Source organism: Eutrema salsugineum, unplaced genomic scaffold (genome assembly GCF_000478725.1).
Source record: "Eutrema salsugineum unplaced genomic scaffold, Eutsalg1_0 scaffold_17, whole genome shotgun sequence".
NCBI classification, from domain to species: Eukaryota; Viridiplantae; Streptophyta; class Magnoliopsida; order Brassicales; family Brassicaceae; genus Eutrema; species Eutrema salsugineum.
Window position 1 is genome coordinate 4,889,968 of NW_006256852.1, and position 56,556 is coordinate 4,946,523.

Genomic DNA, 56,556 nt, shown 5'->3' on the forward strand with positions numbered 1-56,556 from the left:
CTAATAAAAACAGTTAAGGCTGTAAACGTACGAAAGAAAAAGAAAAGAAGAAGACTAGTTAGTGACTCGTTAAGGATTAAAATAGCAAAGAATGAAAATAAAAAGAAAAGAGATTACATTACAAACAAAAAGAATGAAGGGCAAAATAAAATACAAAAAAAAAATTAAAAGAACATTTTCTTAGTAAATAAGTTTTAAAAAAACATTTCTTGAAATTTCACGCACAACGATGTTTCATTTCTTGAAAACAAGATCTGATGGTGAGCTAAAGTAGTAGTACTTTGAAAAGTTGGCAGATTCGGAAAACGTCCAATTTGGGCAAAACTAATTGCCATAACTAAGTTTCACAAATCATGGGGGTTATACTTTAAGGTCAGAATCACAGAATAATTGGCCTGAAGTAGGGAGGATCTGCATAAGACTACTTCTAAACGTGTCTTCAAATGGAAGGACACAGACGAAGTCAGAATCAACATTGTGTACATTCACTACAAGTTCAGAAAAATTAAGGTAAAATTGCAAGGAAAAACAAAAGGTAATCCTAAGATTTAAGACAGTTTGAAATTCTTAAGTCAATACATAATTATTAACAAAACCTGAAAAGATAACAGAGACTGCAATTAAAGAATCTAGTTTTGTTACCCTCATTGACTACAAAACGTTAAATCATCTAAATAGTCTATTCCACCTAAGGCTAAGAGCTCTTTGGAGTTGTCTTCATTATTGTCAGTAATCGATGAATACATACACAAAAGCAACAGTAAACCAATGACTTTAATTCTAGAGAACTTCATTACTTCAAACTCATCCAAACCCTAACCCCTTCTTCATTCTCTTCACTCACTATCTAAATATGCAACTGACGCCTGTAAAATTCGAAACTCTTATGACTCACAAAAGAAAGCAGAGCTAATGAATGCTAAAGTCAAGCAACAACTTGTTGAAATTGAGAAGAAACGCTTTCAATCCTTGAAGTCAAGCAGAAAAGTACTCCATTTGAGTTAACATATCAGTAGGAGTTAGTCGCACTTTATCAATAGACATTCAGAGCATAGCTTCGTTACAATATTTTTTGAAGTTCATAGCCTCGTCGGTCAGGAAGTCACTGTAAAAGGAAAATTTTGAATGTTGAAAAGGAGAAATAGTTGGCGAGACATGTAAGAAAGAGTTCAAAAGTACTCACCAAAGTCGCTCAGCCATGCGCCCCACTTCCCATCTTGGACTCCAAGGGTACTCGGTAAGAAGACTTGATTTTACCGGCACACTAAATTGGTTTAGATGCTGCGTATCAAAAGTTAATCAATTCCTTACACCTAAACAAAGGAAACCAAAAGCCTTTTGTTTGGTTCATTTACGGATAGTTTTGATACCTGACAACTCTGGAGCATTAGAGTTGGTTGTTGCTTTGGAAATTGGTTTGAAAAGAAGAAGTGAACCTACATCAAAAGCCAAAAACCCATTAATCCGGTACATATTGACTGTCAACTGAGATATCTCGAGATGACAAGAATCAAAACCCACTCTGGCACAGCTTCGGTATACTAATTTGTAATGAAGGCCTCAAGAGTTATAGAATTACCACGAAAGTAAATGGTCCCGAGGCAGCAAGGAACGAAGCCTTAGTGCAAAATGTCTAGCAAGAAAAACAAAATATCCATACTTGAGAAACTCGGAGATCTTTCTAAACATATGCCAAGTCATGCCAACAAATGCTTACAGGATCAGCTTCAAGAGGTCTTCCAAGAAAAGGAGTCAATGCCTCAACAAAACTCCTCCTTAAGAAAATTTCAGAAACAGCTTCCAGGATCTAGAAAGTAAGCTTGATAAGGCCCACGTACCCACAAATTAAATACACTTTTGCGTGTGTAAGTAAATTTTAGTTGGACTAACTTGTCTCTCAAGGGTTTCTTCGAGATGGGGAAGATATTCAGCCAAGCACCTTTGAAATAGAAAATTACGTGATTTTCAATATAGCGATTAATACATGCATGGTATGTAGGTAGACTGAATTGTGCTTGCACATGTAACTTACATCCCGTCAATCCATGGAGGAAGTTTAACATCCTCAACAGAAAATAGCGATCTTAAATCAGAAGATGATACTAATCTCAGACGAGGTGCCGAAGGTGCTGATTCAATTTTTCGAAGAATCGGGTATACTACCTGCATTCGTAACCAGTTTAAGCAATCATAAAAGAGTGAAGAATCAGATAGAGATACTTATATGGAACTAAGAGAAAACCTGAAGATAAATCTTCTGCTCATGCTTCCAAGGGCACCCAACCACAAGTTTGTTAATGCTCATATCCATCACAAGAGGTACTGCAAACTTGACCTCCTCTGGCTACACTAAAAGTTAAAGGTACTAGAAGTCAAATGCATACAATGCGCTGACTTCACAGCGAAATGATCAAGAAACTTGACAGCAAGAAATACCTTGTCAACTCCTGACGTCATTTGCATTTCAATACCCTAAGAATGTGGAAACAAGAAGAACATAAACATTAAGATTGATAAGACGCTCTGACTAAAAAGATGGTTAGATTTGTTCCTAGGGAACCAAAAACAAAATTACTTTTCAACATTAGTGACTTCATCGGGCTAGGCATAACATTTCACATGCCACAAAAACAAAATCTTTATGCACGAAGAAACCTTAGGTACTCAAACATTATAACACCTAACAATTGCTAGTTTCCATCACTATGAAGGTGTAAAATGTAGCTCCAAAACAAGAAAAAAAAAAGATTATGATTCATAATGTATATCAAAATGACCTGCGTAATACCTTGCGAGTTAAAACGGTGCTAATCTCAAACTTCACGCGATCATCATCAACTTGACCCACACGGCTTCTTTGGTAGGCCACATATCGATCCCTAAACGGTAAATTGATCACAAAAAAAAAAAACATCAAATGAGCCGGGCACAAAACTGAAACCAACCTCAATCCTTGAATGATATTATTCCATGATTCGATGACCTTAGAGTAGAGTAGAACTCTCAAGTTTTGTGCGTCTCAGTGATAACAGTCTCGCCAATTGGATTCTCCTCAGTAAACTTCTGAACTTTCTTTCCGTATCAGCTGGCCTTTCTAAATTAATATGCTGCGAAAGATGCCCATCCGAAGCTAATATCATCTGCGGCTTCTGATCATTCACACTGATATTTCATTTCTTGAGAACATGACCTGTTGGTGACCTAAGTAAGTAGCTTGAAAGTTCAGTGATGCGGAGAGTGTTCAGAAGTTTGAAGAGAGTCCAATTGGCCAGGCTGCAATAACTGAGAGGCACAAATCACGAGAGTTCTACAGGTCATCGAATCATGGGTAAACATATAAAATAAACAAACAATGGCGATGAAGATTTATAGGAAACAACCTCAACCCTTGGATGAGAACAAGTAACCTCGTCGAGTCCTCGTTGTTCCACTCAGACAAAGCCTTCTCTAGTAATGATGTCTGACCATCATCAGGTGCAATAGTGCTGCTACATGGCATAAAACCTTCATCATCTGGCCCAAATATGAAATCCGGAGGAGTAGCTGCATATTCTGAATTGTATATAACATCCCCTGCCACGACACGAACAAGAAACTCAAGATCTGCCAAGGCAAAAACGTTTCGTAATTACCAGCAACATGTAATTGAGAAGGAAACACTTACATTTGATCGTTTCCAGACAGTAAGGTATCACCAAAGTAAACCTATCGAGGATCTTCGGATTAAATTTGTTACCGGAGCAGACACTTTCGATCTACAAATCGTTATTGGAAAAAAAATCAGTCTATCACGCTTTATAAACCCTAATTTTCTGAATTCAAAGAGATGAACAAGGCCGTAGATAAGCGTTAAGAGAGGATCGAAACTTGAATCTCGTGAAATTTCTGATGGTGTTTACCTTGATGGAATCAGGAGAGTGATTGAGTAAGTAGTGGAGCTGGTCGGCGATTTGAGGAGGAAATCCTTCGAACTCCATAGGAGTATTTTGTTCCCCAAAAGGTGAAAGAGTCGCCGGCGGTAATTCTAGGACGGCGAGCGGTGGAAACTATATCGTGCAGTTTCGGTAAGCGCGACGGATCACGGTTGCAGAATAGGTGAAAAAGGGCTCTCACGACATTGATGACTTCATCTACCGATTTTTTTTTAAAGGCTTACATATTCGGTTTATTCGGTTCGGTTGGATTTCGGGTTGGTCGGGTTGGATCGGAGTTATTGTCAAAATGACTCCATGGATAGTGCTTAGCATTATTTGGTGCATTTTTATTTTTAATCTCGGAATCTTCTTCACCACCGTGTGCTTTGGGCATTGGCTTGTCGGGCAACTGTTGCAAAAGACAAACAAAGTATGTGAAAAACACTCGAGTTTGTTTTTACCAACTTGTATTGTAACATCCCGATTTTTAATATATATAGAAAGACTTAAAAAAATTGATTTGGTTATCTATGTTATTAAAGTGTATTTATGTTTTCGGACATTGGTGTTGAAAGAATTCTAAACTTAATAGTGCTTAAGCTGAAGCAATTTCATGATAGGTGACCTATCGGAAAGTGGTCCACGGTATCGTGAAGACAAAGCACGAAAAAATATTATGTAGTAATTGTAGGGATAGTAAACAAAACTTACGAGTCTCCCGGACTAACACACCGATCGTCGGACAGTGGTGGGCCAACAGACCTAGAAAAGAGGATGTTGAGCCACGAGCCTAGAGAGAGGGCGTTGGACTCACTAAAAAGGACGGTTGGAGCGTTCAGAGTTGATAGCCGGTCTAGATGAAAAGCGGGATTGGGGTCTCACAGGTCGTAAAAGCCGTCCGTCTGATTACCGGAAGGAAAGCGGGATCGGGGTCTCACAATTTGGTATCAGAGCTAGGTTCTGACCCGGGAGACGTTTTGGGACTTGTTCAAATTTTGAATCAGTTTTACAAAAAAAAAAAAAAATTATATTTTCTTATTGGGGTTAGGGAAGCAAGAACCATGGCCCGAGTCAATCTTCTTTGATTCTCTAAGTTAAAGATCTAACTCGAGCGTTTTATTTTTCAGGATGTCGAGAACTCGTCGCAACAAAAATGGAAATCATAACTGAAATGCAGCTGAACCACGGGAAGAAGTACCCGTCATCGGGCAGGAGAATGTTGCTGCAAATGGTCAACCAGCAGTAAGGGTGGTTCAGGCACTGGATACTGCGGCCATAGGTGCAGCTGTAGGCGTGGTCGTGTTGTAGGGACTCCAACAAATGCTTAGACCATTGTTGGGGCAGATTCAAGCGGCCGGTGTAGCTCTGGGAGCGGTTTCAGGTGTGGTCGCAGATCAGCCACTAGTGCAGAGAAATGTTGCACCAGATTTGCCAGCTCCACCTCTGATGCAGGTGCCACTGCCATTGAATGGATACCACCCACATATGCCACCAGCAGTGAATGAGTACCAACCGCAGATGCCTACCTACCATAAGATGCTGAGGCTTATGAGGGAGTTCGACATGGAGACTTACAGTGGTGGGATTGAATTTGTGAGGGCTGACCATTAGAGGAAGCTGTTAGAGCGTCAATTCGGGGATGATCAGGTGTCCTGTCGGGTATAAGGTTGAGTTGGCAGTTGAGTACTTAAGAGATGAGGCTTACGAATGGTGGGAAGAAGTGATCTCAGGCCTGCCAAGGGGGTATGTGATGCAGTGGGATGATTTCACACACGAGTTCAAACGGAAATATTTTCTGCAGGAGACTAAAGACCGACTTGTGTTAGAATTCCTGAAGTTGGAGCAGTGAAATCGCACAGTTAGGAATTATGCTCAGGAGTTCAACCGCCTGAAAAGATTTGCTGGAAGGGACATGTTTGAGCGTCGTCTTGTTAAGAAATTCATGGAGGGATTACGGGTGGACATCCGTAACCATTATCAGGTGGTGGAATATGCATCAGTTATTGACCTTGTTGAGAAAGCAGCACTGATGGAGAAAAGGAAAGAGGACGTTGGGGCAACGGGTATAGAGAGAAGACGTTGGGCCTACTGGCCTAGAGAGAGAGCGTTGGACTCACTGGAAAGGACGGTTTGGGCATTCAGAGTTGATAGCCGGTCCAGATGAAAGGCGGGATCGGGGTCTCACAGGTCGTGATAGTCGGTCTATCTAGTTCCCGGAAGGGAAGGCGGGATCGGGGTCTGACCCGGATGACGTCTTGGGATGTAGTTAAGTTAGAGAGAATTTGAGGACGAATTCCTTGGAAGTCGGGGAGAATTGTAACATCCTGATTTCTAGTATATGTGGAAAGGTTTATAAGAATTGATTTTGTTACCTATGTCATCAAAGTGCACTTATTTTTTTGGGCACTGGTCTGAGAGAACTCCAAAGTTAAGAGTATTTAAGCTGGAGCAATTTCATGATGGGTGACCTACTGAGAAGTTATCTGTGGTACCGTGTGAGTGAGAACAAATCACGGGGAAAGATCATGTGGTGATTACAGGGATAGTAAACAGTTTTACGAGCCTCCCGGACTCACACACCAACCGTCGAACAATAGTGGGCCAACGGGCTTAGAAAAGAGAATATTGAGTCCACGGACCTAGAGAGAAAGCGTTGGATTCACTGGAAAGAGTGGTTAAGACGATCAGAGTTTATAGGCAATCCAGATAAAAGACGGGAACAGGGTCTCACAAATCGTGATAGCCGGTTCGTCACAGACCCAATTGTTATGCTAAATACTCGACTTTAGATTGATCTGACACAATTATTAATCTGAAATGTGATCTCTCTTTAATGAACTGAAGACATAAAACACAACACACACAAAGGTTTTTACCATGAATTCACAAAATTATGCGCTATTTTCCACTTTAAATATCATTTTAGCTTAAAATTCTCTTCAGCCCTTCTATTTTCTACTCTAAACTAAAATTATGAGTAGTATTGATTTATATTTGGCATGACACTATTCATTACTTTATCTTAAAATAAAACTTTTTATTTATAATTTGATAATCCAATCATTATACAAACTTTTTTACTCAATTATTATATATTATCATTAAATTATTAAATTAAAACTTTTTAAATTTTATACAAAAATTTTATTATAAATAATAAAACTAGTAATTTAGATTAGCTGTACAGAAGTTAGCTCCAGGCATAATTTTCTTCACTGAAACAAAAACAATAACACCTTTATAAAGAAAACTTTACATTTCCTAAAATATAAGTCGCAGTTCTGGGTGGAGGTGCACCTTATCTTTCTCGAAAAAAAGACATTGACCTCTAAGTCTCCTTATCTTGCACCAACTACATCGACTCAACTGTCAACTACGAAAGTAAAAGCTTCTTTGCGACTTTCATCTATGGGGCTCCCGAACAATCAAAAAGACGAAAGAGATGAGATTCCCTGTACATGATGGCTGCTAATCGTGATTTCCCAGGTTCCTCACCAAAGATTTTAATGACATCATAGACAACTCGGAGAAATCCGGAAGAGCAATGCGTGCAGAAGGATCCTTTGGAGACTTTAGAGCTTTTCTCTCCTAGAATGATCTCTGTGACCTTCAACACTCAGGGCAACTATTTCTCCTAGTGTGGAGTCCGTTACACCCATCTTGTGAACTGCAGATTATATCGTGCCATGTCTAACAGCTCTTGGGCCGAGCTCTTCTCTTCTAGAAGCTGCAGATATCACACACCTCGAAGCAACAACATAAAAGAAAAGGGGCCTCTTCAGGTACGATCGCAGACAGAGGAACAACACAGAGATTAGCAAACTGGTGGAATCCTGCTGGAGGGATGACCCTCCTGACTCAGTGGAAAACAAGATATCCAAATGTCGCTCTGCCATTTCAAGAGGAGATAGAAATTATTACTTCAATTCTCAGAAGATCATCAACGCATAAAAAGAAAGACTAGAGGTAGCAATGAGCTCACCAAACCACGATGAGGCCCTCCTTAAGGAAATAAAATGCAACCTGAGAAATGCCTACAAGGAAAAAAACGAGTTCTAGAAACAAAGAAGCAGAGTTCTTTAACTTAGTATTGGGAAAAAAACTCTGGATACTTTCACGCTGTTACACGCCGACACATCGTCATTAACAATTTTATGATATTGAGAATAAAGATGGCTTACCAATGTATGAAGAAGATGAAATAGCTCATGTTATAACCGAATACTTCCTGGATCTTTTCATCTACTAATTGTGATGAAATTAACGAACATGCACTCACACCATGCTTAACACCAGAGAAAAATGACCGGCTGATCTCACACCAAAGCTATGTTCTCTATTCACCCAGATAAGGCACCTGGTCCTGACGGCTTCTCTGTGGTTAGTGACAAAATTACAGAGGAGATCCAGGAGTTCTTCTCTTTGGAAACACTATCCAGATCACTTAACCTCACTCATGTCCGCCTTATCTCAAAACTCGAGAGTCCCAAACTGGTGTCGGAGTACAAACCAGTTGTATTATCCAATGTGTATTACAAAATTATTTCGAAGGTCCTCACAAGCAGACTACAGTCGATCCTTTCCTCCATCATCTCGAAGATGCAATCCGCTTTTGTCCCTAACAGAGCAATCTCTAATAATATGCTCATCATACACAAAATGCTCCACTTCCTCAAAGGATCAAAACCAAAAAACACTGTTCTATGGCCATCAAGCCTGACATGAGCACAGCCTAAGACAGGCTCGAATGGGACTTCATTGTCATTGTACTTGAGAGGTTTGGTTTCCATGCTAAGTGGATCAACTAGATTTTCCAATGTATATTCATGGTATCTTACACATTCCTGATCAACGGTGCGACTAAGAACACATCTTTTCTTAGAGGACAATCAGACAATGAGACACTCTCTCCTCGTTTATTTTCATTTTATGTGGAGAAGTACTATCCGGTCTATACCTCGCAAGCATTCCACCAAAATTCTGTAATGGCCGTTGTCAGCTGTTGACATTGATGTTTTGATTGCCGGAAACATGACATTGCGTAGACTGGAAGGGCCATCGCAATGGATTTAATCAGAACCTCTTTGCCTCCCAGAGATAAAACCTTCGCATACCACCCATTCAACCGAGTTTTTTTCATTTATAAACGCTAACCGTTTCCTTTTGGACCCATTAAAAGGTTGCTTGGCGTTAGATTGTAGAAACTTTTAAGTCTTTTATAGTTTTTAAAATCTTTTTTTAGTCAAACACACTTTTTCTATTTTATTAATTTTAAAGTCTTAAAAGTAAGACTTTTTGTTTTTGCCATGATTTTTAAAAACTACGTGGGATGAACTTTTACCCAACAAGCTTATAAAAATAAATATATTCTATTTTTTTATTTATTTCTTCCTCCCCAGAATTATTCAAAAGAATTTATAGATATATATATAAATAATTACTAACTAATTTTAATTAATTAAATCTTTTTTTTCTTTTTTCTTTTGAGATCCATTTCTTTATTTTTATTTTTAATTTTTTTGTTCTGTTTGTTTATCATGTTTTTAAAAGTAAAATTTAAATCATAACAGTAAAAAATTTTAAAGTAAAAGCTTACAATAAAAGCTAAAAGTAACAACTCTTACCAAGCAGATCCTAAAGCACTCTGGAAGACCCGTTTACTGAGTTTTTCATATAGAAACGTTAATATTTTCATTTTGAAACGCTAAATGTTTTAGAGTTTTAAAAGAACTTTTTAGGAAACTTGGACCTAAGGAGCATTTTGGAGCAAAAATATATTTTTGGATAAATTTAGACTATCAAAAGTTTGGCAACGAATAAAGACCTTCTCAATGTCTGATCATCCCAAATTTGAAAAAAAAAAAACATAGAGGAGACAACCAGCTTTCTAATGCAATTGGAATGAATGAGATCCAATGGTTAGATCTCCAAATATCCTCGTGCACTGAAGGAAAATGAACACAACCCCAGATGTGCTTGCACTGCGGCTCCGACCTCCTCACCCGCGGTGGGCCTAATTCCGACTCTCATAAGCCCTTTTCAAGCCCAACTAATTCCTTTCACTTATTCAGCAAAACCCTAGACGCCCCCAAGAGAAGAAAAACTATAAATACATTGTTTTTAGGTCTTTTATTACTTGTATATTTGCATGTTTTAGAATAAAGAACATTTTTTAAAGTTTAATTTAGCTTTTAATTTTAAGAATTTTTAGGGAGCTTTCTCGCCAATTTTATCTTCAATAAGAGAAGCTTTTATTCATTCTTTATCTTTTTACTTTACTGTTTTTTATTCAAAACCACTGATGATGCTAAACTCAGCTATGTCTGAGTACCGCAGCTGTGGCCAAGAAGGACACACCTCTGACCTACTCAGTTAGGCCCAATGATAACTAAGAGTTTTCACTCTTTAAAGAGGTTATCAATACCCCTGTCCTTGTAGTACAAGGGGTTATCAAACCAAACTTGTGACGGAGACACTACTCTATGTTACTTGTAATCTTAAGTCAAGATAGAATGATAAGGGTTTTAGCTAAACTAATTAACAAGCGAGTGAGCATAAAAATGAAACAGGAGATGAGGTTTAAACTCAGTAAAGATGCAAATGACAAACAAATGGTTTGATGATGATAATATACGATAAAGGCAGAAGCTTTAGACAGGATACTTGACTCGAGTGCTTCCAAGCTAAACTAAAGGGTTAATGAATCATTTTATCAAGCGGTTTCATTTAACTTTGAACTCAAGGCATGTTAATCTTCTCATGAAAGTATTAAACATCTAAACTGATCCTCTTTCATACCAAAATCCCTTTTGAGAAGCATAAATCAGTCAGCAATAAGATTCAGTTCAATATGTCATTTAAGAGAACAAACTATCACTCTTGCGATGAAAGACTCTTAAACCCTTAACCGAGTGGTTCAGACATTTCTACAAACACTTTTGATGCGAGATATGTCTCAGATCTGAACCTTAAGTGATGTGCTTGGATCCAGCTTAGAGATCTCGTCGGTTAAGGAATGAAACATGCAAGACTAGACACCTAAACCCATTAATCTATCTTGAAAGCACCCTAATCTACCTATCTAAAGCCGCTTAAACGACTACTCACTGATCATAACGAGCTCACTAAGTCCTTTGCAAGACGTGTAGCTGGTCATGATAAGGAGTTTAATGCTGGACGATAAAAGAAATAAAGAAAGAACAAGATTCTGATGCAAAAACGAGATATCGGATTAGATTAATCAGGTTTCAAAAAAGAGGCAAGTTCTTAAAGCTAAAAGATGATAAGAGATAAGATGATTAGTTTTTTTTTGTCCTAAAATGTATTTATAGCAAAGGGAAAGTGTCGCGGGTCAGCCCGGAACAAACCGGGTACTGAGCCGCCTTCTCGGGTCGATGGGTGAGTGCCACGGTGTGTCGGAGAGTGAAGCCGAGGCCTTGATGTCGAGGAGTGCACGTGAGCCAAGATCTAAATGGAGATCTCGTGAAGAACACGTCAAGAACATGCATGAACCCTAGTCTTCGATCCATCTTCACGTGTGTGTTCTTGAGCTGTCTTGTTCTTGATTCTGGGGTTGTGACAAGGGACCTCGCCATAAAATGTCGCGGGGCTTGGTAGTCGAGGGGTTCGGGAGAACGGAGTCCGGCATGCACGCCGAGGCCATTACACCGAGGTGCACGTTCAACACTTAGCCGTTTCCAGCTTCATTTCTTACGTGTGCATGCCTTGATCTCAACATGCCAGGGTGTCAGCACGAGGTCTAGTCCAAAATACTCCAAAGATATGAGCCTTGACTTGAGCAATGTCGAGGTAATGATGTCGAGGCCTGGGAAAGCACTTAGCGCGTATCGCAACTCATTTAGGCTAGCTTGTATCGACCAACTTGCCTTCCGGAAACAGTAACTTTCAACACACGGCTTCAATTCCTTTGAGACCAGTTCCATAGTCAATATGACTCAATAAGTTCGAGCTTTGGTGAAGAAACCGTTGGAGCTTGGGGAGTGGAAGGCTTCCTGGATTTCGCATCTTTGCACCGCATCGGAATCACCGGAAAAGAAGCTTTTGGACAGATGTGAACTCCGGAGACCGTACCTTTCGACCCATCACTCCGAATTGAGTGATTCCAGGCGTTCCGGAAAGTTCATTCACAGGTCTCAAACTTTGATGAAGACCGGGCAGGCTGGTTCGGACCGGAAGGGCTCCGTCCCTCGTGATCTTTGAATTCCGCTATTCGGTTCTCGGGTACGTGCAATATTGGTGCATCCTCCGGAAGCCATATCTTTCTCCTCACTTGTCCGAATTGGATGATTCCAACTGTTCTGGGATCTTTGCTTGATTATCTCCAACTTTGAAGAAGACCCCGCCAACTGATTCGGACTAGAAGGTTCCCTGGATTGCTGTTCTTTGAAACGCGCGGGCAAGGACAAGTTTTAACCGAGAAAAGCTTCCCGCGGTAAGGAAAATGACCGAGGGCTGTATACCGCGGTAAGCTTTTTGGCCGTAAAATTCTTCTCGCCTCGGCCTAAAATTTCACCTGAGGGAATTTTCACCCGATACTCGATTTTAACCGATTTTGGCCGTTCAGTAAGGATTTTGACCGAGGTTCCAGTCCAGCCGGTACGAGTTTTGGCCGAGAAATTTCTCCAAGCGGTTTTCACCATTTTTGACCCTTTTCTTCACCGTTTTCTTTCCTGCTCCTCTTCCTGAGCTCTAAATGTCCTCCAAAGCACCTGATAAAGACTTCAAAACATGCAAAACTCTTTGGGACCTAATGCAAGCCCTAGATCCTATTTTCGATGCCTAAGGACTCAATTTACATGGGAAAACACATGATGAGGAATCTAAAATGAAACTTAAATGATGTAAAATATAGACATATCAACTCCCCCACACTTGTCCTTTGCTTGTCCTCAAGCGAAAAGAACAAATGAGAGAAAGAGGTTGTAGTGCAAATGGAGCTCATATTTCCTTTTTAGAGAGAAGTGATCACAATGAGAACTCGGATTCATGCTCAAATATGCAATGCAAAGCTATACTCAGATATTTACCAACTAAAACACGGAATCTCCACAAGTTCTCATCAAATTCAACTCTTTCACATTCATTAAGTTCGTAACCGGTGAATCAAATGATGCAATGCTCAAACAAGCTGGCTTGGCCAGGGGAGGGTCATGAGATAAAAATGATCTCATCAGTATTCAAGGGGGTGTAATGCAGCAAGGGATCTCTCTATGAACGACCAAACTTTGGCAGAATGCTAAAGGTAAAAAGCAACCTATGCATACAAGGGCAAGACTCATCACACCCCACACTCCACTCAAAGCTTTCTCACTTGCTCACCCTCTCAAGATCCTCACTCTTCTCAATCGTTTTCTTTTCACTAGGGGACTCACTTTTTGTTTTCATTCTCGGGTCTTGGAGTGCACTTGTTCACACGGCTCTTATCTTTCACAGCTCCTAGCCTCTTTTCTTTTCTTTTTAGAACACTTGAGCCTTTTGGCTTCTTTTCATTTCAGAGACTAAATTTTTCTTTTAAAAACATCAGAGCTTGCTTCTTCAAATTCAAAACTCCAAGACTCGATTCTTTTTCTTTCATTCCCCTAGCTATTTCCACTTTCTCATGTCCACTCAACTCACCTTTTTCCACTCACCAACAAGTCTTTTCCCCCACACTTATTCCTCGCCAATACTCTCAGTTCCTTGATGTTGGAACATAGCACTCAATGAGACATGCCCTTGTCGCTCTAAACCTAACACTTTCTGCTAAGTTTGGTCCAAGGTGGCCTTTCAATTCACACACAAACATTGGCTCGAAAGAAGGACGGGTTGAAGGCGAGGGAACTGATCCATGATGCAGACTCAGCTACTTGAGCTAAGGAAAGAGAGTGGTAAAAACAACGATTCTAGCTCAAGTATGTATGTCGGTATCCACAAGCATATTCAAGCAATGCATCAAAAGATAATTTCAATTCAAGTTCAGGGTTATCACTTATTTAGAGTTGAGTGTAATTCAAACTTGCTTCTCAGATTTAAATCGTTTCAAGCTTTACAAGCACAGAATGAGTTTCAAGAGCATATTTAGTTCAAGTTCTCAAGTGATTTACTCTCTAGGAAAAAATCTATCATTGCTCCTTGCACTGATGCAATCCTACATGATGCAACTAGACTCGATCTTAAAATACAAAATGCAACTAGAATGATGCATTTTTTTGTGAAATTTTTTCAAGTTTATCATATGTACTAAGCTAGATGAGACTCAAGAATGCAAAAGTCAAATAAGAACAAAGAAAACAAGATCAGAAAACACAAAGCTCCTCCCCCACACTTAAATAACACAGTCCCTTGTGTTATAAAAGCGTGTGAGAGAAGGAAAAAGATAAACTAAATGTAATATGGTATATACAAGATGCATATTTACAAAGGTTTGAAGTCGATACCTCAGTCTGAGAGGTCTGATCCCAAGTAGTACGAGGGATTTGATGTTGAGCAGGAGGGTGTAGACTGACGTGGTGGGCTGCTCTCCGAGGGTTCAGGTAAGAAAGTTGTGGCAGGATCGATCCAGTCCTCTTTGCCTGGTGGAAACTCCGGGTTCCTCGCATTTGAGCTTTCTCCAACCTCTTCTTGTGTAACCGGTGCGGTTGAGGTCGCCGAGTTCTTATCCGGTGAGGATGGCCTGGTGAGTTGCTTGACCTTCTTTTTCAAATGCCTGACACAGTCCACCAACGCGTGAATGGTCTTGTCTTACCACTTACACCACTTTTGGAGGGTGTTCACTCGCGAATACAGCTTCTTGGTGTGGTATTCAGGTTCACCCCACACGTATGGATCAAAATGATATCGGCCTGCTCCAATCCTTCTCTCAGCGTGTCTCTGTTCCTCATTTTCACATCCAGCCGGTCCATTCTTGTTCTGAGGCTTACTAGTCGCGGCTTTGGTGCACTTGCGCATTGGTGGATCGAGAGATGGGTTGTACAACTGATCTTTGAGGACATAGAAGGAGACGTTACACTGCTTATCAAGCATGGTGAGGCCTCGGTTAGGCAGTAGAACCTGTGTCCCGTCTCTGTGCATCAGCGTGAAGTTGTAAACCCATTTGTCTCCTGACTTGCCTCCGAAGAAACCACTTTTACTTAGGTATTGCTCATCAATGAGACTCGGCTTTGACGGTGAATCAGGGAATAAAAACCCTTGAGCTCTCAAAATCTTAGTGACAATCCAACCGTTCTGAAGCCTCCTTGCTCCTTTCTTCTTTCGGTCGCACCATACATTGTGCCGGTAAGTGAGCATTTGAATCGCAAAGAACGCGCCTAAAAGGGCACATGCATTGGCCCTTGGAACTCCTTCTTGTTCTTCATTTGAGTGATGAGCGGCTTAAGTCCAAGTCCTAACAGCTCAAGCTCGGCCGTGTGAATTACACCAGGGTTATAGGTCGAGAAGAATGTAGAGGCTAGGACTCGGTTTGTATATCTGATCGCAGGGTTCCTGATGCAACTTGTCTTGCTCTTGCCTCCTAAGTAAGGTCCGAAGGCAATTGTTTCCCACAGGGCAGCCAACTCTTCTTTTGGGTATACAAACTTGTCAAGCGAGCTTCCATTCCTCTCAAAACCAAATATCTCATCAAGCTCCTTGAAACTGACCTTGTAGTGCACGCCTTCCATGTCAAACTCTATGTGGCCGAACCCTTTGCCATGTAAACGCTTGGGATCTCTCTTGGGGTATATGATAACCTCCAAAGTGGCAAGAAACTGTTGTGTGATCCCCTCATAAGCAACATCGCTCATCTCAAAGAACTCGGCCAAACCCATGTTTTGAAAGATGAGGGTAAAATCATCGAGTATCTCAAGCTTTCTCAACAACTCCATGTCAGGAAACCGACCTTGAGCCACCTTTATAGAGTTAAAATGGTCTAAATACTCCTCAGTAGTCGGGAAATGCTCTTCCTCGGGCTCGACCTTCGGTTCCTTCTTCGGCCTCTTGCCACAATCGGCTTCATGAGGGGCCAGGGCTCTCAGCTCATCTTCATTGTTTCCAGTAGCTGCCTGATTCCCATTCCTTCTTGATTCAAGAGCCGGTACCGGAGTGAGCTCGGCGTTCCTTGCTCGTTTAGCAGCTGGCTCGCCATCGGGTCTTGTTGAGGCTTTCTTGCTTGTTCCAGCATTACGTGCCAAGGCAACGGCTTTTCCTTTCGTACCCCTCCTTTGGACCTCGCTTTTGTTCATCTCATGAGCAGGAACGGTTCGTTTGCCGGTCATCTGCAAGGGAGATTCTCAAGAAAACCGTTAGAATTAAGTATATCGCTAAGCACATGTATCTCAAGATGGCAAGAACAGAGATTTTTCTATATCAAGACCGGTCTTATAGCTTCTTCAAACATCAAAGAGATTAACAACAAGCTAGAACAACCGGTGAGAGGCAAGATATCTAGACAGCTCAGCTCAACAACTTAGTTCACCATTAAAGCCGATTCCAAGCGCATTTTCTCAAAAAATTTTAAAACTCAAGAACAATTGATTTTAAGTGCAAAGACCATTTTTTCATGTGTTGTCTACCCTTATGGAATTTTTAAAATTGTTCCCAAAGGCCGATATGTTCTAAAAGAATCGATTCCACATTTTACAAACATTAAAGCTCGCAAAGGATGAAGGAAAAAGATGAGTCCTTTAAGATGCAAATACCTTTGGGAATCCAAGATTCAAGCTCAGTGAGATGCTTATGCAGAATAGACAACACCCTAACGAGTCTAGAGCACTTGGAATCACGTGAAATGAATGAGAAATGAGAGAGTTGCGTTCGCGAAATGCAGAGAAAAGAGTGAAGAAGGCAAACTCTGCGTTTTAGCTCGGTATGGAGGCTGGTATGGGCTGGAGCGCGCTTTCCAGCTGGCATTTGGACTGTTGTGGGACTGGTCCCCCCTTTTGCTCCAGCTCCAGCCGTTGACTGCGCCAAAAATCCTCTTGACCGAGGGTTCAAATTCAAATTACCGCGCAAAGCCTTCAAATGGACGCGGTGTGGGAATGACGTGGGCCGTACGGTCTAACCCGATTTTTCTCGTGTTAACTTGAGCGGCCTCGACTTGTTCCACCACGAGGGTACCAAGCCGAGTGGTTTGAACTCATGCTAACGAGTAAATCTCCATGGCCTTCAAGTCTTTTCCTTAGACCGCGCAAAGCCTCTTCTTTGATCTAAGTGTTCCAAGTGTTCTTGTTTTTTGATCGTTCTTGAAACCGGGCACCTCGTCACGCTCCACCACGAGGGTATCATGCCGAGGTAACTTGTTTTAACAAAGAACACTTGGTGCTTGGGAGTTTAAACGGGCTGGCCTTGGTGTAAACCGGTCGCGGCCTCGGATCGAGGTTTTTAACCGTTTTAAGTAAACATCACTCCTCGGCATAATTATACCGAGGTGTTCACACCGTGAGCCTCCCCCACACTTAGTCATTTCACCACTTCACTTCACATACACGGCCATGATGGAAATAAGTCGAGGAGTTTAGCTGAGGTTCTCAAGCTTTCACTCGGTAAAAGGTGACCGCGGTATGAATATACCGAGGGTCGATACCGAGGCTATGAATACTCTCTGACTTAAATCATCAGGCCGTGTCTTTTTCAAGCTTTTCTCTCAAGGCTCACTGTCTAACTCCTGAAACACTTAACAAACCCTTCAAAAAGCTTCAAATAAAAAGAAAAAGAAGATGAAAAACGAAATATTTACAAGGATAAGCTTGGGGTGTCTCCCAAGAGCACTTTGTTTAACGTCCCTAAGTTTGAATTTTCATACCTTTTCAGGCTGATTCCAGTTCAAGAAGAGGAACTGAGGTAGCTCCCTCTCTTCTTTCTGATGCCAAGTAATTTACCCTCTGACCGTTTACCACAAAGCCTTGTCCATCTTTTCCTTTTAACACGACGGCTCCATGAGGCCTTACTTCAAGAATTGTGAACGGACTGGACCACCTAGACCTTAGCTTCCCAGGGAACAGCTTAAGTCTCGAGTTGAACAACCGAACTTGGTCCCCTTCTTTGAACTCTCTCTTGTGTATCTTCTTGTCATGGAGCGCCTTGGTCCTTTCCTTGTAAATTTTAGAGCTCTCAAAAGCATCTAAACGGATTTCCTCAAGCTCGTGAAGCTGTAAACCCTCTTCTCTTGTGCGGTCTTGATGTCAAAGTTCAAAAGTTTCACTGCCCAAAGAGCTTTGTACTCCAACTCAACCGGTAAATGGCAGCTTTTCCCATAGAGCAATTTAAACGGTGAGGTTCCAATGGGGGTCTTGTACGCGGTTCTATAGGCCCACAAAGCATCATCAAGTTTCTTGCTCCAATCTTTCCTGGATGAGCTCACGGTTCTTTCCAAAATGGCCTTTATCTGTCGGTTAGAGACCTCCACTTGGCCGCTGGTTTGCGGATGATAAGGGCTTGCCACCTTGTGCCTCACTCCGTGCTTCTTCAAAAGATTCTCAAGAGTCTTATTGATGAAATGGCTTCCCCCATCACTGATAACTACTCTTGGAACTCCAAACCGTGGGAAAAAGATGCTCTTGAAGAGTTTTACCACCGCTTTTGAATCGTTGGTTGGAGATGCAACCGCTTCAACCCATTTACTCACATAGTCCACCGCGACAACGATATACTGATTCCCGTATGAGCTTACAAAAGGTCCCATGAAGTCAATGCCCCAATGATAACACCGGATTTTTACCATTTTTATGGATCGTTTTAATATCTTATGCATGTGTTTTAACTCTGTTTTCAATGTTTTTTAAGTGATTTCTATGTTTTAGAGTTTTAAAAGACTTTTCAGGAAACTTGGACTAAAGATGTGCAATTTGGAACAAATGAGCAATTTTGGATAAATGCAGACCGTTAGAAGTATGGTACTCGATGGAGACCTTCTCACCGTCTGATCATCCCCAAAATTTGAGAAAACATAGAGGAGACAACCAGCTTTCTAATGCAATTGGTTTGGAGACAATCCAACGGTTAGATCTTCAGATATTCCCGATGCACTCAAGACAGAAAATACAGTCTCGAATGAGAGCATAGGCCGCGACCGCGGCCAGACCATGATTCCCCGCGGTCAGGACCACCGCGACCGCGGCCAGACAACGTTGACGTCCGAAAGTGACCTAATTCAAGCCCAAGTCCAGCCCACTACTCATTCTTCAAACCCTAGACGTTTCCAACGAATTAGAAGGCTATATATATTCGTTTTAGGTAATTCTAATGACCAAGTCGTGGAGAGAGAGCAGAAGAGAGCTGCACGCCTCGGAGTTGCCGTCTTCGGGAGAAGAAGGAGTCGCCGAAGGATCCATCATCGATCTTCATCTTCATCCTCGTTCTTTGTTCTTTACCTTTCTGTTATTTAATTTCCAGCAAACTACAATACTTCTGTGATTTTTTTATACACTATGATTGAGTAATTCCCTTGTTGGGTTTTAAGGGATTTTTCAAAGGGATTCATGGATTGATTTCTGGTTTGTTAGATTAGGGTTTATCTTTAGATTTCTTCGTCTAAATCTTCGTTTCGTTTATGTGGCTTGGATCGATAATCTAGCTACTGCGATTAGGTTGATTTACTCACCGAAAGTGTTTGTTGAATCGATTAACCCTATTTAGATGAACAAATTTTCTTAGACGGCGTGAGTCGATCTAAAGCTTTTTGTGAAATTATCAAACTAATTTATCTAGAAACTTAGAGAACTGAATGGGAGTTTAGTAAATCTGAGTGAATTAATTTGTGATTAATAATAATACGTGAGTAGGTTAGTCTGAGTTTGATTTCAGGAACACATCTATAGAAAACTCTATGTTTGATTCTCTTGTTAGCTATTCTATGATTCCCGGCGAATTCCCTAACGCCCAACACCTTCTCGTATTGATTTGATCTTATTGTTTACTTCTTTTTAAGTTTATTATTTGCTATTTTCGTCACTGTTCACAACCCCCAAACAAACACCCATATTTTCATCTTAGCTCAGTTCTCATCTCAAGTAAACTCGTATTGCAGTTACTTGGTCTTTAGTGGATCGACCCCTAAGTATTACAACGTACATCTGTGCGCTTGCAGAAAACTAGGGTTAAAACCTGAGCACATCAAGTTTTTGGCGCCGTTGCCGGGGACCTTTAACGTTGCCTACGAGTTTCAGGTCAGAATCGAGTCTAAGGTACGTTTTCTTGTTCATTTTTGAAAAAAAAAAAAATCTATTTATTATTTTATATAAAAAATATATATACATATATAGAAATTAATATATATAAAAAACGGAAAAATACAAATTTATATATATATAACTAAAAAAAAATATTTATTATTATATAAAAATATATATATATACATCTATATATTAACATAAGGTAGCTACACCTTATCACCCACAGACGAGTAGCCAAGTGGAGGTATCAAACAGAGAACTCAAAAGAATTTTGGAAAAGACAATAAGACCGACAAGAAAAGATTGGTCAGCAAAGCTCGATGATGCTCTTTGGGCATATAGAACTGCGTTCAAAACCCCATTGGGCACTACACCTTTTCAACTTGTTTATGGTAAGGCTTGTCATCTTCCATGGGAGTTAGAGCTCAGGGCATAATGGGCAATAAGAAAGCTGAATTAGATATCCAGACGGCAAATGAGTTAGACGAGATTCGCCATAACGCCTATGAGAATTCTAAGATCTATAAGGAGAAGACGAAGGAGTTTTATGACAGGAAAATAGTTCATAAGACGTTCTCACCTAATGACCAGGTTCTACTTTATAACTCACGTCTAAAATTGTTTCCCGGAAAGCTTAAATCTCGATGGTCTGGACCTTTCAAGATCAAAGAAGTTTTACCCTATGGTGCTGTGGTTTTATGGAACCGTCAAGGAGGCGATTTCACTGTCAATGGACAACGTCTTAAGCCATATCTTGTAGATATTCAAGAAGAAAAGGAGGATCCAATCTCCTTAGCAGATGCGCATAATGCCTAAAAGACGATCAAGTCAAGCTAACGACTTAAAACAAGCGCTTAGTGGGAGGCAACCTACTCGGTATTTTACTTATTTTCCTTTGATCTTTATTTTCTATTTTGTTGCATTTTTTTTGTTTCATTTAATTTCAGGTTTTTACAAAGAAGAACGAATAAAAGACGAGAAGAAATCATAAACCGAAAACCGGCCATCACTCCGGCCCCGGTGAAACTTCGACCGACGGTGCAACCGCGACTCATTCTTCCGGCAAGGTAAGTACATCTAAACACTTCAAATTTCTACTTCCTTATCCATCCTTTCTTAGATTTCATCACACTGAGGACAATGTGAAATAAGTCTGGGGGAGGATGTTCATCCGTTACTAACGAAATTTGATTTGTTTTGAGTTTGTTTTGGACATAAAAACTATTCAAAAAGTTTTCGAAAATTTTTTCAAAAACTATTCAAAAAGTTTTCGAAAATTTTTTCAAAAATTTTTCAAAATGTTTTCAAACCAGAAACATAAATAAACAATACTTTGATGATTTAGACCAGTGTGCTTCTACGCTATTTCCTCGTTTTTTGCTCTTTCTGTGATTTAGGCCTAGATTAGGCGGTAGCTAGAGTACTTACACTACGAACTCCCACCAGAGGACTTCTATTCATGGAGATTCTTTCTGACAGGATATACTAGCTCATTTTATTTGAACTTAATCTTGACTTAACTTTCTCATTAAAGCATTAGATCAGGGAAACGAATCATACATTCAGGACTCCTTTACCCTTTTACCACTCTTTGTTGATCCTGAATGGCTAGTTCACATTTAGCTAGTTCCCCACCGTAACCCAGCCTCTTTCAAACCACATGCACTCTTGTTTTTCATTGTCCCATATGCAGATATGTGCAAAAACGTCGGAGAGAAAGAGGATCAACGCGGTGTTCAGTCACTGAAGACAGAGACCTGCGATTTCATTGGAATGGTTTAACAAAAGGAGAAAACTCAGTTTGCCTTGGAAAAACTTCAAAATCTTGGTACAATTTCGTCCCTTAGACTCTCTCTCTATAAAAGGTTGTTTTCCCTTCGCAAAAAAAAAAAAAAATCGAAAATAGATGAAAAGGAAATAAAATATAAGAAAGGAAATAAAATAAAAACCTTAAGAGAGTCTAGGAGGATCGATTTTATACTTGAGGCAAGCTTGATTCGATTATTTGGAGTTTTGGAGTTCATCCATCTGATTCCTAAAAAAGATCTAAGTCTGGGGGGAGTAGCTGTTTACAACAATGGAGGAAGATTATGCCACAGCATTTGGCAAAGGAGAAGTGACTGAAAATCTGCGGTCATCATTAAGGTCCTTCTCTCTCTTGCGGTTTTGCATAATATCTTGCATCCCCCAGTTCTTCAGGTAACCCGAAACACTTAAACTCCACCACTTAAATAGCCTTTAATGCCAAACGCCGTCTACCCTGAATAATGCCTTTGATGAGAATTCACTACTATACTTAGTGAATGTAGAGAGCTAGTTGACTGGAAGTTAGATCTAAGTGTGTAGATTTTTGCATGACGGATTAACGGACTAGTTTGTTTGTATTTTGGTGAGAATTTTCTAGACTAGATCCAGATAGATGTTTTACGATAGGTTATGGTTTAGAAAGACGGTCACTGAGATATAGTTTAGTTCCTGTGGGTTTTTAAAGATTCTTTCCTAGCTTGATCTATGTTTTGTTTGAGGACAAACAAAGGTTTAAGTCTGAGGAGTTGATAACACCGGATTTTTACCATTTTTATGGATCGTTTTAATATCTTATGCAGGTTTTTTAACTCTGTTTTCAATGGTTTTTAAGTGATTTCTATGTTTTAGAGTTTTAAAAGACTTTTCAGGAAACTTGGACTAAAGATGTGCAATTTGGAACAAATGAGCAATTTTGGATAAATGCAGACCGTTAGAAGTATGGTACTCGTTGGAGACTTTCTCACCGTCTGATCATCTCCAAAATTTGAGACAACATAGAGGTGGAGACAACCAGCTTTCTAATGCAATTGGTTTGGAGACAATCCAACGGTTAGATCTTCAGATATTCTCGATGCACCCAAGACAGAAAATACAGTCTCGAATGAGAGCATAGGCCGCGACCGCGGCCAGACCATGATTCCCCGCGGTCAGGACCACCGCGACCGCGGCCAGACAACGTTGACGTCCGAAAGTGACCTAATTCAAGCCCAAGTCCAGCCCACTACTCATTCTTCAAACCCTAGCCGTTTCCAACGAATTAGAAGGCTATATATACTCGTTTTAGGTCATTCTAATGACCAAGTCGTGGAGAGAGAGCAGAAGAGAGCCGCACGCCTCGGAGTTGCCGTCTTCGGGAGAAGAAGGAGTCGCCGAAGGATCCATCATCGATCTTCATCTTCATCCTCGTTCTTTGTTCTTTACCTTTCTCTTATTTAATTTCCAGCAAACTACAATACTTCTGTGATGTTTTTATACACTATGATTGAGTAATTCCCTTGTTGGGTTTTAAGGGATTTTTCAAAGGGATTCATGGATTGAGATCTGGTTTGTTAGATTAGGGTTTATCTTTAGAGTTCTTCGTCTAAATCTGCGTTTCGTTTATGTGGCTTGGATCGATAATCTAGCTACTGCGATTAGGTTGATTTACTCACCGAAAGTGTTTGTTGAATCGATTAACCCTATTTAGATGAACAAATTTTCTTAGACGGCGTGAGTCGATCTAAAGCGTTTTGTGAAATTATCAAACTAATTTATCTAGAAACTTAGAGAACTGAATGGGAGTTTAGTAAATCTGAGTGAATTGATTTGTGATTAATACTACGTGAGTAGGTTAGTCTGAGTTTGATTTCAGGAACACATCTATAGAAAACTCTATGTTTGATTCTCTTGTTAGCTATTCTATGATTCCCGGCGAATTCCCTAACGCCCAACACCTTCTCGTATTGATTTGATCTTATTGTTTACTTGTTTTTAAGTTTATTATTTGCTATTTTCGTCACTGTTAACAACCCCCAAACAAACACCCATATTTTCATCTTAGCTCAGTTCTCATCTCAAGTAAACTCGTATTGCAGTTACTTGGTCTTCAGTGGATCGACCCCTAAGTATTACAATGTACATTTGTGCGCTTGCAGAAAACTAGGGTTTAAACCTGAGCACATCACCCAACAGTCGAAGACCTCTACTTCAAAGATTGGGTTATGAGGCATTTCATTCCTCTTGGATATGTTACCGTGCCTTTGACAAGCTTCACACCTCGAGACTACATCTTGAGCATCTTTGAACATAGTCGGCCACCAGAAACCGCTTTGTAAAACCTTGGCAACCGTCTTGAATGCACCTAAGTGACCACCATAAGGGGAACCATGGCATTCTTGTAGCACCGGATGGATCTCTTCTTCGGCCAAGCATCGCCTATAGAGATGGTCCTTGTTAAGCACGTAAAGATACGGCTCATCCCGATGATATCTCATCACATCTCTAAAGAACTTCTTCCTCTGATAAGTATCAAGATCTGGTGGCTCTAAACCGCATGACAAGTAGTTCACTAGATCCGTGAACCATGGGAGGCTTCTTTCCTTGATCGTGTTGGCCTCCTCCACTTCTAAGTAAGACCTGACTAGCATGAGATGTTCCTCAGGTAAAGCATCATCTATGGGGACATGTTCTTCAATCCTCAGCCTAGAGAGGTGATCTGCGGCTCCGTTCTCAATGCCCTTCTTATCAAGTATCTCCATGTAAAATTCTTGGAGCAACAAGACCCATCTTAGAAGCCTCGGCTTAGCGTCCTTCTTAGACATCAGATACCTCAAGGCCGCGTGATCTGTATAGACTGTGACCTTTGATCCCACAAGATAACTCCTGAATTTATCAAATGCAAACACAATGGCAAGCATTTCCTTCTCGGTGGTCGCATACTTTTCTTGAGCCGAGTCTAAGGTGCGGCTTGCGTAATAGATCACATGAAGCTTTTTATCTTTCTTTTGCCCCAAGACAGCTCCCACAGCATAATCAGATGCATCAGTCATCACTTCGAATGGTAAAGACCAATCAGGGGCTTGTACAATCGGTGCACTGATCAAAGCTTCCTTGATTCTTTTAAACGCTTCCTCACATTCTTCATCAAAGACAAACTCCACTTCTTTGCACAATAGCCTAGTCAAGGGTCTAGCTATCTTGGAGAAATCTTTAATAAACCGCCTATAGAACCCTGCGTGGCCAAGGAAGCTTCTTATTCCTTTTACAGAAATTGGAGCTTGTAAGTTCACCATTACTTCGATCTTAGCCTTGTCTACCTCAATGCCCTTCTCTGATACCTTGTGTCCCAAGACAATACCTTCTTGGACCATGAAATGGCACTTCTCCCAGTTCAAGACAAGCCTATGCTCCTCACATCGCTTTAGAACCTGAGATAGATTAGCAAGACATTCGGAGAAAGAGGAGCCGTATACGGAGAAATCATCCATAAACACCTCAACTTTCTCTTCAATTAGATCAGAGAAAATGTGCATCATGCATCTTTGAAAAGTGGCCGGTGCATTACATAAACCGAAAGGCATTCTCCTATAGGCATAAGTGCCATAAGGGCAAGTAAATGTTGTTTTCTCTTGATCTCGGGGGTCTATGGGTATTTGAAAGAACCCCGAGTACCCATCAAGAAAACAAAAATAAGGATGATTAGCTAGCCGTTCAAGCATTTGATCAATGAATGGTAAAGGAAAATGATCTTTTCTTGATGCAGAATTCAATTTCCTATAGTCAATGCACATGCGATGGCCGGTTATAGTTCTTTGTGCTATAAGTTCATCCTTATCGTTTTTCACCACCGTGATCCCACCTTTCTTGGGCACAACGTGTACAGGAGATACCCACCGTGAGTCAGAGATTGGGTAAATTATCCCTGCCTCGAGGAGCTTTAGTATCTCCTTCTTAACCACCTCTTTAAGGTTCGGGTTAAGGCGACGTTGGTGCTCAATAGAGGACATGGCTTGGTCCTCTAGGTGGATCCTGTGGGTGCATATGTCAGGAGAGATCCCTCTAATATCAGCCAAAGAATACCCTATGGCTCTCCTGAACTTTCTTATTTCACTAAGCAATGCACGTTCTTCATGTTCAAGCAAGCTATCGTTAATGATCACAGGAAAGGTGGAGTTTAGACCCAAGAAAGCATACCTGAGCCCTGTTGGTAGAGGCTTGAGCTCAACAGGGGGTGCATCAGCCTCATTCCAGTCGGCATCAAAGCTGCATTGGCTCGGAACAGCTTCCTCGGCCTTTTCCTTGTTCTCGCGTGGTTTACCATCGGCCTCGGCACAAGCTGTCACGGCCATGATATCCCGAGGTGTCTCCTCTATACCCTTGGACCCCTCATTGTCTAATATGTCGAGGCCACTCTGCCTGAGCTCTAGAAACCTCGCCTCAGCTCCAAGTTCCTTCGGTTGGTCCAAAAGACGCTTGTACACCTCGCTTTCATCGTTCAAGTACCCGTGCTCGCTTTGTTCCATGTCAAGACCACTTGTAACGGGTCTTCTGCGTTTAACTCTTCGAGGAGCTCATCAGCTAGCTCCTCCATAACTTCCACATAGAAAACCTGACCTCCAATGGTCGGTTTGTTCATCATTTCCTTCACGTTGAATTCATAGTCTCGGAACCGATGTGTAGTACAATCATACCCCCTCTCACATCGATTATGGCTCCAGCGGTTGCTGAAAACGGTCCGCCCAAGATGATGGGGTCTAGAGGTTCCTCGTCCATCTCAAGAACTATGAAACCGATTCTCAAAGGTAAATCCTCAAGCAAACCCACCGGTAATCAAACCGATCTGTCAGCTAATACAAGAGAGATCTTGGCCGGCTTGTAGCTTTTGTATCCCAGTCTCTTGGCCACCGTGTAAGGCATTAAGCTCACATAAGCTCCAAGATCACATAAGCAGTTTGAGAACTTCAAATGACCTAAGGCACACGGTAAAGTAAAGCTGCCCGGATCGGATAGCTTTCTTGGTATAGATCTTCTTTGTATTATAGTGCTGCACTCATGGCTCAGTATTACCATACCCTGGAGCTCCTTTGTCTTGTTGAGGATCGCGTCCTTTAGAAACTTTCCAAGCTGAGGTATAGCTAAGAAAGCATCTATGATGGGTAAGGTAAGTTGCGTGTTCTCCAAGTGTTTCTCAAAGACCGCCTTGGCCTTGTCTAGGATTTTCTTTTTGAAACGCCCTGGGAATGGTATCTTTGGTTGGTAAGGTGGTGGTGGAACGTAGGGCTTTTCAAGCTCGGTTGTCTTCTCCACCTCTTTCCCTTTGTCTTTAACCGGTTCCATCTTCAAAACTTCATCGTCATGCGCGTCATTTGAGGCTGCCTCCCCCTCTAATTGCTCGTTGGACTCAATGAGCTTTTTCTTAGGCGTTGGAGCTTGTAGTTCTTTACCACTCCTCAATGTGATAGCGTTCACATACTCCTTGGGGTTTGGCTCCGGTTTACCAGGTAAAGCCGGGCCTCTTGATGATGTAGAGGCTTGGTTTTGCTTAAGCTCTCTGATATCTTGCTGCATTGTTGCGTGCTGGCTCTCAACTCTCTGCTGACCCTGTAACAGTTGCTGTAAAATCCCACAGACATCGGTTCCCATCTGATTCTGACCCGTTCCCTGAATCTGTTGCTGATTACCCATCGGCTGCGGATTGAACCCTGGTGGAAACTTGTGTTGCTGCGGTTGGCGGTTGAAGTTGTTACCTTGAGCCGCTTGATTCTGCTGAGTGTAGCCGTGCTGTTGCCCACTGAACTTTTGCTTGGGCTGGAAGGTATTCTGAAAAGGAGCTTTTTGAGCATAGCTTTGTTGTTGTTGTTGAGCAGGGTACACTTGGTCTTGAGGGTTAGCTACATTTGGGTTTCGGTATGAGAGGTTTGGGTTACTGTTGTAGTTGTTAAACCGCTGATACCTCTGTTGATTCCCTATGTAGTTCAGCTCCTCTTGCGTTAGACCATCTTCATTAACATTGTCAAAACTTGGCCCTTGCTCATCAAACTCGCCTACGAAGTGTATTGGCTTTTGAGTCGCCATTAAAACCTTGTCAAGCTTGCTCTGAAGCTCTCTTATATCCTTCTTCATGAGCTGTTCATCACTAGATCCTTCTGAACGGTTTGCTCTATCAAAGTCTTCACCATACGTGTCATTGGACATGGCGAGGTTTTTCACTAGTTCCATTGCCGCATTGATCTCTTTCCCAAGAAAATTTCCATTTGAAGCTGTATCGAGTTGGTTTCTGATCTTGGGGAGTGCACCTCGGTATAAAGTACTCAAGAGGGATGCCTCTGAGAAGCCATGGTGTGGGAATTGGTTTGTATAACTTTGAAACCGTTCCCAAGCTTCACTAAAGCTCTCGTTGTTGTGTTGTGTGAAATTTGAGATCTGATTTCTGAGCTTAGCCGTGCGTGATGTGGAAAAGAACTTCGATAAGAACGCCAGTTTACACTGCTCCCATGTTTGTATAGAACCCCTCGGGAGGTTCTTTTCCCACTGGTGAGCTTTATCACCAAGGCTGAAAGGGAACAAGCGTAGCTTGAAGCTATCTTCCGAGACGCCATTGATCTTGGTTAAGTCGCAGACCCGATCAAACTGATCTAGATGCTCAAGAGGGTCTTCTCCGGCTAGACCGTGAAACTTTGAATTTTGCACCATATTGAGCAGGGAAGCTTTAACTTCAAAGTTGTTATTTTGAACCGGTGGTGCTTGAATCCCGGCTCTATATTGGTGCGCATTAGCTCGGTCATTTTCTCCAACAAAGACCGGAGGAGGTTGTCCCTGAGCTGGTGGCGGTGGCGGATGAACATGATGGGCTTGTTGCTCATTTCTATTAGCTTGTTGTTGGTTTTGCTGAGCAAGCCGTTCGTTTCTGTGAGCCTGCTGTTGGTTAACATAGGCCTGTTGTTCATTTCTTCCTGCCTGCGCCTGATTAGCCTGAGCCTGGTGCTCGGCATCCTGAGCCTGTTGCTCGATCCTTTGCTGTTCTGCCATTCCAAGCCTTTCAAAGTGCCGTTCTCTCTCGCGAGCTCGCCTCTCAATCCTGTTGATGTTATTGTCGTATGGTAAAGGTGGTTCTGTGCTGCGAGACCTGGTTTTCATGCACCTGAAATCAAAACAAGAACTTGCAAACGAGTCAGTAAAACAAAAGAAAGTAAAGTCTGGATCTTAAGCACAAATAAGAGACTAATGCTCCCACAAGTTGGCAACGGCGCCAATTGATAACTAAGAGTTTTCACTCTTTAAAGAGGTTATCAATACCCCTGTCCTTGTAGTACAAGGGGTTATCAAACCAAACTTGTGACGGAGACACTACTCTATGTTACTTGTAATCTTAAGTCAAGATAGAATGATAAGGGTTTTAGCTAAACTAATTAACAAGCGAATGAGCATAAAAATGAAACAGGAGATGAGGTTTAAACTCAGTAAAGATGCAAATGACAAACAAATGGTTCGATGATGATAATATACGATAAAGGCAGAAGCTTTAGACAGGATACTTGACTCGGGTGCTTCCAAGCTAAACTAATGGGTTAATGAATCATTTTATCAAGCGGTTTCATTTAACTTTGAACTCAAGGCATGTTAATCTTCTCATGAAAGTATTAAACATCTTAACTGATCCTCTTTCATACCAAAATACCTTTTGAGAAGCATAAATCAGTCAGCAGTAAGATTCCGTTCAATATGTCATTTAAGAGAACAAACTATCACTCTCGCGATGAAAGACTCTTAAACCCTTAACCGAGTGGTTCAGACATTTCTACAAACACTTTTGATGCAAGATATGTCTCAGATCTGAACCTCAAGTGATGTGCTTGGATCCAGCTTAGAGATCTCGTCGGTTAAGGAATGAAACATGCAAGACTAGACACCTAAACCCATTAATCTATCTTGAAAGCACCCTAATCTACCTATCTAATGCCGTTTAAACGACTACTCACTGATAATGACGAGCTCACTAAGTCCTTTGCAAGACGTGTAGCTGGTCATGATAAAGAGTTTAATGCTGGACGATAAAAGAAATAAAGAAAGAACAAGATTCTGATGCAAAAACGAGATATCGGATTAGATTAATCAGGTTTCACAAAAGAGGCAAGTTCTTAAAGCTAAAAGATGATAAGAGATAAGATGATTAGGTTTTTTTGGTCCTAAAATGTATTTATAGCAAAGGAAAAGTGTCGCGGGTCAGCCCGGAACAAACCGGGTACTGAGCCGCCTTCTCGGGTCGATGGGTGAGTGCCACGGTGTGTCGGAGAGTGAAGCCGAGGCCTTGATGTCGAGGAGTGCACGTGAGCCAAGATCCAAATGGAGATCTCGTGAAGAACACGTCAAGAACATGCATGAACCCTAGTCTTCGATCCATCTTCACGTGTGTGTTCTTGAGCTGTCTTGTTCTTGATTCTGGGGTTGTGACAAGGGACCTCGCCATAAAATGTTGCGGGGCTTGGTAGTCGAGGGGTTCGGGAGAACGGAGTCCGGCATGCACGCCGAGGCCATTACACCGAGGTGCACGTTCAACACTTAGCCGTTTCCAGCTTCATTTCTTACGTGTGCATGCCTTGATCTCAACATGCCAGGGTGTCAGCACGAGGTCTAGTCCAAAATACTCCCAAGATATGAGCCTTGACTTGAGCAATGTCGAGGTAATGATGCCGAGCACTGGGAAAGCACTTAGCGCGTATCGCAACTCATTTAGGCTTGTATCGACCAACTTGCCTTCCGGAAACAGTAACTTTCAACACACTTCTTCAATTGCTTTGAGACCAGTTCCATAGTCAAGATGACTCAATAAGCTCGAACTTTGGTGAAGAAACCATCGGAGCTTGGGGAGTGGAAGGCTTCCTGAATTTCGCATCTTTGCACAGCATCGGAATCACCGGAAAATAAGCTTTTGGACAGATGTGAACTCCAGAGACCGTATCTTTCGACCCATCACTCTGAATTGAGTGATTCCAGGCGTTCCGGAAAGTTCATTCACAGGTATCAAACTTTGATGAAGACCAGGCAGGCTGGTTCGGACCGGAAGGGCTTCGTCCCTCGTGATCTTTGAATTCCGCTATTCGGTTCTCGGGTACGCGCAATACTGGTGCATCCTCCGGAAACCATATCTTTCTCCTCACTGGTCCGAATTGGATGATTCCAACTGTTCTGGGATCTTTTCTTGATTATCTCCAACTTTGATGAAGACCCCGCCAGCTGATTCGGACTAGAAGGTTCCCCGGATTGCTGTTCTTTGAAACACGCCGGCAAGGACAAGTTTTAACCGAGAAAAGCTTCCTGAGGTAAGGAAAATGACCGAGTGCTGTATACCGCGGTAAGATTTTTGGCCGTAAAATTCTTCTCGCCTCGGCCTAAAATTTCACCTGAGGGAATTTTCACCCGATACTCGATTTTAACCGATTTTGGCCGTTCGGTAAGGATTTTGACCGAGGTTCCAGTCCAGCCGGTATGAGTTTTGGCCGAGAAATTTCTCCAAGCGGTTTTCACCATTTTTGACCCTTTTCTTCACCGTTTTCTTTCCTGCTCATCTTCCTGAGCTCTAAATGTCCTCCAAAGCACCTGATAAAGACTTCAAAACATGCAAAACTCTTTGGGACCTAATGCAAGCCCAAGATCCTATTTTCGATGCCTAAGGACTCAATTTACATGGGAAAACACATGATGAGGACTCTAAAATGCAACTTAAATGATGTAAAATATAGACATATCACCCAACTTAGCCCGTTTCGATCCCAATAGTTACACAGACTTCTTTTCTCTGAACCTTAGATGCGTCCAAGGAATTGAAGACTATATATACATGTACTTAGATCTTTCTTCTATATCTCTTTCAAGCTATAGATAGAGACCAACTTCCAGCCGCTTTATTTTCTTTGCTTTATTCAATTTGTAGAGGAGCTTATCTCACCACTTTGTTCTTCAATAAGAGAATCTTTTCTTCATATCTTTTTTTAACTTTATTGTTTTCTATTAAAATCGATGATGATGTTAAAATCAGCTATGTCTAAGTAATCACCTTGTAGGGTAGATGGTCATAAAAAAGGCTCTAATTGATCGATTAACATATAGGTTTTTAGATTAGGATATCGAGCTTCTTTAGATGGTTATTTTGTTTATTATTATTATTATTAATAATACATGTTTGCTTGATTGATCACCTTGTATCTGTGATTACACCTGATTTTGACCACTTTCAGTATCTTATGCAGGTGTTTTCACTCAGTTCTAAAGGTTTTGTAAGTGTTTTCCATGCTTTGGAGTTTTAAAAGGCTTTTCAGGAAACTTGGAACTTTGGAGTGCATTTTGGAGCAAAAGTACATTTTGGATAAATTCAGACCGTCAGAAGTTTGGCAACCAACGAAGACCTTCTCACCATCAGATCATCTCCAACTTTGCAGACAGTATATAGGAGACAACCAGCTCTTCAACACACTTGGAATCAAAGCAACCCAACGATTAGATCTCTAGATATTATCAATGCATTGAAAGACGATCAACACATGTCCAGTCAAGCACATGAGTTTTCACCCGCGGCCAGCCTTCTCCCCACCGCGGCTCAAGAGGTTTCAACCCCAGTTGACCTATGTCCGAACTTCAGGAGACCAACTAAGGCCCAAGACACTTTCTGTACCCAATTTACAAGCCCTAGACACCCAAGACTTGGAGAAACATTATAAATACTCATTTTTTAGGTCTTTTGTAAGAGATCCTCTTTCTTCTCTTTGAGAGAGAACTCATTTGTAGTTTTAGGTTTTATTTTTATGCATCTGTAGAAGCTTTTCATTGTTACTCTGTCTTCAATAAGAGAAGTTTTTCTGCAACTTTTGTTTTTTTTACTTTTCTTCTTTCTAGTTATAAACCGATGATGATGTCTATCTCAGCCATGTCTGAGTAGTCACCTAGTTGGGTGAAAGGGTAATCCAAAAGGACCCCATGTTCGAATGAAATCTAGGTTTTTAGGAAAAAGGATTTCGATTTTTAACATGATTATCCCATTCATCCAAATCTCAAAGCGGTAATTCTGGATTGATCACCCAGAATCCGATCATAGGTTAAATCTGAACCACGAGAGTGTTGTATCTGGGTTGCTTGAACTGGATCTTATGGACGTCACCATCGTAGGAGACGAAAGCTACCTAAGGAGTATACGTAAGCCGAGATGGATTCGGATCTACAAAGCTTGATCTTGTTCTGGCATGAGAGCGAGAGTTAATTGCCATGAACAAGTGATTAGTTGATTAGGGTGACGAGATCTGGCTAATCTTACATGTGTCTAGCCTAGTTTCAGAGTCATAGAAAATCCTTGCTTAAATTCTTTGTGTTTTAGACATGAACCTTAAAGATGAACCTTGAACCCAGCGCCCTTTTTCATATAGTTTTCAACCGATTCTATATCGAGTTTTTTTAATTCTCTGCATAATTAGATTTAGTGACAAACCAAACCCTTTTTTATTATATTAGGTTTATGATTGTTTTTAGCATCAGTTAGATGTCCTCAACACAAAAATCTCTGTGGATTCGATCCCTAAGTAATACTACGTTTGTTGTGCACTTACAGCTTGTCTAGGGTAAAACTTGTGTTGCCCACTGCACCCACATCAAGTTTTTTGCGTCGTTGCCGGGGATTTGTCGTTGTTGACTTAATTTCTTAATATAATTTCAATCCTAAACCTCAAGATTTTCGAGTTCTGCTGGAGATTTTCTAACTACTCTTTATATCTTTGCTTTCTTTGCTCACAAGTGCATGAAAACTAGGAGAAATCCTGACAACATTGTATTGCCCTTAGACGAGATTGACAAACACGAAAGAGCACTTAGGAAACTCAGACAAAGAACACTCAAGATGACCAATTCGAATGCCCATCGGGAAGATCTTTTAAACCGTGATCAGGAGGATCACATTGGAGATGATGACCGTGATTCTATTCATGTTGATGACCTAGATGCTGCCCATGAAGAAGATGGCCAGCCATAACTCGATGAAGAGGGAAACCGAGCCCCTGCAAATGCTGCTCAAGCCGCTGTTAACCGAAGGAGACAAGACCAGGTCGATCCTGAAGAAATAAGGAATGATGAAAACATTGTTCCACTTAATGGTAGAGAAGCCAATCGACTCATACAGCTTGCCATTCCTGCGAGAAGACAGCCTCGGAATAGACTCATTGCCGATTTCGATGCACCTCACCAACACTTCCAAAATAGATCAGCTATTCAAATTCCTGTTCCAAGAGGAGATCACGAGATAAAAACCTCAGATTGTCTCTTTGGTGAAGAAGAATCAATTCCATTGAATCTCTACTAAGCATCCAATGGACCACATATTCATGGAGACTTTTTCTGCCAGGATAGACTAGCTCATTTCACTTGAACATAATCTTGACATCTAATTTTCTAATCATTGGTTTTAGCACGCATCATGATACACATCTAGGACATCTTCACCTTATTGTTACCACTCTTTGTTGTCCTAGATGGCCAGTTCATCTTTAGCTGGTACCACACCCTTTACCCAAAACCATCATTTCAAACTTCATGCATTCTCTCTTTAGCTCTTTTGACAGATATGTGCAAAAACGCCGGAGAGGGAGGAACAACATCGTTTTCAGTCACTCAAGAGAAGGACTGAAGAAATTTGGGAAAGTAGAGCATCAAGAATCTATAAAAGTAGAATGGTGCCTCAAAAAGCTTGAACTTAAAGGTAAATTTCGTGCCCCCTAAGATTCTACATCCAAAGACATTTTCTCTTTTCTACAAAAAAAAAATAAATAAATAAAAAAAAATGAAAGGAAAGGAAAAAAAAGCCTAAAAGAGTCTAGGATGAGCGAAATTATTATTGGTTTTAATAAAAGTAATGAAAAACAGTAAAGAAAAGAGATAAAGAAAGCTTCTCTATTGAAGAACTCGGACTTGAACAATCTTCTACAAAAATCTCATAAAAACGGCTAAAGGAAAAGGGTTTCTGTAAAGTATCAAGGGGTCTCTCTAAAAACGACCTAAATGACATGTATTTATAGTCTCCAATACTCCATGGTCTCTAGGGTTCCGGAATTGAGGGTGAGAATGACTTTGGGCTTCAGATAAGTGGGCTTTAACTCGGAGATTGATTGCCGCGGTCGGGAGTGTTGTGACCGCGGGGATTGGCTTGTTGGCCGCGGTCGGGAAGCTTCTGACCGCGGCAAATAGCTTGTTGGCCGCAGTCGCGTGAGTTGCTGACCGACTTCAAGTGGCTCCGGGGCTAATGGAATATCTTGAGATCCAAACGTTGGAATGTCTCCAAACCAAGTGCATTTGAAAGCTGGTTGATTCTTCTATAAGTTGTCCAATTTTGAGGGTGATCAGACGGTGAGAAGGTCTTCGTCTCTCCATGAGAGTTCTGACGGTCTGCATTTATCCAAAAGAGTCTTTTTGTTCCATTTTGTGCCTCTTTGTCCCAAATTACCTGAAAAGTCTTTTAAAATCCGGAAACATAGAAATCCTTTGAAAACCTTTGAAAATGGAGTAAAAACACCTGTAAAAGATATTAAAGTGATCCATAAAAATGGTCAAAATCCGGTGTTATCAGCTGTGCACTTGCAGCTTGTCTAGGGTAAAACTTGTGTTGCCCACTGCACCCACATCAATCTGTTCTTAGGTTGAATTAAACCCACAAAATTGCTATTTAGATACATAATCTACAGTCGAACAAGCGAAATTGCTATTGAAAAGCTACTTATAGAGTATTGTGAGCATAGATGAATCCCAATTTTGAATTACGTTGTCTCCTGCGGGGCCAGAGACAAAAGCTACAAGTGGAGTATATAAGCAATAAATTGATTAGGGTTACGACAGTAGGCTAGTCATATATATGTGAATACAAGTTCCAGAACCATAACAAATTCCTAACTAGATATCTAATGTTATGGACCATAATCCCTAGAGAGTTCCCTAATGCCTAGTGGTTTTAGTCAATTGTTGTACACCACTCAGCTATTTAGTTACCTACTTGCTTGCTTTAAGTTATCCTTGGTTTAATTTCAAGTACTAGCTACAAAAACCGTGACACAAAATCCCTCTTTATTCAATTAGGTTTAGAGTCGATTAAGAAACTGAAAAAATCATAAGCACTCAAATCCTTGTGGATTTGATCCCTAAATACTACTGAGTTTACGGTGAAATGGCAGCTTTATATTAGGGTAAAACTTGTTAGGACAGTACCCACTGCATCAAGTTTTTGGCGCTGTTGCCGGAGATTTGATTGTTGTTTGTTTGATTTCTTATTCTAATATCAGCTCTTGACCACATGATCTTTGAGTTATTCTGCAGTTTTTCAGAGATCTCTTATTATCTTTGATTTCTTTTATCTCAGGTGCATAAACACTAGGAGAACCCCTACTGAAATTGTACCACTCTTAGACGAGATCGACAAACACAAGAAAGAACTAAAAAACTATAAAAAAAAAACCGCTAAAGATGGCTGATCCAAACAGCAGTCGAGAAGATCAAAACTAAACCGTGATTAGCGCGATCACGAGGAAGAAGACCATGATATCTCATATCACGAGGAAGACCGAGAAGCTGATTATAGAGCAAATAAACAGCCACTGCTTGATGTTAAAGAATATCAGATTTCTCCACTTAATGTCTTATCCGAAGCAATGAAAAATTATATAGGGAGATCAATATCAAGATTGATTGTGTGTACAAGAACTTGAATGAGAAGTGTGTATCTCTTTCAACCCCATGTCAAGAAAGTGGAACTACAAGTCAGTCAAACTTCGGCTTCTATGAAAAGGCAACCAGGGGTCTTTGATGTAGGATAATTGTGTGTATCCAAATCAACTACCCAAACACTCCATCATTGTAGTATTTAGAAGAAAAAAACCAAAGGAGGCTAGAGAACAACTCACTAAGAATTCAAGATATGACCTAAGCTAAGAAAATCATGGATATTGAGGGTTGATCTAACTAAGATGCATAAACAACAGTAAAAAATGTAAAATTTCACCAAAAATAAGAGAAGTCAACAAAATTCAACTTAGAACGTCAACCAATAGTGAAAGACAAAAATGCAACTATATGAGAGAAAATTATGATCTTTGGGCAAGGCAATGGATTAGGGGATGTTTGAAATTAAACTATGATGTCCACGAACTCACACAAGTGCCAATTCTTAAGTTTAGAACTCTAATTTTTGACTAATCCTCTTTCAAGGCACTAATCATTTTGTTAATTACTAAATTTAAAAAATAACTCTCATTAGTGAACTTAGCAATCAAAAAGCATTAATTTCAAGTTTTAATAACTAGATAATCACAATAGACACCTACTCTTGTACGCTAACAATTAAAATTTCTTGGTTAGTTCTTTGGGGGATTTCATCAAACACCTTGTGTGTATGAAATTCCCTAAGGACTTTTATTAACTATCTCTAGCCTAATCAAGCATTAAAACCACTAAAGAGGAAAGAAAATGATAGATTAAGACCCTAGACATCAAAGATCAACATCAAAGATCAACATCAAAATCCCCTAATCTACTAAACCCAAGACTATAAAGAAACTACACACTAACAAAGTTCAAAACCTAGAAAATCTATGAAGAATAAGGGTTTGATCCATGTTTAATGAGGTTAAAGAAAAGAGATTAGAAGAAAACAATGTGATATCTAATTGCCTAAACACAAAGAACTCTCTTACAAATTGTTTTTTTTTTCCCCAAATGAAAGTGCTTTTCAAAGAGGAAAAGAAATATCACACAAATTAGGGGCTTGCTTAGTAAGAACTGTTAATTTTGGATTTTACTATAGACTTTTACTTAAAAGACATTTGTTGTAAAAATTTAATTGTCTACTTAAAAATATATAAAAAAGCAGAAAAACTTTTTTTTTAAAAAGAAATGGATCTCAAAAAAAAACAGAAAAAAGGATTTAATCAATTAACATTAGTTAGTAATTACCTATATATAAATCTATAAAGTATTTTGAATGATTCTGAGGAAGAAGAAATAAAAAAAAATATATATATATATATTTTTATATGCTTTTTTGTGTAAAAGATTCTCCCATGTAGCTTTTAGATTTCATGACAAAAAAAATGAAAAAGTCTTGCTTTCAAGACTTTGAAATTGATAAACTAAAACAGTGTGTTTGGCAAAAAAGATTTTAAGAACTGTGAAATACTTAAAAGTTTTTACAATCTAATGCCAAGCAGACCCTAGGTCTAGAAATCTATTTAAAGGAAAAGATTTTGAACTGGGTTAACCCAGAACAAACCGGGTTTTGACCCGGCCAGGTCATCAGTTGGGCAGTTCCAAAGTCACACCAGGTGGCAGTGGTCCGGTGTGAAGCATGCTTGGAGAAGAAGGTCACACCGGGTGAAGTTGAGACGGTGTGAAGCACCCGGAGAAAGCTCAGGAATTTTGGGCTGGAAACCTTTTGTGTACCGGTCTGGTGCTGTCTGGTGTGGTGTCATCATGAGGGATCCTGGAGTATTGAAAACTGGCACTGGATGACATTATCCTGGTGTAGAAGTCCGGTGAAAGCTTGCACTCTAAAGGCCTGGTGCTAGGCGGATAGGAACTTGCTAGAATTGATGTATCTCTCGATCCACTGGCCAGAATGACTCTAGACCACCACCTTTGGAACACTAAATCAAATTTTCACAACTCTAGTGAAGAACTCCAAGGCTAAATCAGTGTGTAAGCCCTCCATCCCGCTCGATCTTTGAGACACATTGGTAGAAACCAGTTTTTTTGCCAAGTCTTCATCTCCAATTCATCTTATTTAGCCCATTTCCTAATGCTCAATTCCATATCCTCCAAATGCCTCCAAAACACCTAGAAAATATTCCAAAACATGTAAGATTCATAGAACCTAATGCAAATTCCTAACTAGACTCAAACAAGGCTAAAAGAACAAGAAAACTATGAAATGCTTATGAATAAAACCTAACATCTAAATGAAATGCATGTTAATGATGTAAAATATGAGTATATCAGTCTTGCCCAAAAAAGTTGAAGATTACCTAAAGAAGTTCTCTAATGCAATTTCCACCATATCGGAGGAAAAAGGCGACACAGATGCTGAGGATAAACCAACTTTTATTCCACTCTTTGAGCATACAAAAATTGGATCCAAGAAAGCTCTAATTCCATCATTTGAAGTACCAAAACAAAACCCATTTCAAACGCTAAGAAAAGCTGATGATCCGAGATGTTTTTCTTTTTCTTGCTTGATTTCTGAAATCAATTTTTTTGGCGCTAATGATTTCTGAATGTGATTTGATTTTGGCGATCTTGCCATCATCGATCATGCCACCGGTGTGTAGTCTTCTTAAATATAGACATGAAGAAGTTTTACCAAACCATTCCCAATGAAGCTCCAATTTGAAGAGACAAATGCAAGGTGAAGCTTTTATCTCGGAAAAAGAAAAAGAATAAGGACGATAAAGCCAAGGAGCTGCAGCAACCTGTATCCAAACCATTTGCAAGGATAAGATCATAGTTTCACCAGACTTAACCAATGCCGAAAAAGAATACGTCAAAGGGATGATAGAGAAGACAAACAAGTCTTTAAAAGTGCAACAGTCCTTAAACGTGGAAAGACGATAGTAATACAAGAGATAGGCAACCCACATTTTCAGCTCAACGAGATTCAAGGAACTTCTGTTCCAGAGACATCTTCTTCTCATGCTTGGTCTTACCTCAAGTCGGGCTAACAACTTTAAATAAAAGTGTTTGATGGAAGACAACCCGTATGGTCTGTTTTTTTCTTTTGTTTTCATGGTTTCTCTATTAGCTTTCTCTTTTTCTGCATCTTTCTATAAAACCACAAATATTCTAAAAACCAAAAAAAAACACAAGAATATGGAGCTATCACTCAAAGCAGACTGAAGAACACAAAGAGAAACAATGAAAAAAATAAGGGAAACCATCGTCTACATCAATTGCATCAACTATTTGAAAAAATCGAGAATAGCTAGTCTAATTTCTTTTTAGTATCTACAATATTGAGGCAAACCAAGTTATAAGAGCATCATCGAGGCTTACATCCTTAGTGCAAACTGAGTTGATTCGGTTCCTCACTGTTTTGTCGATGTATGTGATTAGACGATGTGGAGGTTGAGGAGGTTCCCCATGCTGACGCCCATTTCTCTCCCTCCAAATGAAAGAAATAGAGGCTTGGAAAATATAGCGAATAAGAAACTGATCAATACGCGAACCTGTTTGTGCCGAGACAATGGAGAGGAGCTCATCCCAGTCACACGTAAAGTTTCGCAGAAGCAGACCTCGAGAAAGGTTTTTCCAGATTTCCTTGGAGTAAGAACACGAGAAGAAGAGATGGCTTCTTGAGATACCAGATTTCCACACTCTCATTCTGTCGCCGATCATTAATCTGTTTTGTATTGCAATCCATATGGTGAAAGCAAACTTCGGAGTTCGATGTCTAAACCACAGCCCCTTGTGCCCGTTCACCTTTGTTTGCTCTGTTCTGATCTGAAGCCAAGTCTCCTTAGAGTGAAATTTCACCTTGTAGTTTTCATTATTCAGCCGCCATAGCGATTATATCTTCGGTTCCCTTGTTGAACTAATAATCTCCTCAATTTGATTCAAATTACAACTCATTTTTAGTCTAAATTTTTATTAATGATTTTTTTACTAGTTATAAAATATAAATTACAAATCTGTCTACATATATGCAGGTAACCTAATTATTAAACTTGAATAAGATATAAATTAGGGGGTTTCACCACAAGAGAGATATATTCGTGGAGTAAGAGTTACAAAATCAATAGTACTTTCACAGTCAAATTTAAAAAGAACTGCCCGTTTCTTAACCTTACCTATAAGAGGTGTGATAGGATCTTTGTATCGAATCTCTCTGTAAACTCTCGTATATTGATTAAGAAGAGAATTACAAGAAATGTATGTAACCGTATCTCTATACACTCATGACGCGTATACAGACTCAGCTACTCTCTACTCAACCACTTTCAACAACCATACGTATTCAGTTACAACTCAACTATTTATACTTCCTCCCTTCTTCACGCGCTTTCCATTCCTCTTCTCCACTCCTCTCTCACGCGTCGTGTATACACATTCATGGGTCTGGGCCTATCAATACCCCCCCCCCTTTAAGACGGATCTTGCCCTCAAGATCAAACTCAGGAAACTTCTCCTTCACTTCACGTGCTCTCACCCAACTCGTCTCATGGGCTGGCAAATCTTTCCAAGACAACAAAACCTCCAGTGCACCTTCGGTATTCAAACGATAATCCAACAGCTCTTCTGGCATCACAATCAACTCATCATCTACTGATAGAGTCTGAGGTAAAGGTAAGATATTATAGTTCTAGCCCTTGGCTTCTTTCAACTGAGATACGTGAAAGATCGAGTGTATGCGAGATCCTTCTGGTAATTTCAATCGGTAAGCCGCTTTGCCTATGCGTTCCAGAATTTCATACGGTCCATAAAAACGCGCGGCTAACTTCTGACACACCCGACGAGCCACTGATGTTTGGCGGTAAGGTCGTAATTTCAAGAAGACCTGAGAGCCAACCTCAAAATTAACATCTCTACGATGCTTATCAGCTTGATTCTTCATCAACTGTTGAGCCCTTTGCAACTGGTTCTGTATCTGTATCAACATCAAATCACGCTCCTTAAGCATCTTCTCGAGCTCAAAGTTGGTAGTAGAACCGTCTTCGAAGCGGATTACCGGTGGTGGTTCTCTGCCATACACCACTAAGAATGGGGTCGTTTTCAAGGCGGTGTGGTAGTTAGTGTTGTACCAGAGTTCTGCCCATGGTAAATATGTTGCCCACTTCTTAGGATGTGCTGATGCTAGACATCTCAAATAAGTCTCTACACAGCGATTCAAAACCTCAGTCTGCCCATCCGTTTGAGGGTGGAAAGCAGTACTGTATTTGAGTTTAGTCCCAGCTTGTGCGAAACATTCTTTCCAAAAATGACTCAAGAAAATCCGGTCTCGATCCGATACTATGGACTTGGGAAACCCATGTAGTCGAACAACTTCCTGGATGAATTTCTCAACCACCTGAGTCACTGTGAAAGGGTGTTTAAGGCCGATGAAATGACCAAATTTGCTGAGACGATCGACCACCACTAATATAGCGTTTGAGCCTTTAGAAGTAGGTAAGCCTTCGACAAAATCGAGACTAATGTCCTCCCAAATAGCTGTTGGTATTGGTAATGGTTGGAGTAAACCCGCTGGTGACAGAGTGGAATACTTGTGTGTTTGACACACAGTACACTCGGAGACAAAACGTTGCACCGATGTTCTCATATTCGTCCACTGGAACGACTGCTGAATCCTCTTTAGAGTTTTGAGAATACCCGAGTGTCCACCTATAACTCCTTCGTGGCACTCTGCTATAATCAAAGGGATATATGCTGAAGATTCCGCTATCACCAGCCTCCTTTTATACCACAATCTACCATCCACCACAACATAACCTGCCTTAACTGGTTCACCATCGTTTATACGTTTGATCATGGATTGAATCTCTGCATCTTCCTCAATCTCTTTGAACAAATCATGTAGCTGTACAACGGTGGGAACCATCAATGCTAACAGGGAAGTGTTGACTGATTCTAATGGTGGTTGCAGGCTTCTAGATAACCCATCTGCTGCCTTGTTTTCGATACCTGGTTTATATCTGATATCAAAATCATATCCCAATAGACGAGTTAACCATCTTTGATGTTCCATTGACACCTCACGTTGTTCCAAGAGAAACTTAAGGCTCTTTTGGTCTGTGTGGACTTCAAATCTTCGGCCAAGCAAGTAATGCTTCCATTTTTGTATTGCCAAAACGATGGCCATAAGTTCTCTTTCGTATGCCGATTTCAGTTGTTCCCGTGGTGATAAAGCACAACTGAAGTAGGCAATTGGTCTATTCTGTTGCATCAATACTGCACCGAGTCCAAAACCTGAGGCATCCGTTTCGACGATGAATGTATCCGAAAAGTTTGGAAGTGCCAGTACTGGTGCTGATATCATAGCTGTCTTAAGTTTGTCAAATGCACCTTGTGCTTCCACGGCCCATCCGAATTTCTCCTTCTTCAAAAGTTCGGTTAATGGCCGTGCTAAGACGCTGTACCCTTTGACAAACCGCCTATAATATCCTGTTAGACCAAGGAACCCTCTCAACTCTTTCACCGACTTAGGAGTAGCCCATTTTGTCATTGCCTCAGTTTTCTTTGAATCTGTTGCGACGCCTGTTTGTGAAATGATATGTCCCAAATAATCAACTTCGGTCTGAGCAAATGAGCATTTCTTTCGGTTGGCATAGAGAGTGTTATCTGCAAATATCTGTAACACTATTCTCAAGTGTTCAGCGTGTTCTTCCAGACTTCTGCTATATACCAATACATCATCAAAGAAAACCAACACGAATTTTCTGAGGAAAGCTCTAAACAAGTCGTTCATGAGAGACTGAAACGTTGCTGGAGCGTTAGTAAGGCCAAAGGGCATTACTAAGAACTCGTGAGTTCTGAACGCCGTTTTGTCAATGTCAGAATCCTTCATTCTGATTTGGTGATACCCTGACCTTAAATCCAACTTCGAGAATATAACAGCTCCATGCAGTTCATCTAAAAGCTCATCTATCATCGGTATTGGAAACTTATCAGGTATTGTTGCTCGGTTCAGTGCTCTGTAATCCACACAAAAACGCCAGCTGTTGTCTTTCTTTTTCACCAAAAGAACCGGACTGGAAAACGGGCTGACACTCGGCCGTATCGTTCCTGCTTCCAACATTTCACTAACCATCCGTTCCATTACCTCTTTATGCATTTGTGGGTACCTATAGGGTCGAACATTAATCGGACCATGCCCATTCAACAAGGTTATCCCATGTTCTCTTCCTCGTCTTGGAGGTAATCCCACTGGAACCGCAAAAACATCCGTAAACTCCAACAGAAGTTCAGATATCACCGTAGGTAGCACAACCTCCTTCTTCTCTGTTACTTGATGATTTCTAAACTCCAGGTGTATTCCCTTCGACTTAATAGTGTGTCTTGTCGATAGCGTCTTTAGGGATAAACGTTTCTTATGGAGGTTTGTATCACCAAATAGTGTCACCCACTTGCCTCCATATTGGAATGAAAATTCCTGTTTCTTCCAGTCGACGAGACACTTTCCCAATGTCTCTAGCCATTGAACTCCTAAGATCATATCCACATTCCCCAGCTCTAGTGATATGAAATCAGTAGTGAACTCTAGGCCAGATAGGTTGAATGTCACCTCAGTACATAAACCCATGCCTTTGACTTGAAGACCATTACCCAGCAAAATATCATGTTCTCGATTAGTCGAAACGGCCAGCTTTGCTCTTGTTACTGTCGTTGGTGCAATGAAATTATGAGATGCACCACTGTCAAGCATCACAATGACTGGTGTTTTACCCACTAGACCGAGAACTTTGGTTGTCTTTGGTGCTTCTATCCCCAAAAAAGCATTTAATGACAGATGCAACAACTCTCCTTGGTTCGGAGTCTCATCATCTAACAACTCAAACATGCTGTCATCCAACACTTCTACTTCAAATCCATTCAATACGGTCAGCACCTGTAGGTCTTTCTTTGGACAGATGTTTTCATGTCCCCTGAACCATTTAGCATCACACTTGAAACATAATCTTTTACTTCGCTTTAAGTCCAGTTCTGCATCCGTGAACTTTTGACGAGGGCGAAGTGTAGGTCGTACTTGTTGATTTCCTTCTTTCTGATCATTAGTCTCAATCGTTAACACTTTTTGCTTATGTGGTGTTGTATATTGAGACCTCTGATTGTTGTAGAAGTTTGAGGTTCTTGGCATCGTCTTTAAGCTACTGTCCTTTTTTGAACCATCGCTAATCACCTTACAGAATGCACTATTCTCCATTTTTAACACTGCTGCAATGTGGTTAGCGAGACCTCTAGGTTCCTTTATCTTGATCACTTCTTTCAACTCCTGGGAAAGACCATTGTAGAATATATCTTCTAATCCTTTTTCATCAACTCCTGATACCTGAGACGATAAATCCTCGAACTCTGAGACATAGTCCCCGATCGATCCCGTCTGTCGGATTGAGTAAAGTCTCTTTCCTGGTTCCTCTTCCAACGATTCAGCAAACCGGATCAATAGTTTGGTTTTGAAATCCCTCCAATCTCTGAATCCTTGACGTTTCTTTACCCAAATAAACCACTTCTTGACCTTCCCAATCAGAGATAAAGCAACCAAATCCAGCTTTGCTTCATCATTGTATCGACCAATATCGAAGAAATTTTCTACATCCGCAATCCACACATACGGAGAGCTTCCTTCGAAAACCGGCATTTCAATTTTCTTCAACATACTATCTCTATTCGCTAGATCGGAAAATCCTGGTCGATAACCTAACGGAAATTCACTCCGGTTTGTTCCATGAGAGAAATTTGGTACCTGATTGGGATTTTGTGACGAGCCAGGGATTTCAACTGGTCGTATACCTCCGTCTGCGCTCGGTGGAAGGCGCGATTGCTGTTGAATCGCTGTTAGAATGGAGTTTAGCTTCCCGTTCATCTCATCTATGCGAGCTTCGGTTTGAGTATTCGATTCACATAGACGAGTAAAACCTCTTTGTAGAAACTCCAATTCCTCTCTCATCGTTGTCGATTCGAATTCGTCGGCTTCGCTTCCGACGCTCACCGCACCATTTGATAGGATCTTTGTATCGAATCTCTCTGTAAACTCTCGTATATTGATTAAGAAGAGAATTACAAGAAATGTATGTAACCGTATCTCTATACACTCATGACGCGTATACAGACTCAGCTACTCTCTACTCAACCACTTTCAACAACCATACGTATTCAGTTACAACTCAACTATTTATACTTCCTCCCTTCTTCACGCGCTTTCCATTCCTCTTCTCTACTCCTCTCTCACGCGTCGTGTATACACATTCATGGGTCTGGGCCTATCAAGGTGTCACTCTTGAAAATGCAACATCACTTTCCTTGTCCCCTTACAAATTGTAACGGTATGGAGTCCCAGCAGAGTATGCTCAAATTGCTTGTGGTTCTCTATTTTTTACTTTACTATGGGCTTCTTGTTTTTATTGTTCTTTGGAAGTATTGTGTATGTTCGGACATGCTTATAGAAGAATTTATTCATATATCTTATATCACCGAAACAGGGGTGGTGTCGTTTAGATACTGATTTGATTCCTGCAATGACACAAAACACTGCAAGATAGGCGTTTGACATATGAGCCTCAGCCCCCAAGGAGATTGTTGTTCTATTTATATTACACATTACAATTGCATTCCAAAGTCTTCACAAGACTGTACAGACTTCCTCAAGATGTTGTTTAATAAGTGCTAACATCCTATAGACTTCATCCTTCAGTTCATTTTTCTTGTCAGCATTGACAAAGACACAAACTTGGCCTCTAACTTCAATCCAACTACATCCCGAAATACGCTTTAAACCCATTTCCTTCATCTTCCTCCGTATCTCCGACACATTCTGCCACCTTTGAGTAGCGGAGTAAGAATTTGATAGCATAACGTATGATGAAACATCTCTGGGATCTATTTCCATTATCTTAGGCGCCGCTAATTTAGTCAGTCCCTTGTTTGAGTGAATCTGGCGTCCTCCAAGCAATGCCTTCCAAAACCCGATTCCTGGGTCAAGAGGCATACTTTTGATAAGCTCCTCTGCTTCTTTGAAACGACCTGACCTAGAGAGCATATCCACCATACAAGCATAGTGCTCAGGTTGTAGCAGGTGTGGATTATTATGATCATTCACTGCTTTGTTAAAATACATGTACCCTTCAAGGATTAGACCCGCATGGTAACACGCAAATAGTAGTCCAAGAAGTGTCACATTGTTTGGTTTCAAGTTTGTGTCTTTGATCATTTTCTCAAACATAGCTATAGCTTCTTCGCCTCTTCCGTTGTGCGCGTAACCCCATATCATAGAGTTCCTTAAACTCATGTTTCGTAAGGTACCCACTTATCAAACTAGTCATAGAAACAACTTCTGGGTCTCTAGTGTCATCAAAACTTCTACGAGCATTTACCAATGTGCTCAGCTTCACATAACAGTTCAAAACCGCACTACCCACAAACACGTTAGACTAGAGTCCCAACTTTAACGCATAACCATGTAGCTGCTTGCCAAATTTGACTTCTCTTATAGATGTACACGACCCATTCTTCACTACGTCGGGTTCCCAGGAATTGAGAGAAAAAAGAAACTAGCAAACGCAGCTGAACCACAATTAACGCAAGATTCAACCATCGATTTCAAAACATCTTGGCGATGTAATAACACCATAGTTAGATGCCCTTTTTGTCGCTTAACGAAGCGAATTGTTATATGAGAAGAACCAGGTGTTTAGTCCGTGCCTTTTGCGCGGGCCAAAATATTTCATAAAAAAAATCTAAAATTCTATGTTATAAATCAGGAGAATAAGAACAATAACTTGACATACGGCATTAAAATAAATCAAACATCAATATAACAACATAATAAAAACATATGATTAACAAAATAATTAAAATAAGACAAAAAATCGGTTAAAAAATTGTTATGAAATATGTTCTTATATGCAATGTGCATAGTGCGGATTGATACCTACATGAACTCTTCGGAATGGTGCAGATTGATACCTGAGAAATTTAAATGCCCAATTTCATACCTATACTTTAAAAAATTTGAATATCCATACCTATACTATTTTGTTTTTGGCCAAAACAAACATTGACCAGCATTCGGTTAGTCAACTCTATTAAATTGTTAACAGTGATGAGTTGGATGCCACATATATACCATGTTAGAACAGATCTTTAAAACGACGTCGTTTTAAATTACATAAAAAAACAAAATTATGTGGCTTGAACCTACAACCTCACGGCTTACAAGGCAAGCCTCTACCAACTACATTCACTGATTTTTACAAACAAAACTATCAAATATTATTTATATAGTTACAAAGCGGTGTGATTGAAATCAAGGGACTTTGCCTCCATTAGAATTCTGTTTATGGATCTGTTCTTCTGGTTTATGGGATTTGGCGTATCTTCTCTTTTGACTCTTTCTCATTTTCTCTGTTCAACGTTTTGATTTTTTTGATCCTCTTATTGAATTTTGGGTTTTTTTCTTCAAGTTCGACATTAACAACCTAATCTGGGATTTAATTTCTTTCTATTTTCATATCTTCTTAATTCGGGTTTAAAATCAAAGCCAATTTAGTGGTGATTTTGACTCTGGGTTCTGTTGAACCAATCTTCCCAGCTCTAATAATGTTTCTTTTGATAACAATTAGGGAAACTCCATGATTCAAAGTTCAGAGAAGCTCTGTAAGAAAGAATGTGTTACCATTAGGTGTACTTTTGAGTTATCTAATGTCCAAAAAAGATATTTGTGTGTTTTAATTATCAAAAGACACACTTTTCTTTTGTTTGGAGGGGACAAATGACTGTTTTAACCATTTTGCCTACTTATCTATATTATTTATTTATTTAATATTATATTAATATCACACAACCCCCATAATTGTTTGTTGATATTTATTTATTATTTAAAAAATAATCGAATAATTATTTTGACATTATAAATTATATAATTTTTTTATACTTTGATACCCATTTTATATTTTTTAACTTAATTTTTTTTTGTCGTTTAGTGATAAACACATAGGTATCCATATAGTAGCGTCCACGTAGACACAAATATATGGATAAATATGCAATTATATAGATATATATATATATATATATATACACATACATATTCATATAGTAGTGTACATGTGATCACAAATATATATATATATATATGCATATCCACATACATAGAGTATAAATGGATGTAACTATATAAATACATATATATATTTACATGCATATCCACGTGCATATATCATAGATGGATGTAACTATATAAATATATGTGCATATTTATATGAGTATCCATATAGTTGCATATATATGGGTGGGTCTCATGCGTTTTAGTGTATGAAAACTGATGAATTAAGGTGAATCCCATGTGATTTAGTGTGTGGAAGCTGATAAGTAAATTTAAGTGGGTCCCATATATTTTAATATTTTTTAGTAAGTAAATAGAAGGTAAAAGGAAAAGAAAGACAAAAAAAATCCAAAAATGGGAGCAAAATAAGATAAGTACATCATTTTCAGAAAGTGCTTTTTTTGGCAATTACACTTTTCAAAAGTACACTAATAATAATATTCTCCTGTAAAAAAAGATGGGTTAATTGTCAAATCTTAAGTCATAGAAGAAGTAGGTGGGAATTCTCTAATACCGAACACAATACATAGGAAAATAAAAAAATTTAACATAATTATCAAATCTTAAGCCCACTTCTTTGATTTTAATTTCAACATAATTAAAACCAAAAGCAAAAAAAAAAAAATTGTGGAGAAGATGTGAGCGTGGAGAAGATACAAGCTTTAATTGTTGGAATGTTATCATTAATAATATTTGGTACCGAAAGTCATAAATCTTCTCCAGCTAAGTTGGTAGAGTGCAGTGGTTTACGCTTAGGGGTTGCAGGTTAAAGCCTCAGTGTTTATTGTTTTAGAATGTTTTTTTTAAACGACGTAGTTTTAAAGATCTGTTCCCACAAGACACACGTGGCATCTGACTCATCACCGTTAACAGAATTGACTAACATAATATTGGTCAATGTTTGTTTTGGCCAAAAACAAAATAGTATAGGTATGGATATTCAAAAATTTTAAAGTATGGGTATAAAATTGGACACCTAAATTTCTCAGGTACTAATCCCCACCATTTCAAAGAGTTCAGGCAGGTTTTGGCCGTTTTCCCCTTCTTTGTGACTTTTTCTTTCAATTTGTAATCAAAATCTTGAGCTTTTTGTATTCTTCTCTTTCATGAATGATAATGTCTACAATAAATAGTTTTAGTCTTGTATTCTTGAACTTCTTATTTTCTCTTTGTTTTATTAGTTCACCTTCAAGCTTCTTCATCTATACCTTCTTTTTCTTCATATCAATCACACATTTTTCGCTCTCAAAATATCTTCATCATTTTCTGTTTTCTCGTAGCTTCTGTGCTATCAAGCATTTTAAGCAAGATTTGAATCTGTTTATTAGTGTTGAATCCAATATCTCTAATATTTATTTTATCATATATCTATATGTTTCATGAATCATTACCATTTACAAACAACTAATGTTTGTTTATCTAAATACTATGTTATTTCAAGTACTCTCCTTACTTCTCGGTTACTGTCTATTTTGATATTCTCAGTTATTAAATGGTTTCTCATTTCAATGATTTTATACCTGTTAAGATCATTTTCATCTCATGCACTCTTGTCACTTATTAACAACTGAATTCCACTTTATTTCTTTCTTCCTGTGAAACTTCTTACTCTAAACCTTTCTCTGTTTTTGTCTTAAGTGGAGGTTTCTCCAAAATAATAGTCATCACCATCATCCAAATAAAAGATCCATCATCTTGCACATGCATAAATGTATCATAAAACTCATCATTTAACGATAATAAATTTACTACATATAAATTTAAGACAAAGTAATTAGTAAAATTTGGAAATATGATGTCTTTAAAAGTTTTTCTTCAAACTTCATACATACTTTTGAAGGCTGTAACTCTTTCTCTATCTCTCTGTTTCTCCTCATCTCCCTCTCTCTCCATTCCTCCATTTTCCTCTCTCTTCCTTCAGGCTTTAACTTATCCCCATTTCTCTCTTGTTCCCGCCCTTCCTCTCTCCATCTCTTCTTTTCTAATTCTTCTTCTGGGTTTCCTTCTTCATCGTTTTCTTCTTCTTAGCTTATTAGTCTTTTTGTTTTTCTTTGTCTTCAATTTTTTTTGGATGGTATCCTTCTTCTTTTTTATATTTTGGTTTATTTTTTCCCTCTTATTTTGTTGTACTCTCTCCCTTCCATTGGCCCAGAAAGATTCTAGTTTTTTATTGTCTTCAGCTTCTTCTTCATCACTTTTGTCTTTTTTTACTTCTTCTCACGGTTTTTATTCTTCTAGTTCATATCTTTAACTTTCTACCTTTTATTCTTCTTCAACGTCTTCGTCTTATCCGTCTTCTTATTACACATATGATTTTTATTTGTCTTTGTCTTCATCTTCTTCCACGTCTTTAATGACGTTTTCTTCATTGGCTTAATCTTTGTTTTCTTCCTCTTCTTTATCCTTTAAATTTTTAATTTATTCAGATTCTCTGAATTCTTTTCACTCTCTCTCCCCCGTTTTTTCTTTGTTTTTCCCGTTTTTATTCCCCTTCTTTATTCATCATCTTTCGTTTTTCTTCTTCGTCGTCTTTGGCTTCTTCTTCTTTATTTGATTTGTCTGCTCTGGCTTCTTTTTCTGATTTGGTTTTCATTTTCTACTATTGGCTTTTCATTGTCTCATCTTTGTACTCTTCGTCGTCATCTTCAATTTTGTATGAAAATCTTCCATTAACAGTTTCTCCACATACATAACCCCATTGACTCTTAGACCAACCCATTGTCGGTAATTATATAATGTCCATAGATATTTTCTTTTCATCATCCTCTTTTGAGTCTCTCTCAGTACAGACAATGGTTAATTTATTTGTCTAATTAAAGTCATGCAGTAACCTTATTTTCTTTTGTCATCCTCTCATGAGTCTCTTTCGATGCAAACAATGGCTAACTTCTTTTTTATTTAATTTAAAACCATTTATCAGTGACTTCATTTCTTTTACTTTCTTAACCAAATCAGTCAAAACTTTGATTATTTTTAATTAAAACTTTAAAATTTAGTGACACATTTCTAAAAAAGTTTTATAATTATATTTTCTAGTAGCTATTTTCCAAATAAACCAATGGACAATTATTCTTTTCATTGTTTTTTTTTTATTTTGACCCTGAATTTTATTTTTTATTTGTTCAAAATCAAATATAATATACAATAGAGATATAATAACATAAAAAGTATTAAGAGTTTTAAAGACTTATTACTCTCATAATATACTTATTGATTGGAAATCAAGTGTTCTCTGCCAACTTCATTTCATCAGCAATAACAAAAATTCTCGCTTATTTGAAAACGTTTTTACACACACTCAATCCTTATCCTCATCTACTTTAATTATGTTGTGTTTCTCATACGTGGTCGTATCATTTGAGAAAACAAAATGTATATAGCTCGATAATACAATGAATAATGTTTATTTGACTAACACATTGAAATTACAAAAAATTCTCTTTCTTTGCATCGCTGGAACTCTCTTCCCATTTTACTGGAATTGTCTCTATTTTTAGTCGGTTTTTTTCTTTCTCCCAAGGAGGTACGAAACCACTTCCATATCTAAATTTGTAAAAAAAAAAAAAATGCATCAACATATTATTGTTATATTGACTACATTATAGTATTATATATCAATAAACTATTATTTTATATGTGTTATCTCCGGTCAAATATATTTAAGAATAAAAAATCAACAATTTTGTTCTTTGTTGCTTTTTTTCCTTTTCCATCGTTTCAACTTATTTTTCTTATTCTTCTTGTGCTCTTCGCCCTCTCTAACTTCTTACTTCTCTCTTGGTTTTCGTCTTCATCTTCTTCCTCGTCTTCTTCTCTTGCTTCCTTTTCTCTATCTTTCTAGTTTTCTTCTTCCTTGCCAAGCACACCCATAATCTTTTTAGATTACTCTTAATTCTCTCTGATTTGATTCAGATGGTTGAAATGTGTAATTGGGTGACTGTGATTAAAATTAATCATTTTTGGCTCTTGTGCAGGTCTAGTATCTCATATCACACCTTGTTTTTTTTTTTTTTTTTTTTTAAAAAGTCTTCTAACAAAAACAAAACAGAGAACCATTTACAGAATTTAAACTCTCTTAAAATTCTTAAATTCTTTGATCCTTGGTTTTCCTCAATAAACCAAGTCCAACCTTCAAAATACAACATAAATACTTTGATATGCACAAACAAAACAAAAGAGATTTGGGTTGGTCTACAATCAGAGTTACAACTTTAGAAAAAGTATGTGAAGATAATAATAGGTTTATCAGGTTTTTAATATTTGGGATGGGGATCCGGTTTGAGAAGCAATGCCATGATCTAACTCTCTATCACGCGGCAGAGCTTTTTTTCATGAGATCATCATCTACAAATCAAGTTTCATTCGAATCCAAAATTCTGCAAGTCTTGCAAGCTTCTTATTCTACTGCTTGGTTCTCTGCGGTTTTCAAATGCTCGAGTTGAGTACGGAAAGCTCTTTCCACAGATTGATCATTCAATAAGTACTTATAAAGTGCATGGATATGAAGAAACACATAATAAAATAATAGTACCTAATTGTTTTAGAGAGGAGTCTTGATTTCGAACCATCATGAGAAAAGAATCCAGTTCTTTCTTCTCAGTACACGGATCGCCACAATCATCATCACTCTTGAACGGGTCTCAAATTAAAGCTCACCACCATTGTAATCGCCATCATCTACAACACACTCTTCCTCGTCATAATCGCCACTGTTGTAATATTTGTCACCGTCTTCATCATTTTCAAACCTCCATTATCTGCAAGAGGACAACAAACATCATAAGCAAAGAATACGGAGAGGCCCACTGGCTTGCTTCAACAAAGGCATCAACATATTTATTGTCAATATCAGACACCAAACATAATGCATAACATGCATCTTTGATATTAATAAACACACAAAAATTCTTTTGTACGCCATCACAGTACAAAAATAAAAAGTCTGAAGAGGGCTAACATGTAAAAAAAAAAAATTAAATTATCACGATCACAACACAGGAAAAGTCAGAAGGCCACCGTTAATAGTAAACGGACATAAAACAGGATAAAAACCAAAAAATGCGAAAATAAAGAATGAAAGGATGCCATATGTATAAAAACCAACACACATAATAAAAAAGAAAAGAAAGTGATAGACAACGAAACACAAACCAAAAAAACATATGGATTAAACATAAGATAACATCTTAAAATCCGTTGGAAAGAAACAAAAGAAGCAAAACCAAAGAAACCACAACCAGATCATGATAAACATATTACACAGAAAATAGATACCTAAAGAAAAGGGTATTGACCACTCCAATATAGCTGAGTTAAATTTAATACATCAATTATTCAATACCTGTGTAGGGATCATACGATGAACGGGAGTAGGAATTATACAGAAATATGCTTACTTATAATCAACTAGAAGAACATTCTACGAAAAAATAATAATAAGAAACAATAATTAAATCTATCTAAAATAGCATAAGATACATGGAAGATGACTAAGAAAACGTGATATTTATAGATCTTACACAAGTTAGGGTTTTAGACAACTTGATGGAAATAGCACATAGAATAATATTCATTAAAACTAACAATTTTTAAAAATTAAAATAGCAAAATTTTAATCCAAAAGGTAATTAACCATGCTAAAAGTTAATGAGAGAGCTTTAAACCCAAAATTCACTTCACTTATACTAAATATGATTAAAAATTAAAATAGCAAATTTTTAATCCAAGGAGTAAGAGGTAATTAATCATGCTAAAAGTTAATGAGAGAGCTTTAAACCCAAAATTCACTTCACTTCTACTATATATGATAGAGACCGGGAAGAATAGACCAAACTGTTGGTTTAGTTTGGTTTTCTTATACCAAGTAGTCAAGTACTGTACTATCTCTTTGTTAGTTCTTTGATTCAATTGTATGTTTTATTTGCTTTATCAGGAGAAAGAATTTTACTACCTTAGCACAATAAATCTGTAAATCAATAATGTTAAGCATACGCGCGGGTTTTGTTTGATATAATATTTTTTAAAATATGTTTGTGTTGATATATAAACGCAGTTAATCATAAGAATATGGTAATTTGTTTGATTGTTTGGTATTAGTTTTTTTTTTTTAAACAAAATCTTTATCAAACAAATAATTTTTTATTTAGGATTGAAAGTAGGGTAAGTATGAAAATTGTTCTACCAATTTAGAAATTATAAATATAATATGAGTAAAAAAGACATTGATAAAAACCATATTAATGTTCTCATGTTTATGACATGCAAAATTGCCATGATTTTGCAAGAACCACCACATACTTTATGTTTCACAATGAAATGCAGCTATAATAATATATATCATAGTTGACCCATAAAAACCGTAAAATCTTTGAATAAAGATAATGCTACATCTTTATATTCTTTCATAGAAAAAGCTTCGAAAAAGTATTTATGATGAAGATAAACTGGAAGAAAAAGTATCAAATTAGTACAAAAATATATTACAAGGTCTTATACGATTACCAAATAATTAGAAATTTTTTTCTTTATTTTTATTAGGAATGTGGAAAGCCTTAATTTTAATCTAACTTGATAATTATGAACATAAATCTTATATATATAGATGATTAACTCTCTCCATATGAGTGACACATCATCATTTTCAATTGATATGGAGATGAAATGTGTTACTTTTTATAATTTAAATTTACAGTTTTTCATAAAAAAATAAATTAATAACTTTTAGTATCAAGTTTTAAACAACTCAAAGAAAATGAACAGTTTTTTTTCATTAATTGATTGATATTGATTGATATTTATTTTATTTTTATATAACTCTCAGTTTTAATGATATTGTATTTTAAATTGATTTCTGAATTTTTTTTTAGATAAAATATTTAAAATTATTTATAATAACATACTAACACACATAACAAATAATGATTATATTTGAATTTTTATGATATTGCATTTTAAATTGATTTCTAAGATTGTTTTCTTTTTTGGATAAAATTTCTAAAATTATTAAAATAACATATTAACACACATAACAAATAATAATTATATTTGTTTTTATATTTATGATATTGCATTTTATCTTCATATGAGTGACTCATCATTTTTTTCAATTGATATGGAGATGATATGTGTCACTTTTTATAATTTAAAGTTATAATTTTTCTAAAAAATAATAAATTAATAAATTTTCAAGTTTTAAACCACTCAAAGAAAATGAACAGTTTTTTCATTAATTGATTGATATTTATATAATTCTCATTTTTTAATGATAATGTATTTTTAATTGATTTCTATAAATTTTGTTTGGATAAAATATTTAAAATTATTTATAAGAACATACTAACACACATAACAAATAATGATAATATTTGCATTTTTTATGATATTGCATTTTAAATTGATTTCTAAGATTGTTTTCTTTTTTGGATAAAATTTCTAAAATGATTTATATAACAAATTAACACACATAATAAATAATAATTATGTTTGTTTTTATATTTATGATATTACATTTTAAATTATTTTCTAAAATTATTTTTTATATAATTTTTTAAGATTGTTTATAATAACATACTAACTCACAACTATGAATGATTATATTTGATTATATATAAGATTTGAATAGTTAAAAAGAAAAATTTGCACGTTACATGCGGGTATTCACCTAGTAGATATGAAACTAGGTGAGTTCTCCTCATAGCTAGCCACATCAGCAATTGAGAAGTTGACACATGTCATTTCACATAATTATTAAATCATAAATTTAAAATGAAAAAGAAAAATTATGTTAAAATTAGAGGTATTAATTAGTTTTTGATTTTTCATTTTAAATTTATGATTTAATAATTATGTGAAAGGACAAGTGTAAGCTACTCACTCGCGAGACTATGGGTTG

General features: G+C 38.6%; 3 protein-coding genes and 1 non-coding gene across 4 annotated transcripts in view; 2 read left to right on the forward strand and 2 right to left on the reverse strand.

Annotated features, from left to right (window-relative positions):
- Positions 1-623: 623 nt before the first annotated feature.
- Positions 624-4,108, reverse strand: LOC18020649 (BRISC and BRCA1-A complex member 2). Its single transcript, XM_006403321.2, has 13 exons — positions 3,900-4,108; positions 3,665-3,755; positions 3,381-3,573; positions 2,789-2,879; positions 2,437-2,472; positions 2,243-2,344; positions 2,033-2,163; positions 1,891-1,939; positions 1,718-1,807; positions 1,580-1,633; positions 1,371-1,436; positions 1,184-1,281; positions 624-1,105 (listed from the first exon to the last, which is right to left on the reverse strand). The coding sequence occupies exons 1-13, from the start codon at positions 3,975-3,977 to the stop codon at positions 1,045-1,047; spliced, it is 1,140 nt and encodes a 379-aa protein (XP_006403384.1). The 5' UTR covers positions 3,978-4,108; the 3' UTR covers positions 624-1,044.
- A 16,386-nt stretch (positions 4,109-20,494) lies between these two features.
- On the forward strand, positions 20,495-20,875 carry LOC112087548. The gene has a single exon (XM_024157456.1). The coding sequence runs from the start codon at positions 20,495-20,497 to the stop codon at positions 20,873-20,875; it is 381 nt and encodes a 126-aa protein (XP_024013224.1).
- A 7,300-nt stretch (positions 20,876-28,175) lies between these two features.
- LOC112087668 lies at positions 28,176-28,282 on the forward strand. Its single transcript, XR_002900214.1, has one exon. It is a non-coding gene; the product is annotated as a small nucleolar RNA R71 (small nucleolar RNA).
- A 17,902-nt stretch (positions 28,283-46,184) lies between these two features.
- The window catches only part of LOC18020650 (pentatricopeptide repeat-containing protein At5g42450, mitochondrial), a 19,040-nt gene continuing 8,668 nt past the window's right edge, over positions 46,185-56,556 (reverse strand). Inside the window, 2 exon segments of the mRNA XM_024157458.1 lie at positions 46,185-46,838; positions 46,840-47,112. Of these exon segments, the coding sequence (XP_024013226.1) occupies positions 46,185-46,838; positions 46,840-47,112 (927 nt within the window).

Coding starts and splice junctions, on each gene's coding strand:
- LOC18020649 (XM_006403321.2), bottom strand. CDS start 3,977: ATGGAGTTCGAAGGATTTCCTCCTCAAATCGCCGACCAGCTCCACTAC. Junction 2,473..2,788: donor GCACCGTTTTAACTCGCAAG/GTATTACGCAGG, acceptor CCACATTCTTAG/GGTATTGAAATGCAAATGAC. Junction 2,164..2,242: donor AGCAGAAGATTTATCTTCAG/GTTTTCTCTTAG, acceptor TTACGAATGCAG/GTAGTATACCCGATTCTTCG.
- LOC112087548 (XM_024157456.1), top strand. CDS start 20,495: ATGGGCAATAAGAAAGCTGAATTAGATATCCAGACGGCAAATGAGTTA.